This window comes from Ornithorhynchus anatinus, chromosome 3 (assembly GCF_004115215.2).
Source record: "Ornithorhynchus anatinus isolate Pmale09 chromosome 3, mOrnAna1.pri.v4, whole genome shotgun sequence".
NCBI classification, from domain to species: domain Eukaryota; kingdom Metazoa; phylum Chordata; class Mammalia; order Monotremata; family Ornithorhynchidae; genus Ornithorhynchus; species Ornithorhynchus anatinus.
The window spans coordinates 110,650,961-110,723,049 of NC_041730.1; the positions used below are offsets into that span (position 1 = coordinate 110,650,961).

General features: G+C 46.7%; 1 protein-coding gene across 2 annotated transcripts; it reads left to right on the top strand.

Annotated features, from left to right (window-relative positions):
- The first annotated feature begins 11,475 nt into the window (after positions 1–11,475).
- On the top strand, positions 11,476–54,788 carry FAS (Fas cell surface death receptor). 2 transcript variants are annotated; one of them, XM_029061552.2, is made up of 8 exons: positions 11,476–11,521; positions 38,029–38,194; positions 41,789–41,926; positions 42,325–42,432; positions 46,531–46,611; positions 49,509–49,558; positions 50,903–50,927; positions 53,602–54,788. In XM_029061552.2, exons 1-8 carry the CDS (start codon positions 11,489–11,491, stop codon positions 53,922–53,924), a joined length of 924 nt encoding a protein of 307 aa, XP_028917385.1. In that variant the 5' UTR covers positions 11,476–11,488; the 3' UTR covers positions 53,925–54,788. The 2 variants fall into 2 exon arrangements, with proteins under 2 accessions (XP_028917385.1, XP_028917386.1); XM_029061553.2 differs by having other exon boundaries at positions 46,534–46,611.
- Positions 54,789–72,089: the final 17,301 nt, after the last annotated feature.

Here is a 72,089-nt window from a genome sequence, read left to right on the forward strand (position 1 = left end):
AATTAGCTCTCTCATTAGTCATTACAGAGGATATGGAATGTTCCTAGTAACATAATTTTAATTTACTGTGGCCACAGTGCTGCTGAAATATGAACGGGGAAAGATGAGTTAGATTTTCACTTTGTTTCCTGAGAACAGAAGATTGCTTTTAGGAAAAAGGCACCCTAAAGACAAAGACCCATTTGTCAGAATGCCCCTCTATTAATAACTTTTACCTCCTGATCTAATTGAATTGGGAAAGAGAAGTAAAGGGTCCAGGGCTAAAAAGGACCTCATCAGTTAGCAAACAGATTAGGAATGTACATAAGGTGATATATCGAGTTACTGAATTTTGTCTGAAAACCTAGCAGGCCATCCCAGTCTTTTGGCAAGAGTAGAATCTGTGGAAAAAAATGAAGTCCTTGAAGATAAAGCCCAATATCAATCAGTCAATCAATCAGTGATATTCACTGAGTGCTTACTGTGTACAGAACACTGTTCCAAGCTCTCGGGAGAGTAAAACAGAGTTGGTAGACATGTTCCCTGCCCAAAAGAAGCCAAGAGTCTGGAGAGGTGCTTAGACTATACAGTATGTATTTCAGCTCCATACTATGCTTGAAATCAGTAAATAATGACATTTGTTAAACCCCTACTATGTGTCAGACACTGTACTAAGTAGTAGGGTAAGATGCAAAATAATCAGATTGGACACAGTCCAAGTGATAGTGAAATAGAGGTGTCATTCTTGTAATGGAAAACATAAGCTAGGTCACGCTCACAAAGCTTATTTTAATAGCATATTATACAACAGACTTACAGAGTGTGTTTGGAAATATATGTGGTCTGGCTTTTCTCCTTTTTTCTATTTCCCAGTCTTTGCTGTCCATGAAAGACCCCCCCTAGGTCCTGGGTTCCGAGGGACAATCCTAAGGAATAGTGGGATGGGGGAAAGGGCTGTGGGGGGAAAGTGGATGTCCCCACCCTTTCGTGAACCTGGAAAATTGCCTGGCTCAGGGATCTAGAATAAAGAGAGAAGGGTGGAGGGTGTGAGAAAGCCATGAGGGGAAAAAGGAGTTAGTTGCTTGAATAATGTCTGTCCTTCATCCTGTTGTCCTTCATTTCTCCCCCAAGGACACTCTTTTTGGGGGACAGGCTGGTCAGAAGGCTGGAATGGAAGTTCCAGGCCCTCTTCTGTTCTCCATTTACACTCACTCCCTCGGTGAACTCATTCGCTCTCAAGGCTCTGACTACCATCTCTTCGCAGATGACACGCAGATCTACATCTCCGCCCCTGTCCTCTCCCCCTCCCTTCGGGCTCGCATCTCCTCCCGCCTCCGGGACGTCTCCACCTGGATGTCGGCCCGCCACCTAAAACTCAACATGAGCGAGACTGAGCTCCTCATCTTCCCTCCCAAACCCGGTCCTCTCCCAGACTTCTCTATCACCGTGGATGGCACGACCATCCTTCCCGTCTCTCGGGCCCGCGATCTCGGTGTCATCCTTGACTCGTCTCTCTCGTTCACCCCGCGCATCCTATCCGTTACCGAGACCTGCCGGTTTCACCTATACGATATCGCCAAGATCCGCCCTTTCCTCTCCACCCAAACGGCTACCTTACTGCTACGGGCTCTCGTTATATCCCGGCTAGACTACCGTGTCAGCCTTCTCTTCGACCTCCCTTCCTCCTCTCTCGCCCCGCTCCAGTCTATTCTTCACTCCGCTGCCCGGCTCATCTTCCTGCAGAAACGATCTGGGCATGTCACTCCCCTTCTTAAACAACTCCAGTGGTTGCCTATCGACCTCCGCTCCAAACAAAAACTCCTCACTCTAGGCTTCGAGGCTCTACATCACCTTGCCCCTTCCTACCTCTCCTCCCTTCTCTCTTTCTACCGCCCACCCCGCACGCTCCGCTCCTCCGCCGCCCACCTCCTCACCATCCCTCAGTCTCACCTATCCCGCCGTCGACCCCCGGGCCGCGTCCTCCCGCGGTCCCGGAACGCCCTCCCTCCTCACCTCCGCCAAACTGATTCTCTTCCCCTGTTCAAAACCCTACTTAAAACTCACCTCCTCCAAGAGGCCTTCCCAGACTGAGCTCCTCTTCTCCCTCTACTCCCTCTGCCGCCCCCCCTTTACCTCTCCGCAGCTAAAACCTCTTTTTCCCCTTTTCCCTCTGCTCCTCCACCTCTCCCTTCCCCTCCCCACAGCACTGTACTCGTCCGCTCAACTGTATATATTTCCATTGCCCTATTTATTTTGTTAATGAATTGTACATCGCCTCGATTCTATTCAGTTGCCATTGTTTTTACAAGATGTTCTTCCCCTCGACTCTATTTATTGCCATCGTTCTCGTCTGTCCGTCTCCCCCGATTAGATCGTAAGCCCGTCAAACGGCAGGGACCGTCTCTATCTGTTGCCGACTTGTTCATCCCAAGAGCTTAGTAAAGTGCTCTGCACATAGTAAGCGCTCAATAAATACTATTGAATGAATGAATGAATGAATCTTCTCTGGTTACCTCCAATCCACTGCTGAACTGGTAAATCGGAAAAGCCAATGACGAATGCTTGAAACTGTCAGGCCAGAGGGGGGAAAAATAAGTGGAAAGTGAATGAAACTGTATCATAAGCATGTGGAGGACAAGACCCTCTCTTCAACTGTCATCTTTTGTTCTCTAATGTCTAGTACATTGCTCTGTACACAACAGACACTGAACAGAAACCTCAACCTACTCTTCTGTAACTCGATCTTATCTAACCTGCCACTGACCTCCTTGTCCACTTCCTCCTTCCGGCCTAGAACCTCCTCCCCCTTCAAGTATGACAGTTCACCACTCTCCCCACCTTCAAAACCCTCTTACAATCACATCTGTTCAATCAGTCAATCATTTTTATTGAGTGTTTACTGTGTGCAGAGCACTGTACTAAGCATTTGAGACTACAATATAATACAGTCGGTAGCCGCGGTTCCTTCTGCAAGAGGCATTCCCTGACTGAGCCTTTATTTCCCTCACCTGACCACTTTGTATTGACTTTGTACTTGGCTGTGTACCCCTCAAGCATTTTGATACTCATCCTTCCCCACAGGACTTATATCCATCCATTCACTCATTCGCTCGAATTTATTGAGTGCTTACTGTGTGCAGAGCACTGTACTAAGTGCTTGGAAAGTACAATTCGGCAACAGATAGAGACTATGCCTACCCAACAACGGGCTCACAGTCTAGAATGGGGAGACAGACAACAAAACAGGTAGACAGGCATCAGTACCATCAAAATAGATAAATAAAATCATAGGTATATGCACTATATATATACATAATAATGTTGGTATTTGTTAAGCGCTTACTATGTGCAGAGCACTGTTCTAAGCGCTGGGGTAGATACAAGGTAAACGTGAGGCTCACAGTTAATCCCCATTTTACAGATGAGGTAACTGAGGCCCCGAGAAGTGAAGTGACTTGCCCACAGTCACACAGCTGACAAGTGGCAGAGCTGTGATTCGAACCCATGACCTCTGACTCCGAAGCCCGGGCTCTTTCCACTGAGCCATGCTTGTATATCTATATATACACACAACGTATATCCTTATCTTTATACTCAACAATTTCCCCTATCTTTAATTTACTATACCGTCAATCAATGTTGAGTATTTGGATTATAATTGAGTAATGTATTTGTTGAGTGCTTATAGCGTGCCAAGCATTAAGTGCTTAGAAAGGTTCACCAGAGTTGGTAGATGCGATTGCTGCTCACAAAGAGTTTACAGTCTACAGGGAGAGACAGACATTAATTGACGATAACGATGGTGTGAAGTTCCTGAAACGGGGAGTCAAGGCATTTATGGAGCCGAGATTTCTGTGGCACACCCTCCCTCCTGCCTGAAACTTCCCACCTTATATCCTACCTGTCACTTGAGTACTTCCACATCACCCAAGTGATTAGGCCCTACGACTGATCTATCGGAATGCCGTCCTTCTCTCCCTTCCCCTTCCCCCACAGGAGCAACTATATATGTATCTTCTATTACTTCCTCCTTTCTGTTATTTATTTTAGTGTCCATTTCCTCTGATAGATTGTAAGCTCCTTGGGGGCAGAGTTCATGTCTATTAATGCTATTGTACTCTCCCGAGAGCTGAATACCATGCTCGGCACAGAGTGGGTGTGCAGTAGATACTGCCGATTGATTTTACAGTGGGCAGAGCTCTGTAGTAGGTGCTTGGCAACATCCAAACGGTGTAAAAGACATGGCCTGGCAGCAGCAGATAACGGAGGGGAGTGGTCATGGCCCAGGGGTCACCGTTTCTGCCTCTGCTGCAGCCTCTGGGATCCAGTGCTGGGAGTTTTCTGGCCTGGCCAGAAATATACGCTGGAAAGTATTGATCCACTAAATGATTGATAAGAGTCCCGTGACCGAACGCAGCACCGATGCAGAGATGAAAGCAAGAGTCGGGGTGAACGTAGCAGCAGGGTAAGCAGGGGAGGAGTGGAATTTCCTGCTGCTGTGGTTACCTGCCTCAGATTTTTCGCCTCTCTTTTTCAGTATATTTCTCTGCATTTCTCAGTCGATTATATCCTTTCTCTCTCTCTCTTTCTCTCTCTCTCTACATATACATATATGTGTCTCTGCTTCAGTTAATAGTAATAATAATAATGATGATGGCATTTGTTAAGCGCTTACTATGTGCAAAGCACTCTTCTAAGCGCTGGGGGGGATACAAGGTGATCAGGTTGTCCCACGTGAGTTCGTAATTGACTGTCTCTTTCTCCATGTCTATTCGGTCTCCCTTTTTGCAAACTGCTGCTCCTTGGTTCTGAGTTTCAGAAGACACAGACACATGGGAGAAATACTCACAAGAGGGAACCATTGTGAATGTGAGCAAGAAAACCTAGATGTTTATGAAAAATATGGTTTGAACCTGGGCTTTCCTGTTGAATTTCAACACGTATCAAGTTTTTTTAGGCTGTGAAAAAAGCCTCTAGAAAAGAATGACGTCTTTCGAGTTGCGAGATGGCACGGGTGACGCTGATTGCAATCTTTCTCCTGCGGGTGAAGAAGCAGTGCAGAACATTTAGTCGTCAACAGTTTCTTCCTCGCCGAGCCCCACAGAAAACCTCTGGGGTTTGGAGCCGCAGCTGCTATCTGCAGCACTTGACTTATAAACACAGGACTGCCAAATGTACCGTGAAGTGTCTCCTCTCGGAGACCTCCCGCCAGCAGGATCGTGGGAATGGTGGTCCTGATGGACTTGGGAATGAGTCCTCGGGGCCATTGCTGCCATGGCTGATGGGCGAAGTCCGGCTGTTTTTAGAAATGGGGTCGGTGGGGAGGGGAGGCAGGGAAAATAATTTTAGTCGCCGGGCCTCACCCAGCGCCTCGTGGCCACCCTTATTTTCAGCCCTCTGTGCTCCCCTGAGAAAGTATGAGAAGCACAACCCATTAGTTGTATTTACTGAGAGCTTACTATGTGCAGAGTACTGTACCAAGCACTTGGAAGAGTACAAGACAACAATAAACAGACACATTCCCCGCCCATAACGAGCTTACAGTCTACAAGGATTCACTAAAAGATCAGAGGGAGAGGAGGGGAGGAGGGGAGCAGAGAGGAGAGCAGCCAAGATGCCGCCGTGAACTCTGCCGGAGCATTTGTGACGCTTGCCCTGCTTGTTCAGTCTCTCGGACCTATCTGCTCACCCCAAGGAGCTCATCCAGTCAGGCCAGGCTACCTTCCCCTCTGTCACAGAGCTCGTTACAGGGAGGATCCCGAAGCTCTAAGTGGCAAGGAGAGAGCTCAACTTTGCCCACCCCTAGAAAAACCCCAAGGCTTTGGGGCACCATGAGGCCTGGGCAGCTGTGGTTGGGAGGGGCAGCGGACAGGGAGCTTGTACCTCCCAGAAGGGTAGTTCAATATCCAATCCTTGTTGATGCCCTTCTCAACCTCTCACTGAATGAGGGGGGCGGGGAAGCGGGGGAACCCTCTGACCCTGAGTAGCCTCAGGCTCCCCTGGACCTCCTTGGGGAACTAAGGCTGCCGGGGTCTGGTGGTCGCTCAGGGGCTCACAGCTTCCTGAAAGTCCCAATCAGTGGGGATTCCGGGGAAGGGGTAAATAAGGAGTCTAGCTCAATGTGACCCTCAGTTGTCTCCAGAAATTCTCTGTACCCTGGGCCACTGTGGATCTTGCCCATCCTCTGGGGCACAACCGTCCCCTCATCCCTCCAACACACCAGGGCGTAGGGGCGGGGCGCTCTGCAGGTGACCATCTGCCTGTTGTTGACCAGGCTGCCGACCCAGCACCGAGATTCCCCAGAAAGGCCAAATCTGAGGCAGCCCTGCTAGAGGGGTGGGAATCCTGAACCGCCACTGCCGGCCTGGGGATCTGCCTGGAACCAGGCCCCTGAGTAAGAACCGTGGCCTAATGGATAGAGCACGGACCCGGTAGTCAGACGGACCCGAGTTCCAATCCAGGCTCCGCCACTTTCATTTCTCTTTTGTTCCGGCATTTAATAATTATGGTATTTGTTAAGCCCTTACTATGTGCCAAACACTGTTCTTAGCACTGGATAATAATAATAATAATTATGGTATTTGTTAACTGCTCACTATGTGCCAAGCACTGTGCTAAGCACCGGGGTAGATACAAGGTAACCAGGTTGTCCCTCGTGGGGCTCAGAGTCTTAATCCCCATTTTACAGATGAGGTAACTGAGGCACAGAGAAATTAAGTGACTTGCCCAAAGTCACACAGCTGACAAGTGGCGGAGAAGGGAATAGAACCCACGACCTCTGACTCCCAAGCCCGGGCTCTTTCCACTAAGCCATGCTGCTTCACAGGTATTTGTTCAGCGCCTACTATATGTCAAACACTATTCTAAGAGCTGGGGAAGGTACAAGTTAATTGGGACGGACACATTCCCTGTCCCACATAGGGCTCTTAGTTTAATTAGAAGGGAGCACACGTCTCCCCATCTTACAATTCAGGAAACTGAGGCAAAGAGAAGTTTAGTGATTTGTCCAAGGTCACACAGCAAGCCACTGATAGAGCTGGATTAGAACCTCTAGCAACGGCTTGCCGTGTGACCTTGGACAAATCACTATACTTCTTTTTGTCTTCGGATTCCCGGGTCCATCCGCTCTCTACTAGGCCAGGCTGCCGTGTGACCTTAGGAAAGTCACTTAACTTCTCCATGCTCCAGGGACCTCATCAGTAAATGGGGATTAGGACTACGTGGCTCAGTGGAAAGAGCACGGGCTTAGGAGTCAGAGGTCGTGGGTTCTAATCCCGGCTCCACCACCTGTCAGTTGGGTGATTTCGAGCAAGCCACTTGACTTCTCGGTGCCTCATCTGTAAAATAGGGATTAAGACCGTGAGCCCCAAGTGGGACAACCTGATTACCCTGTATATACCCCAGCGCTTAGAACAGCGCTCGGCACATAGTAAGTGCTTAACAAATACCAACATTATTAGGACTGTGAGCGCCATGCGGGACAGGCACTGTGTTCGACCTGATTAGCGTGTATCTACCCCAGCGCTTAGTACAGCGGGGAGAACAAAGGAAGGGGGAAGAGGCGGTGTAGGGAGATGGAGGCAGTGACAGAAGCAGAGAAAAAACATATACCCAGAAACAGAGACTAATGTTGAAAAAAATGAAGACGGGTTGAGAGAAACCCACTTCCTTCGCTTGCATGGCAGGCCCGCCCGGGGTGTGGGCGGACAGAAGGCGGCCCCCACCCCGGGGTTCCTTGGGCGACTTTGTCATCGTCCTGCCCCGGTACCGCCTCCCCTGTAGACACAGAAAAGGAAGGGAAGACGGAGACAGGGGTTTAATTCGGAATTCTTAGCCTTGCCTAGCCTCGGCCTGCCCTGCTATGCCAGGCTTTCGCCTACCCATCTGATCCCTGGCCCGCACTCGCCCTTCCTTCTCTTGACTGGAGCCCCTTAAACTCCTATGCTGCCCCTCCAACTCGACCCCAAATCTGTTGCGTTTCACTCTCCCAATCGCCTAGTACAGCGCTATGCACACAGTGAGTGCTCAATAAATCCCACTGATCGATTATGCAATCATTCATTCATTCGATCGTATTTATTGAGCGCTTACTGTGGGCAGAGCACAGTAGTAAGCGGTTGGAAAGTACAATACAGCAAGAAAGAGAGACCATCCCTGCCCACAACGGGTTTACAGTCTGGGGGAGGAGGGTGATTAATTGGGGCTAGTTGGGATTTATTCATTCAATCGCATTTATTGAACGCTTACTATGTGCAGAGCACCGTACTAGGCGCTTGGAGAGTACAATTCAGCAATAGAGACAATCCCTACTCATATCAGGTTTGCAGTGTAGAGGGGGGAGATTAATTGGGGCTAGTTGGGATTGATTGATTCATTCAATCATATTTATTGAGCATACACTGTGGACGGCACTACCATCCTTCCCGTCTCACAGGCCCGCAACCTTGGTGTCGTCCTTGACTCGGCTCTCTCGTTCAGCCCAAACATCCAATCCGTCACCAACAGCGGCCGGTCTCACCTTCATAATATCGCCAAGATCCGCCCTTTCCTCTCCATCCAAACGGCTATCGTGCTGGTACAAGCTCTCATAATATCCCGGCCGGACTATCGTGTCAGCCTTCTCTCTGATCTCCCTTCCTCCTCTCTCGCCCCTCTCCAGGCTATTCTTCATTCCGCCGCCCGGCTCATCTTCCTGCAGAAACGCTCTGGGCCTGTCACTCCCCTTCTTAAAAACCTCCAGCGGTTGCCTATCGACCTCCGCACGAAACAAAAACTTCTCACGCTAGGCTTCGAGGCTCTCCGTCACCTTGCCCCCTCCTACCTCTCCTCCCTTCTCTCTTTCTTCTGCCCACCCCGTACACTCCGCTCCTCCGCCGTTCACCTCCTCACCGTCCCCCGTTCACACCTAACCCGCCATCAGCCCCTGGCCCACGTCCTCCCACGGTCCCGGAACGCCCTCCCTCCTCACGTCCGCCAAACTAACTCTCTTCCCCTCTTCAAAGCCCTACTGAGAGCTCACCTCCTCCAAGAGGCCTTCCCAGACTCAGCCCCCCTTTCCCTCTGCTTCCCCTCTCCCCTTCTACCCCCCCACCCTCTGCTCTTCTGCCCTCCCCTCAGCACTGTGCTCATTGGTATATACTATTTATTAACCTAATTAGTTTCTTAATGAGTTGTACATCCCCCTTGATTCTCTTTATCTTGACGAGGTTGTCTTCATTTCACTTTGTTCTGTTTTGCTCTGCCGTCCGTCTCCCCCGTTTAGACTGTGAGCCCGTCATTGGGCAGGGATGTTCTCTGTCCATTCCAAGCGCTCGGTCCGGTGCTCTGCACCTAGTAAGCGCTCAATAAATACCACTGAATGGATGAATGAACAGTGTGTGCAGAGCACCGGACCGAGCGCTTGGAAAGGACAATACAGAAAGAAAGAGAGGCCATCCCTGGCCACAGCGGGCTTACAAGCCAACTTGCGTCCGGCCGGGTCCGCTCCGGTCCGATCCGATGCGACCCGGTGGCTGGCCGGGGCAGGGAACGGGACGGGAGAGGGGGAAGGGCTGCGGCTGGGAATTGGGGGCGGGAATGTGGGTGGTGGAGGGGCCTGGTGCTAAGGGCCACAGCGCTTCTCGTGGCTTAACAAATGCCATCATTATTATTATTATTATTATTTGCCTAATAATAAATTATTAATACATTTAATAATAATAAAATAATATAATGAATAATAATCATTTAATAACTCTCTCTCTTCCCCTCTTCAAATCCCTACTGAGACTCCCCTCCTCCAGGAGGCCTTCCCAGACGGAGCCCTCCCTCCCTTTCCCTCTGCTCCTTCTCCCCTCCCCATTCCCCCTACTCCCGCCTTCTGCCCTTCCCCCTTCCCCTCCCCACAGCGCTGTGCATATTTGTATATATTATTGATTACCCTATTTATTTTGCGAATGATGTGTGTCTATCTATGATTCCGTCTATCTTGATGATATCGACGCCAGGCTACTTGTTTCGTGCAGTTTTGCTCTGCTGCCCGTCTCCCCCGTTTAGTAACGTCGGTACTTGTTAAGCGCTTACTATGTGCCGAGCCCTATTCTAAGCGCTGGGGGACATACAGGGTCATCAGGTTGTCCCACGCGAGGCTCCCAGTCTTCATCCCCATTTGACAGATGAGGGAACGGAGGCCCAGAGAAGTGAAGTGACTCGCCCACAGTCACCCGGCTGACAAGTGGCAGAGGCGGGATTCGAACCCATGACCTCTGACTCCCAAGCCAGGGCTCTTGCGACTGAGCCACGCTGCTTGTGCACCCGGCGTTGGGCAGGGATCGTCTCTATCTGTTGCCCAATGGTACCCTCCAGGTGCTTAGTACAGTGCTCTGCACACAGTAAGCGCTCAATAAATATGAATGAATGAGTGAATGAGTGAGTGAGTGAATGAATGAGTGAGTGAATGAATGAATGAATGAATGAATGAATGAATGGGAAAGGGGACGGGACCTGGCGCCTAAGAGCGAGGAAAGGGGGCGGGGCCCAGTTCTATGGGCGGGAAAGTAGGCGGGGCCTGCTTCTGTGAGTCCGTCATTGGGCAGGGATGGTCTCTGTTGCAGAATTGTACTCTTCCAAGCGCTTAGTACAGTGCTCTGCACATAGTAAGCGCTCAATAAATATGACTGAATGAGAGGCGGGAAAGGGAGAGGGACCTGCTTCGAGAGGAGGGAAAGGGGGCGGGGCTTGGTTGGAGGGGCATGTCACCCCCCCCTCCTCAAAAATCGCTCAATAAATGAAATTGAATGGTGAATGAATGAATGAATGAATGAATGAATGAATGAATGGGGAGGAGCCTGGTTCGAGGGGCGGGGAAAGGGGGCGGGGCCTGGTTGGAGGTGTGGAGAAGGGGGAGGAGCCTGATTGGAGGGGTGGAGAAGGGGGAGGAGCCTGATTGGAGGGGTGGAGAAGGGGGAGGAGCTCGATCGGAGGGGCGGAGACAGGGGGAGGAGCCTGGTTGGAGGGGTGGAGAAGGGGGAGGAGCCTATTTGGAGGGGTGGAGACGAAAAGGGCGGGGCCTGGTCGGAGGGTGGAGAAGGAGGAGGAGCCTGATCGGAGGGGTGGAGAAGGGGAAGGAGCTTGATCGGAGGGGTGGAGAAGGGGAAGGAGCTTGATTGGAGGGGTGGAGACAGGGGCGGAGCCTGATCGGAGGGGTGGAGAAGGGGGAGGAGCCTGATTGGAGGGGTGGAGACAGGGGGAGGAGCCTGATCGGAGGGGTGGAGAAGGAGGAGGAGCCTGATCGGAGGGGTGGAGAAAGGGGCGGGGCCCGATCGGAGGCGCGGGGTACGGTCGGCGGGGCCGGGTCGAAGGGACGGCGTCTGATTGGAGGGGCGGGGCCCGAGGGGCGCGGCTCCCAGCTCGCTGCGCTGCCGGGCGTCGTCCTTGTGTCCCTCCCCGCCCGGGTCCCCCCCTTCCCGCCATCGCGGCCGGTGGCGGCGGCGGCGGCGGCGGCGGGTCCCCGTCCCCGTCCCCGTCCGGGATGGTCCGGGCCGCACAGCGCGTGGGGCCTCCGGTAAGTTTCCCGCGCAGCGGGCGGGGGGTCGGGCCGGGGGGGGGTCGGGCCGGGGGGGGGGGGTCACCCGCTGCCCCGACAGCTGCCGGCCAGGGTTCTCCTCGCCATCAGTCGACCCAGCGCTCGGCGCAGCGCTCTGCCCACAGTCAGCGCTCCATACAGACCATCGAATGAATCAGTCGTATGTCCTGAGCGCTTCCGGGGGACTCAGCCTGCCCTGCCCCTGCCCTTCCCCTGCCCCTGCTCCTGCTCCTGCTCTGCCCCTGCCCTGCCCCTGCCCCTGCCTTGTCCCTGCCTTGTCCCTCCCCCTGCCCCTGCCCCGCCCCTGCCCTGCCCCGCTCCTGCCTCTGCCTTGTCCCTGCCCCTGCCTTGCCCCTGTCCTGCCCCTGCCTTGTCCCTGCCCCTGCTCTGCCCCTTCCCCTGCCCTTCCCCTGCCCCTTCCCTGTCCCTGCCCCTGCCCTTCCCCTGCCCCTTCCCTGTCCCTGCCCTTGCCCCTCCCCCTGCCCCTGCCCCGCCCCTGCCTCTGCCTTGTCCCTGCCCCTGCCTTGTCCCTGCCCCTGCTCTGCCCCTGCCCCTGCCCTTCCCCTGCCCCTTCCCTGTCCCTGCCCCTGCCCTGCCCCTGCCCCTGCCCCTGCCCGAGCTAGGAGGGGAGTTTGACGGTCCCCTTCGCCCTTCGTGTCACGCTCCGGGGAAACGGGAACCGTCCTTCCTGGAAGCCCCACTGAGCGCTCACCTCCTCCAGGAGGCCTTCCCGAAACGAACCCCTCCTTTCCCTCCCCCGCCTCCTCCCCCTTCCCCTCCTCTGAGCGCCGTGCTCATCTCTGGAGAGTCTTTATTACCCTGTTTATTTGGTTAATGAGGTTTACGTAGAGAAGCAGCGTGGCTCAGTGGCGAGAGCCCGGGCTTGGGGGTCAGAGGTCACGGGTTCGACTCCCGGCTCTGTCACTTGTCAGGCGTGTGACTGTGGGCGAGTCACTTCACTTCTCTGGGCCTCAGTTCCCTCATCTGGAAAATGGGGATTAACCGGGAGCCTCACGTGGGACCACCTGATGACCCTGCGTCTCCCCCAGCGCTTAGAACGGTGCTCGGCACATAGTAGGCGCTTAACGAATACCGACATCGTTATCCCCTTCATTCTATTTATCTTGATGATGTGGTGGTGTTCTTGTTTTGTTCTCTTCTGTTTCGCCGTCTGTGTCCCCCAGTTAGACCGTGAGCCCGTCCTTGGGCAGGGACGGTCTCTATCTGTTGCCCAGTTGTCCATTCCAAGCGCTTAGTGCAGTGCTCGGCACATAGCAAGCGCTCGATAAATACTATTGAATGAATGAATACAGTGCTTGGCACTTAGTAAGCGCTTAACACGATTGAATGAAAGAACGAATGACCCGTTTAATAATAATATTAATAATAATGATGATGTTGGTATTTGTTAAGCGCTCACTATGTGCCGAGCACCGTTCTAAGCGCCGGGGGAGACACAGGGGAATCAGGTTGTCCCACGTGGGGCTCACAGTCTTCATCCCCATTTGACAGATGAGGGAACTGAGGCACAGAGAAGTTAAGTGACTCGCCCACAGTCACCCAGCCGACAAGTGGCAGAGCTGGGATTCGAACTCATGAGCCCTGACTCCGAAGCCCGTGCTTAGAACAATGCTCGGCACATAGTAAGCGCTTAACAAATGCCATCATTATTATACAGGCAGGTCGGGTTGGACATGGTCTTTGGCCCATGTGGAGCTTACAGTCTCATTCCCCACCAGTGCTTGTGAGAAGGGGTAATACTAATTGTGGTACTTGTTAATGCCCCAATTCGCTATGTGCCAGGCTCTGTACTAAGCGCTGGGATGGATACAAGCAAATCGGATTGGACAGAGTCCCCGTCCCACGCTGGGCTCACAGTCTTCATCCCTCATTTTACAGATGAGGCGAATAACGTCCTGAGAAGCGAAGTGACTTGCCCAGGGTCACACAGCTAACAGGTGGCAGAGCTGCGATTAGAACTCAGGACCTTCTGACTCCTAGGCCCGGGCTCTGCCTACTAGGCCACGCTGCTTCTCTATTATGCTCCTCTTCCCCCACCTCCCGCCCCCACGAACGGTGGAGTGCCAGTGTAGTTCATTCGTTCAGTTTTATTTACCGAGCACTTACTGTGTGCAGAGCACTGTACTAAGCGCTTGGGAGAGTACAATACGACGATAAACAGTGACCTTCCCTGCCCACAATGAGCTCCCTAGACTGTAAGCCCGTCAAAGGGCAGGGACCGTCTCTATCTGTTACCGATTTGTACATTCCGAGCGCTTAGTACAGTGCTCTGCACATAGTAAGCGCTCAATGAATACTATTGAATGAGTGAATGAATAGTGGCCCAGGCCTGGAGGAGCCCCAGGGATCCACCCACCCTTTTGGGGTTTGCCCCACGGCCGTCATCGGCCCGTGGGAAGCCCCAGGCTGGATGGAACCACTGACCCAGTTTTTCCAACTGAATTCCTCTCCCGGTGATGTCCTAAGGATGCTGGGCTGGCCGAAGAGGCGGCCCTGACCCAAGACGGAACCCCGGGGGCGTTCGTGGGTTTGCTGAGGCAGCCCACGATGCTGTTTTCGGTTTGGCTTCTTTCAGGGGTGAGAGTAAATCCGAAACCCCTCCCCAATCAGCTGCTCGACCCGTTGCCACATCCCGCCCAAGCCAAACTCTATCCAGGGTGAGGGCCTCTGCCATGGCCCACTTCCTCCTCTCTCCTTCCCTCGCTCTTTCTCTTTCGGATGGTATTTAAGCTCTCGCTATGTTGTCTGTCTTCCCTGCCGCTGCAGCTGCTGGGGTGCTCACAGAGGGACTTGGGGGGACATCATCACGATTGTGCTTTACTGTGGACCAATTACTAGACTAAGCGCTGGGGCGGATAGGAATCATCTATCGCCATCGTTCTCGTCTGTCCGTCTCCCCCGATCAGACCGTAAGCCCGTCAAACGGCAGGGACCGTCTCTATCTGTTGCCGACTTGTTCATCCCAAGCGCTTAGTCCAGTGCTCTGCACATAGTAAGTGCTCAATAAATACTATTGAATGAATAAATGAATCAAGTCAGATCCAGTTCCTGTCCCACTTGGGGCTCATAGTCTAAGCAGGAGGAGGGATCGGGTATTTTCATCCCTATTTTATAAGTGAGGAAACTGAGGCACAGAAAAGTTAAGTTCTCTGTGTCTCACTTACCTCATCTGTAAAAATGGGGATTAAAAAATGTGAGCCGCACGTGGGACAACCCGATCACCCTGTATCTACCCCAGCGCTTAGAACGGTGCTCTGCACACAGTAAGTGCTTAAGAAATACCATAATTATTAATATTATTAAATGATTTGGCCAGGGTCACGCTGTGGGCAAGTGGAAGAGCCAGGATTAGCACACTGGGCCACTGATTTCCAGGCCAGTGCTTTTACCAGTAGACCATTCTGCTTCCCCAGCATCACAAAGCATCATCGTTGATTTAGTGCGTGCGAAGCGGTGTGGTTTAGTGGTTAGAGCACGGACCTGGGAGTCAGAAGGACCTGGGTTCTAATGCCGGTTCTACCACGTCAGCTGTGTGACCCTGGGTGTCACTTAACTTTTCTGGGCCTCGGTTTCCTCACATAAAATGGACATTAAAATACCTGGACCCCCCTCCTACTTAGACTGTAAAATGGGGATTAAGAGATTGAGCCCCATGTGGGACAGGGACTGTGTCCAACCTGATAAACTTGTATCTACCCCAGTACTTAGAACAGTACTTGGCACATAGTAAGCGCTTAACAAGTGCTATATTATTTCATCGTGGGTTTACAGGTAAACTTTTTTTTTTCTTTTTCCTGGCCCCTTAGACTCTTTGAACTATGTAGAGTTTACTTGGACAGAAACCAAAAATCTTATTGGTAGAGCTTTGTGGAAAATAAATATAGCGTCCGTCACCTTCAGCGAGAAGCTGCCGAGGGCAATTTGTGGGATGGCAGACGGCCGGGTTCAGGAGGTAGTCACAATTCCAGTGGGTCTGTGCACTGGGTATATTTGAACAAAATTAATTAATTCATTCATTCATTCAATAGCATTTATTGAGCGCTTACTATGTGCAGAGCACTCTACTGAGCGCTTGGAATGTACAAATAGGCAGCAGATAGAGACGGCCCTGCGGTGCCTGGTAAAGGGGGTATTCCAGTTGCATTTGCTGTGGTTTGGGATTTACAATTTAGTGGTGGGTGGGTGGGATGGAACTAAAGAAAGGGGCTCCAGAAATATCTAGGCTCACCCTGCCCTCAAAAAAATACCGTTCACCAATGGAGGAGGGTATATATAGGGAGATATCCTACAGGGCGGTGTTCACATTCCGGAAGAATCTAATGCTACGGGGAAAATTGCATTATGGAAATCGAGGGCCTCAGGGGTAGATGATTTGGAGATATTGACCATAATTGACATGTATCGATATAAATTCCTGTATCGCTATATGCTTGCACCGACTGCAAGGGCCTAGTAGATGGGGCACCGGCCTGGGAGTCAGAAGGACCTGGGTTCTAATCCTGACACGGGCCACTTGTCTGCTGTGTGAACTTGGGCAAGTCACTTAATTTCTCTCTGTGCCTCAGTTCCCTCATCTGTAAGATGGGATTAAGACTGAGAGCCCTGTGTAGGACAGGGACTGTGTCCAACCTGATTATCTTGTATCTACCCCAGTGTTTAGAACGGTGCCAAACACATACTAAGCGCTCAACAAATACCATCGTTATTATCATTATTGTTATGTCATATCCATCTCCCTCCTCCTATTCCTTTCTGAACTCCTTGAGCAAGTTGGCTCTACCCACTGTCGCCACTTCCTCTCCTTTACTTCTGTACTCAACCCCTTGCAATCTGGCTTCCACCCCCTTCACTCTGTGGTAACAACCCTTTCTAAGGTCACCAATAACCTCCTCCTTGCCAACTTCAGTGAATTCTTCTCCATCCTAATCCTCCTTGACTCGCAGCTATCTTTGACCACCTCCTTCTCCCGAAAACGTTAGTCTTAGTTTCACCAACACTGTCCCGTCTTGTTTCTCCTCTTATTTCTGACTGCTCATTTTCAGCCTCTTTCATTGGTTCAATCAATCAATCAGATTTACTGAGCACTTTCTGTGTGCTGAGCACTGTACTAAGTGCTTGGGAGAGTACAACATGACAGACATATTCCCTGCCCACCATGAGCTTACAGTCTAGTGGGGAGACAGGCATTAATATAAATACATTAACGCATATATGCATGATGCCTTGGTTCTTTCTCTGCCCCCCCACCCTCTGAGTGTGGGAATCCCTCAAGGCTCAGTTCTGGGTTCCCTTGTATTCTCTCCATCTTCACCTATTCCCTTGGAGAACTCATTCACTCCTATGGCTTCTACTAACGTCTCTACGTGGATGATTCCCCAATCCACCTCTCCAGCCATGACCTCTGTCCTTCTCTGCAGTTTCTCATTTCCTCCTGCCTCCAGGACACCTGTACTGGGATGTGCTGTTTACCTCTCAAATTTAAAATGTCCAAAACAAAACTCCTCAGCTTTCCATCCGAACCCTATTCCGCATGGCCCTGGCTTTCTTTTCACTGTAGACAATACAGTCATCCTCCCTGTCTCTCAAGCCTGTAAACTTGGTATTATCCTCAACTCATCTTCCTTATTCAACCCATGTATTCAATCCGTTACCAAATCCTATCTGTTATACCTTCACAACATGTTTAGAATCCGCTTATTCCTCTCCATCAATACGGCTACCAAGCTCTTCCAAGAACTTATCGTATCCCACCTCGACTCAACCTCCTCACTGACCCTCCTGCCTCCTATCTCTCCCCTCTCCCGTTCATACTTCACTTTGACGCCGGGCTCATTTTTCTCAAAAAACGATTTCTTACTGCAACCCAACCCAAAGACTTCCCTCCTCCAATGCCAACCTACTGTCTGTACCTCGATCTCCCCCTTGCCTACCTTTTCTCTCTGGGTTGTAACTCCCAGCCCCACTGTATTCAACAGTGCAATCAATCAATCAAACAATCACTGGTATTTTTTGAGGGCTTACTATGTGCAGAGCACTGTACTAAGCACTTGGGAGAGCCCATTACAACAGAATTAGCAGGTACGTTCCCTGCCCACGGTGAGCTTACAGTCTAGAGGGGAAGACAGACCTATAACCATTCTTCCAACTTCAAAACCCTCCTATAATCATGTCTCCTCAAAGAGGTCTTCCCTGACTACACTCTCATTTCCTCCATTCCCCCTGCCCTCTTCATTACCTCTGCACTTGGATCCACACCCCTTAAGCACCTTGATATTCACCCTTACTTCAGCCCCATAGTACTTATTTAATCAGTCGTATTTATTGAGTGCTTACTGTGTGGAGAACACTGTACTAAGTGCTTGGGAGAGTAAAATATAACAAAATACCGAGAGTTGGTAGACACGTTCCCTTTCGTTCGTTTATTCAATTGTATTTATTGAGCACCTGCTGTGCAGAGCACTGTCCTAAGCGCTTGGGAAGTACAATTCAGCAACAAATAGAAGCAAACCCTGCCCATAATGAGCCTACATTCTAGAGAGGGAAACAGACATATTAAATAAATAAATTATGGATAATTTGTAAGTCCTCTGGGGCTGAGGGAAGGGTGAATAAAGGGAGCAAATCCCAGTGCAAGGGTGACACTGAAGGGAGTGAGAGAGAAGGAAATGAAGGCATAGCCAGGGAAGGCCTCTTGGAGGAGGTGTGCCTTGAGTAAGGCCTGAAGGTGGGGAGAGCATGTTCATATGTGCATATGCTTACATTCTGCCATTTCCCCTACCTGTAATTTATATTAATGACTCTCACCCTCTAGGTTACAAGCTCTGGACAGGGATCATGCCTACCAACTCTATTGTACTGTATATTTCCCGAAGCGCTTAGTACAGTGCTCTGCACACAGTAAGCATTCAGTCAGTACCACTGATTGACCGATTGACCAGAACAGACTCTCATAGTGAGTAGAACAATCCCTAATTCTTCCATCCTGTTCTGTCCAAATTACAACCTGGCATAGTGGATAGAGCACAGGCCTGCAAATCGATTCTAATCCCAGCTCCGCCACGTCTTTTGTGTGACATGTTGGGCAAGTCACTTAACTTCTCCCGACCTCAGTTACCTCATCTGTAAAAAATGGGGGTTAAGAGTATGAGCCCAATATGGGACAAGGACTGTGTCCAACCTGATTAACTTGTATCTAGTCCAGCACTTAGAATAGTGTTTGGCACGTAGTAAGCACTTAACAATTATCATTATTGTTATTATTATTATGTATAAAAATGTGTATTATGGCAGAACTAGTTTACTAGTCCAGGGAATAAAAATTTGACCAAGACATCCTGTGGCCATCAGGAAGCAGCGTGGCTCAGTGGAAGGAGCACGGGCTTGGGAGTCAGAGGTCATGGGTTCTAATCCCAGCTCTGCTGCTTGTCAGCTGTGTGACTTTGGGCAAGTCACTTAACTTCTCTGTGCCTTAGTTCCCTCATCTATAAAATGGGGATTAAGACTGTGAGCCCCACGTGGGACAACCTGATCACCTTGTATCCCCCCCAGCGCTTAGAACAGTGTTTTGCACATAGTAAACGCTTAACAAACACCATTATTATTGTTATTATTATTATCTGGCTTGGATCCAGGTCATTCACGGTCCAGAAATACCACTCCCCCATCTCCCCACCACCAGGAGCTGCGATCAGGTCTGTTTAAGTCTGGGGATGCACCTGACCCCAAGAGCTGCTCTGATTTCTCCTCTCACCCAACTGGTTCTGACCAGGGGCTGAGCGAGGCCAGATGGATTGGAGACGTTAGAAAATGAACCTATGTCGGTGGGGCAGAGGGGACATCTAATATGCTCCTGAAGCTGCAGCATCTCTGGATACTCACTTTGGTATTTTGTTACTAACCCCATCCACAGTCCCTCAGCACTTATGTACCTATTTTCCTACTTTGCCATTTTTCATCTCTGTAATTTATTTTAACATCACTCTCCCCCATTAGCTCTGAGCTCTTTGAGGGTTTTTTTTTTAAATGGCATTTGTTAAGTGCTTAGTATGTGCCAGGCACTGTGCTAAGTGCAGGAGTAGATAATAGAATAATCAGTTAGGACACAGTCCATGTCTCACCTGGGGCTCACAGTGCTAATCCCCATTTTACAGATGAAGCAAAGAGAAGTAAAGTGACTTGCCCAAGGTCACACATCAGACAAGGGGTGGAGCCGGGATTAGAACCCAGGTCCTCTGACTCCTGAATCCGTGTTCTTTCCATTGGGCCATATTGTTTAAGGGATTATGTCTACCAATCAATTAATCAATCAATCAGTCGTATTTATTGAGCACTTACTATGTGCAGACCGCTGTATTAAACACTTAGGACAGTGTACAACAGAATTAGCCGACACTTTCTCAGCTCACAGTGAGTCTAGAAGTGAAGACATGTTAATATAAATAAATTACCAGGTACTCTGTACCCAGTAAATGCTCAATAAATACCACTGATTGATTGATTGATTGATTGGAGGAAAGGCATTATTAACTGTGTAATCTCCAGGAAAGTTTGACAAGAGCTGAAAGTTTGGCAGACTGCTAGAAGGGGTCAGATTTTTAATAGATATTGTCACATATAAATGTAATATAAATGGAAGCGGTGTGGCCTAGTGGAAAGAGCACAGACCTGGGAGTTAGGGGATCTAAATTCTAATCCCAGTTTTGCCACTTGCCTGCTGTGTGACCTTGGGAAAGTCACTTCACTTCTGTGTGCCTCAGTTCCTTCACTTATTTTCCTTCCTGTTTAGACTGCAAACCCCACGTGGGACCTGATTATCTTGTATCTACCCCAAATCTTAGTACATTGCTCAGCACATATTAATATTTGTTAAACGCTTACTATTTCATTTAAACACTTGCCACAGAAATTAGTCAGTGCCAGATAGTTACCTAAACAAACTTTATAACAAAACAGAAAACAGTGATTTTCAGTCATTAACCAGAAAAAACACCCCAATTACATGTAAATAGTTCTGACTTTTCTAATCTAGTTTACTGAGTGGGATTATTGAGATGTATGAGATTTAGCAAGATAACCACACATGTCTTCAGCTTCCCCACAGTCTTTCCTTCTTCTTACGGGGAGGACTAAAAAAATCCTCTGAAAAAAAAAAAATATCTGCACTTCCTATAACCCCAGCCATTCATTACCTAGAGTAGAATCAGAGAAAATGAAATGTGCTTCTAGGATTTGGACTTGTTTCCCAAAAATAATTTCACCATCAGTCTTCTCCAGTCTGACTCTTTTTCTGTACCCCTAACAAAACATCAACAATTTATAGAGAAAATCAGTCAGTGGTATTTGTTGCTTGCTTAGACTGTGTGTGTACAATGCAATAGAACTGGTAGATATGTTCCCTGCCCAAAAGGGGCTTGCAGTCTAGAGAGAATGACAAAAAAGAAGATTAACAGAGAGTAATTGATAAATGGGAGAGAGAAAGATGGCAGAGGGCCTGGGGTTCAGAGGCTGGAGAATATGTGTGTAAGTCAGGAACTTAAATGAGCACTCCTGATTCTTTCACTAACCAAACGTTTTGGGGTGAACTGGCCGAGCTAAAGCTCAGCTCTTGGAATCATTGTATTCAATGTCAATAAAAGACCAGGAGTGAAAAGCACAAAATGATTGTCAGGTTTGACCTGCTATAAAAAGTGAGAAACATGAGCAGAGGAAGTTCTCATAGCAGGAGAGATTCCTTTTTGATGACTCTCTCCATGTCAGTCATTTATTGAGAGCTTACTACATGCAAAACACTGTACTAAGCGCTTGGGAGGCCAAGATATAATTGAGTTGGTGAACACATTCCCTACCCACAGCAAACTTAAAGTCAAGTCTTTGGTGCAGTATTGTCAGACACCTAAGCAAGGGAATCTCCCTATTTACTATAACCATGAAAGCCCCTACTGAGGTAAATCTGAAGTGTTTTCTTTCTCCCCAAAATCCCCAAAGAGCACACATTCTGTGACTGATGCAAACAACATGCTATTTTACGTTCTAAAATAGCAAATGTCCATTGAGAAAGGAAAACAGTGAATGAAGATAATCTGTTCCTTTAAAACTCTGCACCCAGAAATTAATTAGGAAAACCAAGAACTTCTCCTATTTTTGTTTCTTGAACCTATACACGGGTTTTGATTGTTTAAAGAAACTTCAGTGGAGCCCTGGCAAACTGGCCACTCCATGACAAGAATGTAGTACGGAGCCACGGTGCTAAGCGCTTAGTACAGTACTCTGCACAAAGTAAGTGCTCAATAACTATGCTTGATTGATTAAGCCTCTAACTTCTCTGAGCAGCAGCAATCGGGCAGATTCCAGGGCCAATCAGGAGTTACATAAAAGGACCCAACTCACATTCCAAAGGCCATTTCTCATCTGGGTCAACCTAATGCTCTTCAATCTTTCTGTGCTGAATTGTCCCCCAAAATACCAGTCAGCCAGAGCTTCCCTTAAGGTCGCCTGTCTTGAGGCAGATTCCATTAGGGAGCAGGTGGATTCTGAAAAACCTCTTCTACCTGGTGATAGATTTGCCCTTATTCTTGGGTAAATCAGCCAATAAACAAGGCTTGCTCTGAACAATAATTATCTCAGCTATCACCAAAATGGCCGCCCTAGAATGAGTTGGAGAGTTTATCCTTTTTAGTTGTACAGCCAGTAAGGCCCAAAAGAAAGAAGCGGGGAACCAAGGTTTAGTGGCAAGAGCACGGCCTTGGGAGTCAGAAGTCAATAGTTCTAATCCAAGTTCTGCCACTTGCCTGACTGTGTGACCTTGGGCAAGTCACTAAACTTCTCTATGCCTCAGTTACCTCATCTATAAAATGGGGATTGAGACTGTGAGCCCCACATGGGACAAGCTGATTACCTTGTATTTACTCCAGCACTTAGAACAGTGCTTGGCACATAGTAGGTGCTTCACAAATATCATAATTATTATTACTATTATTACCGTGAGAAGCAGCACGGCCTAGTGGATAGAATACAGACCTGGGAGTCAGAAGGACCTAAGGTTCTAATACCGGCTCTGCCACTTGTCTGCTGTGTGACCTTAGGCAAGTCACTTCACCTCTCTGTGCCTCAGTTACCTCATCTGTAAAGTGGGGATTAAAGCTGTGAACCCAGTGTGGGACAGGATCTGTGTCCAACCTGATTATCTTGTATCTACCCCAGTGCTTACTTAGTACAGTGCCTGACACATAGTAAACACTTAACAAATACCGTGGAAAAAAATTCAGAAGTGGAGCACTTTTGCCTGTTGTGGAATCGCTAGAAAGCCAGAGTTCTGATTTCTACAAATTTATTAATTCACTCAATAGTATTAATTGAGCACTTACCATGTGCTAAGCTCTGTTCTAAAAGCTTGGGAGAGTTCAAAACAACAACAAACAGACACATTCCCTGCCCACAATGAGCTCACTGTTCAGAGACTGTTGCAGTGTTCTCTTGAGAGGGTCCTTTTAATCTGATATTCTCTGTTTCTTGGAAGTAGAACAAATTATTTGGAGCTAGTCTCAGCAGATGGCACGGGAAAAAATTAGTGGCTTCATGAAGACAGAAAATGGAGCCTCTGACCCAACTCAAACTGCAGTGTAGGCTGGGATGGGGATTGAGATCATGACTAGATCATGGTCTGTGCCCCTGACCCACAGACAAAGCCCCTCCATCCCCCGCCTTAAGGCCTCTGCCTCCCCAAACTCCTCCAGTTCCCTTTGCTTTCTTGGACTCCTTCCCAAACACCATAACAACCCATTCATTTGTATCCTAAGTTACGAGATACATTTTGAAAGTGTAGAGACAGAATAAAGGTCTCCTCGGTGTTGGTTTAACTGAAGTTTCAGGGCTGACTAAAAATGAAAGCTGAGAGCATCTTCAAGGCTCTTTTTGTCAGTGCTGTGTTTTACTGATGAGGCCCTGGAAATCCAGAAAAACAGAAAGGAAGCTGGACCCGCAGTTTTTTGAGGAGGCGAGTGACATGCGTGGCTCAGTGGAAAGAGCACGGTCTTGGGAGCCAGAGGTCATGGGTTTGAATCCTGGCTCTGCCCCAGTCAACTGTGTGACTGTGGGCAAGTCACTGTACTTCTCTGGGCCTCAGTTCCCTCATCTGTAAAATGGGGGTGAAGACTGTGAGCCCCACGTGGGACAACCTGATGCTTGTATCTACCCCAGCGCTTATAACAGTGCTCTGCACATATAGTGAGCGCTTAACAAATACCAACATTATTATTATTATTATTATTGAATGTTTTTGTAGAAAAATGATCTGGGCAGCAGAGTGAATTATGAGCTGGTGTGGGGAGAGACAGGAGGTTGGGAGGTCAGCAAGGAGGCTGAGGTAGTAATCCAAGATGAGTGATTGCATTAATGTGTCAGCAGTTTAGATGGAGAGGAGAGGGCGGATTTTAGCAATGTTGTGAAGGTGGGACCAACAGGATTTAGCGATGGATTGAGTATGTGGTTCAAATGAGGGAGAGGAGTCAAGGGTAATGCCAAGGTTATGGGTTTGTGAGACAGGAAGGATGGTGGTGCCGTCTACAGTGAATGGCCATCTATAGTGATGGGAAAGTTGGGGGAGGAAATGATGACACTCTTTTACTGATCATCACTTTCTTAATGAAGCTCATGTCTATGCTAGTACTTTAAAAAGAAATTGAGTATAATGGCAACGCAACTGCAAGTTTGTGACACAGGACAACTAATGGGTGTGTATACATACATGTGTTTTATTAAGATGACACTAATGACCTTGAACTATTTTTCAGGTGTGGATGTGACTGAAAAATACATAATCAACCAGCAGTAATTTCCACACTGTGTACCCATACCAAAAAAAAAATCATACTTTATAGAGCTGTTACATCATTTCCTGCTCTACTTAGCAGAAGTCAGTAAAATAGAAAGGGAAGCCCGAACCTTTGGCTGCTGGCACTGATGCTGAAGCTGTTTTGTTGAAAATATTGTGCTTGTCACTGCTAATGACAAGGTTAACATTTGATGAATGCTGAATTGAAACTACAAGTTAGAGAGAGAGATTGGATACCATTTATTCCAAAAAAACCCCAAGTCCCCCCCCAAAAATCCAAGAGTATTTTAATAATCATAATCGTAATAATGGTATTTGTTAAGCACTTACTATGTGCCAAGCTCTGTTCTAAGCGCTGAGGTAGATACAAGGTCATCAGGTTGTCCCACGTGGGGCTCACAGTCTTAATCCCTATTTTACAGATGAGGTAGCTGAGGCACAGAGAAGTTAAATGACTTGCCCAAAGTCACATAGCTGATAAGTGGCAGAGCCGGGATTAGAACCCATGACCTCTGATTCCCAAGTCCGTGCTCTTTCCACAAAGCCATGCTGCTTCTCATGCTTCTAGATACGTTACCCTGCTAAATCAAAATGGACATATGCTGAATTAAAATGGATATTTATACAATTCCAGGAGGGAATATTAATAGTCATAATAATAATGATAGTGTCTATTAAGTGCTTACTCTGTTTTAATCAGCCAATTAATGGTATTTATTGAGTACTTCATTCAATAGTATTTCTTGAGCACTTACTGTGTGCAGAGCACTGTACTAAGCACTTGGAATGTACAATTCGGCAACAGATAGAGACAATCCCTGCCCAGTGACGGGCTCACAGTCTAATCGGGGGAGACAGATAGCAAAGCAAAATAGAAGAAAACAAAAACAAGACAACATTATCACGATACATAGAATCAAGGGGATGTACACCTCATTAACAAAATTAATAGGGTATATTATTTATATACAAATGAGGACAGTGCTCGGGGAGGGGAAGGGAGGAGGGGAAGGGAGGAGGGGTAGGAGTAGAAGGTGGGGGGGAGGGGAGGAGGAGCAGAGGGTGGAAGGGGAGCAGAGGAAAAAGGGGGGTTCAGTCTGGGAAGGCCTCTTGGAGGAGGTGAGAGTGCTTACTGTGTGCAGAGCACTGTACTGAGCGCTTGGGGAAATACAGAGTTGGTAGATGTGGTCCCAGCTCCAAAGGAGTTTGCAGTCTGCAGGGTGGGTGCACACATGTACCCAAATGCACCCCCCTAATATTAATAATAATAATTGTGGTATTTAAGTGCTTAATATATGTCAGACACTGTACTACGCCCTGGGGAAATACAAGGTAATTGGGTTGGACACAGTCCCTTGTCCCTTTTCCACATAGGGCTCACAGTCTTAATCCCCATCTTCCAGATGAGGGAACTGAGGCACAGAGGAAGTAAAGTGACTTGCCCAAGTTCATGCAACAGAAAAGTGCCGGAGCCGGGATTAGAACCCAGGTCCTTCTGACTCCCAGGCCCCTGCTCTATCCGCTAGGCCATGCTGCTTCTCGGTGAGTGCAAGATCATTATATTGGACACAGTCCTTATCATACACAGACTCATACTTTTAGTTGGTGAATGAGCAGGGAATGGGGGAAAAGGAATTATTTCATCTCTGTATTGAGAATTGAAATTGGAGGTGGAAAAACAAGGAGGGCAGGTGAAAGGTGATAAATAGAAACATGTAAAAGGCAAAATGATGTGCTATAGATATGCACAGTGGAGAGATGACAGCGGTGGGCAGATCAGCATGAAGTTTGGAACTTAGACTTAGGTAAGTTTTTTAGAGCAGAATCTTTGAAAAAATCATGATAGCAAGAGGCAGATATAAAAACCGCCAGATGAGTAGGAAATGTTGTAACAGTTCTACAAAGACTTTAATTTTTTTATGCTTGCACAGTATAGAAGTTATTAGTTAATGTATTTTTCAGTCACATTCATACCTGAATAATAGCTTATGGTCAATAATTTCATTTTAACATAATACATGTATATACCCCTCTTCAACACCCATTAGTGTTGAAGCCCTTATTCATAAACTTGCAGTTGTGTTTCTATTTAATCCAAAATTTAAGAAAAAAGTACTCATGTGGAAATGAGCTTCTTTTAGTAAATAATGACCTGTAACAGAGGGTCGTGATTTCAGATAATTCAAATTTCTTTCTTCTCTGACAAACTGTGACCACTTCCCACATCTTTGGTGGGGAACTCTCTGCAGTGGCAGATTTCCAAGCCTGCCTGCCTTGGTGCCGGTGGGTGACTGGGATCAGTCAATCAGTGATATTTATTAAACACTTTTTGCAGAGCACAAAACTACTGGGAGAGTAGAAGACAACTGGTAATTGTGGTAATATGTGCTTTCTATGTGTCAAGCACTGAACTAAGCCCGGGGGTAGATACCGGAAATTGAGGTCCCACATGGGGCTCACAGTCTAAGTAGGAGGGACAACAGGTATTGAATCCCCATTTTGCAGATGAGGGAACTGAGGCCCAGAGAAGTTAAGTGATTTGTCCAAGGTCACAGAGCAAGTAAGGGGCAGAGGCAGGATTGGAACCCAGGACCTCTGACTCCCAGGCCCGTGCTCTTCTCACTAGGCCACACTGTTTGGTAGGCATGATCCCTGTCCTCCAGAAGCTGACAGTTTAACAGGGGAGGCAGGCACTAAAATAAGTTACAGGTAAGGGAAGCAACTGGGTATAAGGATATATTAGACTGTGAGCCCGTTGTTGGGCAGGGATTGTCTCTATCTGTTGCCGAATTGTACATTCCAAGCGCTTAGTACAGTGCTCTGCATATAGTAAATGTTCAGTAAATACAATTGAATGAATGAATTCATGCTCTCGACGAGGGGATTGGGTGTGAGTACTTGAATGCGTGGGAAGGATTTAGGGGTGGGACTGAATGCGTGGGAAGGGCTGTAGGGTGGGAATATAGGATGGGAGGTGAGAAGCTCTGACTGGAAGGATTCCTGGAGGAATTATGATTTTGAGAAGCAGCAACACTTTAGTGGATAGAACATGGGCCTGGAAACCAGAAGGTCATGGGTTCTAATCCCAGCTCCTCCACTTGTCTGCTGTGTGACCTTGGGAAAGTCACTTCACTTCTCTGCACCTCAGTTACCTCATCTGTAAAATAGGGATCGAGACTATGACCCCCTTATGGGACCGGGACCGTGTCCAATCCTATTTGCTGGTATCCACCCCAGTGCTTAGTACAGTGCCTGGCACTTAGTGAGCACTTAACAAATACCACACTTAGTAGCAGTTGTAGATCTTTGAAGATGTGGAGAGTGCTGGTCTGCTGAATATGGAGGACAGAGTTCAGGCAGGAGGCAGGAGCTGAGCAAGAGGTTGATGGTGGGTAAGCTGAGAGCGAGGGATAGTAGGTGAGTATTGAAGGAGTGAAGTGTGCGGGCTGGGTTGCAGTGGGAGAGGAATGAGGGTAGGTAAGGGGGTTGGTGGGCTGCCTTGAATCAGATGGTTTCTGCTTGAGCCAGATGAGGACAGTGCTCTGCACATAGTAAGCACTCAATAAAAACTACTGAATGAATATTGGAGTCACTTGAGCTGGCGGTCTGCCATGAGGCGAGCCACCGCCTGTGCCCGCCCCTGCCCTCTCGGCTAATTCTCTTCCCCTCTTCAAAGCCCTACTGAGAGCTCAGCTCCTCCAAGAGGCCTTCCCAGACTGAGCTTCCCCTTTTCCCTCTACTCCCTCTGCTGCCTCTCTAACCCCCCCCTTCACCTCCCCTCAGCTAAGCCCCCTTTTCCCCCCCTTTCCCTCTGCTCCTCCCCCTCTCCCTTCCTCTCCCCTCAGCACTGTGCTCATCCACGCCTCCTCCACCATACCGCGCCCACTCACCGACTCGGTCACACCCTCGATCTCGTCATCTCTTACGAGATGACTATCTCCTATCTCCTCCCTCACCGACTCTGAAATCCCTCTCTCTGACCATAACCTTCTCACCTGCCTCATCTCTCACACTCCCTCCCCCTGCAAATCTTCGCTACTGCCCCACAGAGACCTCCGCTCTCTCGATCCCATCCGTCTTTCCAAAAGCATCTCTCCTCACCTTGCCGTCCTGTCCTCACTTCCCACTCTCGACGATCGGGTCTCCGCTCTCAACTCCACCCTCTCTACTCATCTCGACTCTCTCGCTCCCCTTTCCCTCCGCCGCTCTCGCTCCACTAACCCACAGCCCCGGATCACCTCCTCCGTCCGCCTCCTACGCTCCTATGCTTGAGCTGCCGAGCGCTGCCGGCGAAAGTCCAGGCACCGAGCCGACCTCACACACTTCAAATTTATCCTTTCCTGCCTTAACTCTGCCCTCTCCTCCGCCAGGCAAAACTTCTTCTCCTCCCTCATCGACACCCATGCCCGTCACCCCCGTCGATTGTTCCGGACCTTTAACTCTCTCCTTAGGCCCCCTGTTCCTCCCCCTCCCCCATCTCTCACCCCCAATGATCTGGCCACCTATTTCCTCACGAAAATCAACACGATCAGGTCTGAGCTCCCCAAAGTCACCCCTCCGCCTCTCTCCTCCCCCCCACCGACCCTCTCCCCTACTTTCCCATCCTTCCCTGCAGTATCCTCAGAGGAGATCTCCTCCCTCCTCGCAAGTGCCACCCCCTCCACCTGCGCCTCGGACCCCATTCCCTCTCACCTTATTAAAACCGTCGCCCCTGCCCTCCTCCCTTCCTTAACTTCTATTTTTAACCACTCAATCTCCAATGGCTCTTTCCCCACTGCCTTCAAACATGCCCACGTCTCCCCCATCCTAAAAAAACCCACTCTCGACCCCACTTCCCCCTCCAGTTGTCGCCCTATCTCCCCACTACCCTTCCTTTCCAAAATCCTAGAACGTCGTCTACAATCGATGCTTAGAATTCCTTAACTCCCATTCTCTCCTGGACCCCCTCCGATCTGGCTTCCGTCCCCTCCACTCTACCGAGACTGCTCTCTCTAAGGTCACCCGTGACCTCCTTCTTGCCAAATCCAATGGCTCCTACTCCATTCTGATCCTCCTTGACCTCTCTGCTGCCTTTGACACTGTCGACCATCCCCTCCTCCTCCATACCTTATCTCACCTTGGCTTCACGGACTCTGTCCTCCCCTGGTTCTCCTCTTACCTCTCTGGCCGGTCATTCTCAGTCTCCTTCGCTGGAGCCTCCTCCCCTCCCATCCTTTAACTGTTGGAGTTCCCCGAGGGTCAGTTCTCGGCCCTCTTCTGTTCTCCATTTACACTCACTCCCTCGGTGAACTCATCCGCTCTCACGGCTTTGACTACCATCTCTACGCAGATGACACGCAGATCTACATCTCCGCCCCTGTCCTCTCGCCCTCCCTTCAGGCTCGCATCTCCTCCCGCCTCCGGGACGTCTCCACCTGGATGTCGGCCCGCCACCTAAAACTCAACATGAGCAAGACTGAGCTCCTCATCTTCCCTCCCAAACCCGGTCCTCTCCCAGACTTCTCTATCACCGTGGATGGCACGACCATCCTTCCCGTCTCTCGGGCCCGCGATCTCGGTGTCATCCTTGACTCGTCCCTCTCGTTCACCCCACGCATCCTATCCGTTACCGAGACCTGCCGGTTTCACCTCTACAATATCGCCAAGATCTGCCCTTTCCTCTCCACCCAAACGGCTACCTTACTATTACGGGCTCTCGTTATATCCCGGCTAGACTACTGTGTCGGCCTTCTCTCTGACCTCCCTTCCTCCTCTCTCGCCCCGCTCCGGTCTATTCTTCACTCCGCTGCCCGGCTCATCTTCCTGCAGAAACGATCTGGGCGTGTCACTCCCCTTCTTAAACAACTCCAGTGGTTGCCTATCGACCTCCGCTCCAAACAAAAACTCCTCACTCTAGGCTTCAAGGCTCTCCATCACCTTGCCCCTTCCTACCTCTCCTCCCTTCTCTCTTTCTACCGCCCACCCCGCACGCTCCGCTCCTCCGCCGCCCACCTCCTCACCGTCCCTCGGTCTCGCCCATCCCGCCGTCGACCCCCGGGTCACGTCCTCCCGCGGTCCTGGAACGCCCTCCCTCCTCACCTCCGCCAAACTGATTCTCTTTCCCTCTTCAAAACCCTACTTAAAACTCACCTCCTCCAAGAGGCGTTCCCAGACTGAGCTCCTCTTCTCCCTCTACTCCCTCTGCCATCCCCCCTTCACCTCTCCGCAGCTAAACCCTCTTTTCCACCTTTCCCTCTGCTCCTCCCCCTCTCCCTTCCCATCCCCTCGGCACTGTACTCGTCCGCTCGACTGTATATATTTCCATTACCCTATTTATTTTGTTAATGAAATGTACATCGCCTCGATTCTATTTAGTTGCCATTGTTTTTACGAGATGTTCTTCCTCTCGACTCTATTTATTGCCATTGTTCTCGTCTGTCCGTCTCCCCCGATCAGACTGTAAGCCCGTCAAACGGCAAGGACTGTCTCTATCTGTTGCCGACTTGTTCATTCCAAGCGCTTAGTACAGTGCTCTGCACATAGTAAGCGCTCAATAAATACTATTGAATGAATGAATGAATATTTTTATTACCTTATTTATTTTGTTAATGAGATGTACATCCCCTTGATTCCATTTATTGCTATTGTTTTTGTCTGTCTCCCCCGATTAGACTGTAAGCCCATCAATGGGCAGGGACTGTCTCTATCTGTTGCCGATTTGTACATTCCAAGCGCTTAGTACAGTGCTCTGCACATAGTAAGCGCTCAATAAATACTATTGAATGAATGAACTTGAGGAGTGGGGAGACAAACGGAATGATTTTTTAGGAAAACAATTTGGGCAGCAGAGTGAAGTGTGGACTGAAGAGAGAAGAGGCCGGAGGCAAGGAGCGTTGAGATGGAACATTTGGACCGGTGTGGTAAAAGTTTGGATGGAGGTGGGGGAGTGAATTCTGGTGATGTCGGAATGAGAATCAGCAAGATGTAGCGACTGCCTGGCTCTGTGGGTCGAAGGAGAGAAACGAGAAGGTTGAAGGCTTGTGAGAGTGGATGAACGGTGGTGTTGTCTACAGTGATGGGAAAGTTGTGGAGAGGAGAGAGTATGGGAAGGATGCTCATTATTTAGATATAATAATTATTATTGTTAATAATAATAATAATTATTATTAATAATAATAATCGTATTTGTTACCATTTCTAAGCACTGGAGTAGATGCAAGACAATCAGGTTGGATGCAGTCCCTGTCCCACATAGGGCTCACAGTCTTAATTTACAGATGAGGGAACTGAGGCCCAGAGAGGTGAAGTGACTTGCCCAAGATCTCACAGCAGTTCAATTCACTCATATTTATTGAGCGCTTACTGCGTGCAGAGCACTGTACTAAACATTTGGAAAGTACAATTCAGTAATAAAGAGAGATAGTCCCTGCTCACACCGGGCTTACAGTCTAGAAGAGGGGAAGACAGAATGCAAAACAAGTGAACAGGAATCAATATAAATAAATAGAATTATAGATAGGTACATATATACACAAATGGTGGATCCGGATTAGAACTCATGACTTTCTGACTCCCACGCTCACGCTCTATCCACTAGGCTATGCTAAGCTGGTGCTGCCAAAGAGAGCATCCTGGGGAAAGGGATGGCTTGAACCCAGCATCAGCAGCCTGGGCCCAGAGCTGGTAGAAAAGAAGCAGGGAAGAGAAGGAGGATGGGAAGGCAGCATTGGCCAGCCCTACTGGGAGCTGTGGGACAATATCCCCCGTTCTCGCCTATCCCTCCGTCGACCCCCGGGCCACGTCCTCCCGCTGTCCCGGAACGGCCTCCCTCCTCACCTCCGCCAAACTAATTCTCTTCCCCTCTTCAAAGCCCTACTGAGAGCTCACCTCCTCCAAGAGGCCTTCCCAGGCTGAGCTTCCCCTTTTTCCTCTGCTCCCTCTGCTGCCCCTCTACCTCCCCCTTCACCTCCCCTCAGCTAAGCCCCCTTTTCCCTTCCTTTCCCTCTGCTCCTCCCCCTCTCCCTTCCCCTCAGCACTGTGCTTGTCTGCTCATTTGTATATATTTTCTATTACCCTATTTATTTTGTTAATGAGATGTACATCACCTTGATTCTATTTATTGCTATTGTTTTTGTCCGCCTCCCCGATTAGACTGTAAGCCCGTCACTGGGCAGGGATTGTCTCTGTCTGTTACCGAATTGTACATTCCTAGCGCTTAGTACAGTGTTCTGCACATAGCGCTCAATGAATACTGTTGAATGAATGAATGAGTCTTCTGCCCCCTTGTATTGAGTAAGCACTCACCAAATACCATCAGTAGTATTATTATTATTGTTTTAATGTCTGTCTCTCCCCCTCTAGACTGTGAGCTCGTTGTGGGTAGAGATTCTCTTTTTATTGCTGTATTGTATTTTCCCAAGTACTTAATGAGGTCCTCTGCACACAGTAAGTGCTCAATAAATACCAATGAATGAATGAATAAAATGTACAGGCCCAGACCTGAGGCTGAGAGGCTGGGGCAGAAATCTGCCGCTGACCTCATCTGACCTTTTCAACTGGCTTTGAATTTGCCAACGGTCTTTCCTCAACTAAAAGCCCTCATTGATTACGTAGAGCACCCAAGTGCTCCCACCCACCCCCATACATAGCCTCAGAATAGATTGACTTCTGTTTGGCATTTTAAATGCATCAATCACTTAACTGCATTTATTGAATGCTTACTGTTACTTCCCAGTGCTTATTGGGAAGCAGCTTGGCTCAGTGGCAAGAGCCCGGGCTTGGGAGTCAGAGGTCATGGGTTCGAATTCCTGCTCTGCCACTGGTCAGCTGTGTGACTGTGGGCAAGTCACTTCACTTCTCTGTGCCTCAGTTGCCTCGTCTGGAAAATGGGGATTAACTGTGAGCCTCACGTGGGACAACCTGATTACCCTGTATCTCCCCCAGCGCTTAGAACAGTGCTCTGCACATAGTAAGCGCTTAACAAATACCAACATTATTATTATCATTACTATTACTGTGTGCAGATCACTGCACTAAGCGCTTGGGAGAGTATAATAAAACGAAGAAGCGGGGTGGCCTAGTGGATAGAACATTGCCCTGGGAGTTAGAAGGACCTGGGTTCTAATGTCGGCTCCGCCACATGTCTGCATTGTGAGCTTGGGCATGTCGCTTAATGTTTCTGGCCTCAGTGACCTCATCTGTAAAATGGGGATTAAGACAGTGAGCCCCACATGGGACAGGGACTGTGCCCAACCTGATTAGCTTGTAATAATAATAATAATAATAATAATAATAATAATATTTGTTAAGCGATTACTATGTGCAGAGCACTGAGTGCTGGGGTAGATACAGGGTCATCAGATTGTCCCACATGAGTCTCACAGTGTTATTCCCCATTTTACAGAGGAGGGAACTGAGGCACAGAGAAGTGAAGCGACTTGCCCACGGTCACACAGCTGACGAATGGCAGAGCCGGGATTCGAACCCCTGACCTCTGACTCCCAAGCCTGGGCTCTTTCCACTGAGCCATGCTACTTCCCATGTATCTACTGCGGTGCTTAGAACAGTGCTTAACACATAGTAAGCGGTTAGCGAATACCGTAGCTGTTATTATTAGCTTGGAAATGCTGTCCATAGCTGTATCTTCTTTCTAATCTTTGTTCTTTCTTGTTGACAGCTACTGAACTTTGATCTTCCTGGCTGTTACTGTGGAACTTTAAATGACCCCATCTGTACAGCTTTCCTTACAGCTCATGTTCAGAATTTAGGCGTGCTTCAAGAACCCCATTCGCACACTGCGAGCTCAGGCTGCAGCTGGACAATAACTAGTGGTTTTTGTTTAGAGAGGGTAGAGAGGCGCTGGGGTAGATACAGGGTAATCAGATTGTCCCACATGGGGCTCACGGTTTTAATCCCCATTTTACAGATGAGGGAACTGAGGCTCAGAGAAGCTAACTTGGGGACTCCTCCATGTCTGAAGAATTCAAAGCCAGATGGCCCCATCAACAAATACCTCTCCTTCTAGACTTCTCTCAAGCACTTAGTACAGTGTTCTGCACATAGTAAACACTCCATAAATATGATTGATTGGCTGACTGTAAGATCCCTGAGGACAGGGAACATGTCTACCGACTCTGTTGCATAGTACTCTTCCAAACACTTTGTGAGATGCTCTGCAGACAGCGAGCATTCAATTCATACCATCGATGGGTTCTGTTAATGGCCACTTTCGTGGCTCAGCAGTTGGATAGAGGGGTTTTGGGAAATGCAACTCTAAGATGAAACCTTAAAAGTTGGTTTGGGCTTGTATTAGTGGACCCAGTTCAACCAATCAATCAATTATATTTATTGAATGCCTACTTGGGGCAGAGCACTGTACGAAGAGCATGGGAGAGTACAATACAACAGAGTTTGTAGGGCCGTTCTCTGCCCACAATGAAGTTACAGTCTAGAGGGGGAGACAGACTTTAATATAAATAAATTATAGATATTCATTCAATCGTATTTATTGAGCGCTTGCTGTGTGGATATAATAATAATGTTGGTATTTGTTAAGCGCTTACTATGTGCAGAGCACTGTTCTAAGCGCTGGGGTAGATACAGGGTAATCAGATGGTCCCACATGGGGGTCACGGTTTTAATCCCCATTTTACAGATGAGGGAACTGAGGCTCAGAGAAGCTAAGTGACTTGCCCACAGTCACACAGCTGACAAGTGGCGGAGCCGAGATTTGAACCCATGACCCCCGTCTTCCAAGCCCGGGCTCTTTCCACTGAGCCACGCTGCCTCTCTATGAATATAAGTGCCGAGGGAGGGATGAATAAAGGGTGCAGATCCCAGTGCAAGGATGATGCCTGAAGGAGTGGGAGATGAGGAAAGGTGGAGCTTAGTATGGGAAGGCCTCTTGGAGGAGATGTGCCTTCAGTAAGGCTTTGAAGGTGGGGAGGGTAATCGCCTGTTGGATGTGAAGGAGGAGGCAGTCCCGCTCAGAGGCAGGACGTGGGTGAGAGGTTGGTGGGGAGATAGATGAGATGAACGTGAATAGGATTCGCCCTAGAGAAGCGAAGCGCGTGTGTTTGATTGTGCTTGGAAAGCAGCGAGGTAAGCTAGGAGGGAGTGAGTGCATTAAAGCCAATGGTAAGGAGTTCGTTTGATGCGGGGGTGGATGGGCAGATGGGCAACTGCTGGAGGGTCTTGAGGCGTGGGGAAACCTGGAATGAACGTTTTTGTAGAAAAATGATCCGGCCAGCAGAACCAAGTATGGACTGGAGGCTGGGAGGTCAGCAAGGAAGCTGATACGGTTATAAAGGTGGGATAGGTTTCATGCTAGGATTAAGGAGTCAGTGGTTTAGTTGGAGAGGAAAGGTGCATTTGAGTGACGTTATGTTCTTCTGGTGATAAGAGTATGGGCCTGGGAATCAGAAGGTCATGGGTTGTGATGCCAGCTCCGCCACTTGTCTGCTTTGTAACCTTGGGCAAGTCACTTCACTTCTCTGTGCCTCAATTACCTCATCTGTAAAATGGGGATTAAGACTGTGAGCCCCATGTGGGACAGGGACTGGTCCAACCCAAATTGCTCGCATCCCCCCCAGTGCTTAGTAAAGGGACTAACATGTAGTAATCACTTAGCAGATATCCCAATCATCTTCCCATCTCTGTATGGATTGTGATGTCACATTGGAAGAAACCAGTGTGAACTTGCCTGCTGTGTCGGTCAGGGCATGTTGTGTCACAGTAATGTGAATTTTCCTCAACAATGCACATTTGCTTTCTAGGAGAACTGCATGTAGTTATTCTGCAAATTTGGGGCTCCTGAGTCTATTTGCCTTCCTATCTGTCTAACGGTCCCTTTTAAGCCCCCTGAGGGTCTGGGATTTTATTTTGGAAGAGAGCATGGATTTTATCCAGGGCAGACCCGGACCCAGGGTCATCATGCCACCTTGCAGAGGGGAGGTTTTGAAGATGTGGTCCTTTTAGAGAAGCAGCGTGGCTCAGTGGAAAGAGCACGGGCTTTGGAGTCAGTGGTCATGGGTTCAAATCCCGGCTCTGCCACTTGTCAGCTGTGTGACTGTGGGCAAGTCACTTAACTTCTCGGTGCCTCAGTTCCCTCATCTGTAAAATGGGGATTAAGACTGTGAGCCCCACGTGGGACAACCTGATTCCCCTGTGTCTACCCCAGCGCTTAGAACAGTGCTCTGCACGTAGTAAGCGCTTAACAAATACCAACATTATTATTCCGACCTCAACGGGCCCTGCCAGGATTAGGCCTCTGAGACACACTGCTCGAGATTTTCCTGGGCAAATCTGATGTTGGCCACCCCAAATTCCCCCAAAGCTTCCTAGTTCCAGCTTCAGTAGCCTCCAGTCCCCAGTTCCACAGACAAGGTGTGTAGGCCTGGGGTTAAGATCAAGAGGGCACCTGCCTGTTGGCTCCACCCCAACCCTTCTTTGGGGGGGCGGTCTTTGTGCCCAGGGTTGCATTTCGAATGGATCTCAGCCCAGATGGGCCTGGGGAGGGTAGAGGTACATGGAGTGATGGGGCTGATTACCCTCCCTTCTCTCTCTCTCTGCATTCATTCATTCATTTATTCAGGCATATTTATTGAGCGTCTACTGTGTGCAGAGCATTGTACTAAGCACTTGGGAAAGTACAATATAGCAATAAAGAGAGACAGTCCCTGCCCACATCGAGCTCATTCCCCAACTTGCTGGTAGTCATTTGTTTGAAGTGGGAGGTACCAAAGTCCTAAACTTGCCATTCCTCCCCTAGCTAATTGTTTACCCAATGTGAAGGGAAAAATACGTTTTTGTCTTGAAAATCCTGCCTCGTTGATTTTTGGAAAAGAGCACTGATTTGGGCACAACGTGATATCAGTCCCAAGCGATAAAAAAAAATCTCTAGACTATAAAGACATTATGGACAGGGAACGTGTCCGCTAAATCTGTTGTTTTGTACTCTCTCAGGCACTTAGAACAGTGCTCTTCACATAGTAGGTGCTCAATAAATACCTTGGTTGATTGATCGTTCGATTGAAGGGGAACATTGCTAGCCATGGTGGCCTCGTGGATAGAGCACTGGCCCGGGAGTCAGAAGGATCTGGGTTCCAATCCCAGCTCTGCCACTTCTCTTCTGTGTGACCTTGGGCAAGTCACTTAACTTCTCTGTGCCTCAGTTACCTCATCTGCAAAATGGGGATTAAGACTGAGCCCTGTGTTAAGCAGGGACTGCGTCCAACCTGTTAAATTTGTTTCTACCCCAGTGCTTAGTACAATGCCTGGCACATAGTAAGCACCTAACAAATACCATTAAAAAATTGTGGATGACTAGTCCTCAGAGAGGATCTCTGCCTTGCGTGAGGTCAGACTACAAAGTGGCGGGAGAGCCGGAAACTCTTTCCAGGATTTCCTGATTACCTTGTATCTACCTCAGCACTTAGAACAGTGCTCTGCACATAGTAAGCGCTTAATGAATACCATAATTGTTATTATTATTATTCCAGGGTCCCAGGCCCGACGGATACATGTCCGATAAACCAGCTTTCGTGTTGTGGAAAATAATACCACCTGGCCACGTCCGGAGAGTTGTTCAGGCTGGCATCAGGACTCAATTTGAATTTTTCAAGATGTCTGAAGAGCTCCTTTTCCTTTCTTTCTTCAGGTCCTTCTCTGTCTTTTTGGAATTCTGTGCGAAAGCTATGCCAGTCCCATGAATCATGGGGGAGCTCAGCATTTGGAAAGAAAAAGGAGCATTTTTAAAAGAGAAGTGAATTGCTCCAGTAACCAGTATTTGACAAATGGTCTCTGCTGTGAGATGTGCCCGGCCGGTAAGTACCTCTAGGTCTGCGAAAGTCCTCCCTTCTGGAAAGTTGTGGGCTCAGAATAGTAATATATTAATAATAATAATAATAATAATAATAATGGTATTTGTTAAGCACTTACTATGTGCCAAGCACTGTTCTAAGCTCAGGGATAGATACAAGGTAATCAGGTTGTCCCACGTAGGGCTCACGGTCATAATCCCTATTTTAAAGATGAGGTAACTGAGGCACAGAGAAGTTAAGTGGCTTGCTAAAGGTCACACAGAAGACAAGTGGCGGAGCCTGGATGAGAATTTACGACCTCTGACTCCCAAGCCTGTGTTCTTTCCACGAAACCGCCCTGCTTTTCTAGCTAAGGTCTATCTGAACCCTCTCTGAGTTTTATAGATGTACAGAATGTGTTTCTCATATTTGCACTTCCTTTCACTACGAGTCCTCTTTACCTCAGAGAGGGAGGAAAGTTTAACCCTATAAGGGGAAAGTGTGACTTCCTCTGACCTTTTCTTTTTTTCTGGCTCTTGAAGAATTTCTGCGTCTTGCTCTGTTTTTTTGCTGGGCAGAAGGCAGCGCTTCCCTCCAATATTGATGGATCTTTGTCTTCTTTTTTTTGTTTGGTTTCGGTTCAGATTCCATGGAGGGAGGGCTCAAGTGGTAGGGATGGACACAGTTTCAAATGAAATAAGAGCGTGTTTACTGCCATTCAAGACATTTACATATGCCTCCCTTCTTCTTTGGTTCACTGGAATAGAAGCAGATGGTCAGGGAAAGAGAGGGATCTGAGTTGGTGACGACCCGAGCCAAAGGTTTTTTTGAGAAGCAGTTCTAGTGCAGGGGTTGGCTCCCATCTCTAGAAGCTGGAGGGGGAATTGGATGCTTTCTGATCAAAATCAAGTTTCTAATTGCATTATTATTATTATTATTATCATTTCCGATTCATAGCGACTCCTTGAGTATACTTTCTCGAGAACATCCTATCCTCTGCCATAGTCAGCAACCTTTCTAATAGTTCTTCCGTTATCCTTGTTATAGTCTCTGTCCATCTAGCTGCTGGTCTGCGTCTTCCTCGTTTTCCCTGGACTTTTCTTAGCATTAGTGTCTTCTCCAGAGAATTAGTCCTCCTGATTATGTGTCCAAACTATGCTAATATAAATCGAGTCAATTGGCCTTCCAAAGACCACTTTGGCTTATTTGCTCCAAAATCCCTTTTTTGTTTTTCAGGCCAATCCATGGTATTGGATTGGTATTGGTATTAGTATTAGAGAAGCAGCGTGGCTCAGTGGAAAGAGCACGGGCTTTGGAGTCAGAGGTCATGAGTTCGAATCCCAGATCTGCCACTTGTCAGCTGTGTGACTGTGGGCAAGTCACTTAACTTCTCTGTGCCTCAGTTACCTCATCTGGAAAATGGGGATTAAGACTGTGAGCCCCATGTGGGAAAACCTGATTCCCCTGTGTCTCCCCCAGCGCTTAGAACAGTGCTCTGCACATAGTAAGTGCTTAACAAATACCAAAATTATTATTATTATTATTCACAAAAGCCTTCTCCAACACAGCAGTTCAAAAGAATCAATGTTCATTTTACCCTCTTTTTCACCGTCCAGCCTTCGGAACCATACACTATCACTGGAAACACCACAGAACTGACAATTTGCATTTTTGTGGCAGTTGTTATATCAGGACATATCATGACTTTTTCCAGACTCTTCATAGCAAGTCATCCTAACCGTAATCTTTGGGGTATTTCTTGACTACTAGTTCCTTTATTATTGATTATCAATCCTAGTCAGCGCTTTAAAGTATTCACTGAGCGCATACTGTATACAGAGCACTGCAGCATAAGCACCATGGCATTTTCGAAAAAGAGGTCATGGATTGGATCCCTGCCCTCGAGGAGTTTACAACCTAGTTTGCAACTGAACTTACATTCTTGCATTAATTACCAGTAGTATTTATTGCGCATGCCCTGTGTGGAGAACACTGTGGTAAGTGCTTAGGAAAGTACAGTTGAGCTAAAAGACACGATCCCTATTCGTTGTGGTGTCTGGAGGTCTTGGAGAGAATAAGATGCAAAGGAGAAAGTTAAAGCAAATGTAATATGATGATATTTACTAAGCACTCATGTAATGTGTTCTTTACTAAGCAGAAGCAGCATGGCCTAGTGGATAGAGCACAGGCCCGGGAGTCAGATGGACCTGGATTCTAATCCTTGTTCTGAAAGAGCACGGGCTTTGAAGTCAGAGGTCATGAGTTCGAATCCCAGCTCTGCCACTTGTCAGCTGTGTGACTGTGAGCAAGTCGCTTAACTTCTCTGTGCTTCAGTTCCCTCATCTGTAAAATAGGGATTAAGACCGTGAGCCCCACGTGGGACATCCTGATTCCCCTGTGTCTACCCCAGCGCTTAGGATAGTGCTCGGCACATAGCGCTTAACAAATACCAACATTATTATTATTATTATTGTCTTCTGTGGAACCTTGGGCAAGTCACTTAACTTCTCTGCCTCAGTTACCTCATCTGTAAAATGGGGATTAAGACTGTGAGCCTCATCTGAGAGAGGGACTGTGTCTAACCTGATTAGCTTGCTTCTACTGTAGTGCTTAGAACTGTGCTTGACACATAATAACAATAATATTGGTATTTCTTAAGTGCATACTATGTGCCAAGCACTGTTCTAAGCGCTGAGATAGATGCAAGGTTATCAGGTTGTCTGACGTGGGGCTCGTAGACTTAATCCCCATTTTACAGATGAGGTAACTGAGACAGAGAAGTGAAGTGACTTGCCCAAAGTCTCACAGCAGACAAGTGGCAGAGCCGGGATTAGAACCTATGACTTCTGACTCCCAAGCCCATGCTCTTTCCACTAAGCCATGCTGCTTCTCAAATGCCTAACAAATACTGATTATTATTATTATTAGTAGTAGTACTAGTATTACTAAGCACTCACTAGGTGCCAAAGACTGGAGTAAGCTGTGGGGCAGATATAATCAGATCGGACCCAGTCCCTGTCCCACACTAGATTTATAATCTAAGAGGAAAGAACAGAGATTTTATCCCCATCTTACACTGCTCAGAACGGTGAAGTGACTTGCCCAAATTTACCCAGCTGATCAGTGGCAGAGCTGGGATTTAAAAATCCCTGTCTCGGACTCTCAGTCCTACAGTCTTTCCACTGGGCTAACATTCCCCCTTCGAAAATCACCAAAAGCCCCTGCTTTCTTCAACCTGGTGAGGTGCCGACTTCACAGATCCTCCGCCTCAGTCACACGTGCAGGAATCCACGTGCAGGAATCCTGAGTCATCCTGCGTGTGGGCAGGGAATGTGTCCGTTTATTGTTGTGTTGTACTCTCCCAAGTGCTTAGTACAGTGCTGTGCACACAGTAAGCACTCAATAAATACAACTGAAGGAAAGAATGAACGATGACTCAGCCGGGAACAGTCGGGCAGGATTCTCTCTCGAGTTTGGCACGTCTCCTCCTCGACCCCGTCCTTTCCGTCCTCGTGACCCCGGACTCGTGTCTAACTGAGGCGCCCCAGAGATCTGGGGACCTGAACTTCCACTTCCTCTAGCCTGCGCTTCACTTTGTTCTCTGGTGTTCTCGGGCAGGTTCGGTGGTAGCCCAACACTGCAACGCCACTGGGAACAAACCAAAGTGCGAAGCCTGCATAGATGGGTTCGAGTTCATGGACCACAGTAATGGACTCGGAAAATGCCTGCGATGTGGCACTTGCGATGAAGTGGTTGGTGAGTGTTTGAAACAGCAAACGAAAGAACCCTAGACCCATGGAAATATGTGTTTCTCCCGGAATAAATGTACTCATTTCTTCCCCACAGTTGACAAAGACACCTTCCAGGGGCCTCTGTTGTTTTTAGCTTCCTGACAGACCCCAGATTCTTTTTCTTTCTCCTCTGTTCTCTGATGGGCTCCAGGTGTGGGGGGAAAAAGAAGGACAAATTATAGTTTGGCAGCATCGAGCAGTATCTATCTCTCTCAGGGCATGGTGTGGATGTTGGATGGGTTGATGCCCTCACTGTCAATTTCCTCTGTCTTTGCCCCTCCCTCCCCCAATCTCAAAGACACCTGGAGTTAGCCCCTATGCACGAAACAGCCCCAACTGACCTTTGTGGAATTTATTTCCTAGGTTTGATAGAGGAAGAACCCTGTCGAACAACGCAAAATGTGAAATGCAAATGTAAGGACGACTATGTCTGTTTAGATCCACCATGCGTTCACTGTACTACTGTGCCACGTAAGAAGATTTATGTTTTTATTTTATCAAGGAGTGTACTGGATTTGATTTTATCAGTGATTCTATGTGTGATTAAGCTGGAGGACAAATTGCCCTCCTCACTGGTCTCCCGCCTTCAGTCTCTTTCCCATCTTTGGTCTATTTACCCACTGATTACCCTTTTTCAAAGATTCCACCACCTTGGGCAGGTCACTTAACTTCTCTCTGCCTCAGTTTCCTTACCTGCAAAATGGGGATTCAGTACCTGTTCTCCCTTCCTACTTGAGTGTGAGCCCCATGTGGGACAGGGACTCTGTCCGGCCTGATTAACTTACATCTTCCCCAGTGCTTAGGACAGTGTGTAAGTGTGTGTATTTAAGACACATAGTAACTTCTTGGCAAATAACATAAAAAAAACCTCCTCATGATCACCTTTAATGCTCTCCACCTGCTGCAGCGCGATGTAGGGGAAGCAGCATCATGTAGTGGATAGACCACGGGCCTGGAAGTCAAAAGGTCATGGGTTCTAATCCCAGCTCCACCACTTGTCTGCTTTGTGACCTTGGGCAGGTCACTTAACTTCTCTGTACCTCAGTTACCTCATCTGTAAAAAATGGGGATGAAGAGTCTGAGCCCAATATGGGACAGGGACTATGTCTAACCAGATAAACTTGTTTCTACTCGTGGGGCTTAGAGCAGTGCTTGGCACATACAAAGTATTTAACACGTACCATAATTATTATCATTATTTTCCCATCTAACATCATCTGCCTTCCAGCTTACTCTCATCATTCTCCCCAACTTCAGCTCCTGTTCCTCACTCCTGATTCTCCCACCTCGATATCCTCTCCCAGATGCTTAGCACAGTGCCCTGCACACAGTAAGCGCTCAATAAATATGATTGAATGAATATCCTCTTTCACTCCGTTCCGTCCATCTGGCCCTCTGTCTTGCCCAATCATCCAGAACACCGCTCTTCAAGTGTTACCAAAGCCTTCCTAAAATCCTACTTCCTCCAACCAGCCGTGACCGATTCATTTCTTGTATGGATCAACCCTGCAGCCGGCCACCTCTAGAACTTATGTATTTATGAATACCCATCCTTAGCACTTGTGAATATATGTGAATATATATACATACACACACACACACACACACACACATATATATATATATATAAATCAAGGGTCTATTTATTCTAGTTACTCTATTAGGAAGTTTTGTAATTCAGTTTTACTCTGTTAATATAAGCATTGTGTGGGCAGGGTATGAGTGCAATGGATCTAATGAGTTTTTAATAAATATCATTCAATCAATAGATCATATTTATTCAGCACTAACCATGTGCAGAGCACTGCCCTAAGCGCTTGGGAGAGTAAAGTATAACAATAAACAGACACATTCCTTGTCAACATGAAGGCATCTATAGTATTTGTTAAGCACTTACTACGTACCAGGCAGCGTACTAAGTGCTGGGGTAGATACAAAGTAATCGTGGGGACACAGTCTTACAGGCTCACAGTTTTAATCCCCATTTTACAGATGAGGTAGCTGAGGTATAGAGAAGTGAAATGACTTGCCTAAGGTCACACAGCTGACAAATACCATTATTACTGCTACTCCTACTCTTCCTGCTTCTTGCTTTATCCATGTTCTTTTTTCCTACTTTCACTATATGTAAATAAATGTCTGCGTCCCAAACTAAACTGTAGGCTCCATGAAGGCAGATTACTCAGGTCTTGCTACTGTTGAACTAGCCCAAATACTGAGCTTAGCTCATAGCCCTCAGTAAATATCTTTGATTGTAAAAATCTCGGTAGGTTTAAGTGGAAAGAGCATGGCCAGGGAGTCAGAGGATCTAGGTATTAATCCTGTCTCTGCCTCTTGCTTTCTGCATCACCTTGCACAAGTCCCTCAACTTCTTTGCCTCAGTTTCTTCATCTCTAAAATTGGGGACTACTAAATATCTGTTGTCCTCATACTTAGAATGTGAACCCCATGTGAGACAGGGACTGTGTCCATTCTGTATATACTCTATCCTCTCCAGCTAGTACGATAGTGCTTGGGGCTTAATAAGTGCTTAACAAATGTCACAGTTATTATTATTATCATTATTATTATAAATCTCACTCTAAAAATGTAAGCTCCTTCTGGACAGGGAAGATATCTTCCAGCTCTGTTGTATTGTACATTCCCAACTGCTTAGTATAGTGCTGTGCACACAGTAAGCCCTCAGTGCATTCTGTTGATTGAAAATTTCAGGGACAAATAAGCCATGTCTTGTGAGTCGTCTCTGACCCACAGCGACGCCAAGGGCGCGTCTTTCCCAGAACGCCCCTCTTCCATCTGCATTCATACAGAAGGGAAAAAATAAGAATGCTTCATTAGGATCAGTTTCAAGGAGGACAACCATTTCATGGTTCTTCCAAGTATCCTCTGCCACTGTCAGAGACAGAACACTGGGCTGGATGGTCCAATGGTCCGACCCAGTAATGGCACTGCCTAAGTCGTTTTGTTATCTTTTTGTGGGATTTTTAGTAATAGAAAAGCGGTTTAGAACTAAGATCCAGCCATCTTTCAGTGCTAATGAGCACAGTCAGTTTTCAACTATCCACAATAATGGAGAAGGAAAAATAATAATAATAGTAATGATGGTATTTAAGTGCTTACTACATACCCAGCACTGTTCTTAGCCCTGTAGGATCAAGCAAAAATAAATAATGGAAAATTGGGGGAGTTTGAATGAACCCCCATTTTGCTTGCAGTCATAGCAGTTTCTCAGGCAATGGGTGAAGAGAACCCTCCCTTATTACACCCCTCACTTGATCATTAGCCATCTGAGGATTTATGAATGTATTCATTTGATACTTCTGGTCACTATTAGCTATCATTTACATCTATTCTATCTACCTATAGTGCATTCCTCAATTTATGCCCACTGCCTCCCTAAGATTATTATCTCCTTGAGAGCAAGGATCACATCTTTTACAGCTCAAAACTGATATTGATGCTTATCCCCGAGTGAGCTATTGTTACAAGATCTGGTGGTATGTGTGAGGGAAGAAAGGTTTATGGTTCCAGAGATCAAAATGTTGCTGCAAGCAATCCACAAAATACAGGATCTCCATATGCCTACTTGAGTTGATAGTGAGAGTTATAGAAGTAGGCCACTCTGAAAAGTAAGTGCTTGTAAGATATAATAATAATGGTATTTGTTAAGCACTTACTGTGTGCCAAGCACTGTTCTAAGCACTAAGGTAGATACAAGATAATCAGGTTGTCCCACATGGGCCTCACAGTTGTAATCCCCATTTTGCAGACGAAGGAACTGAGGCACAGAGAAGTTAAGTGGTTTACCCAAGGTCACAGAGCAGACAGGTGGCTGAGCCAGGATTAGATCCCACGACCTCTGACTCCCAAGCCCGGGTTCTTTCCAGTGGCTTAGCGGATAGTACACGGACCTGGGTGTCAGAAGGTCATGAGTTCTAATCCCAGTTCCACCACTTGTCTGCTGCGTGATCTTGGGCAGTTCACCTCACTTCTCTGTGCCGCAGTTACCTCATCTGGAAAATGGGGATTGAGACTGTGAGCTGGGACAGGGGCTGCGTGTGTCCAACCGGATTTGCTTGTATCCACCCCAGAGCTTAGTTCAGTGCCTGGCACATAGAAAGTGCTTAAGAATACCATAATAATTACTATTATTATTTTTATTCATATATATATATAATTTCATTCAGTTATTTTTGGTTGGTCCTGATGCGTATGTATTGTTTCTTCATTCAGGAGTATTTATTGAATTTACTTACTGCATGCAGAGCACTGTACTAAGGACTTGGAAGAGTATAATGCAGAAGAGTCATTAGACCCAATTCCTGCTCTATCTCTCTATAAATCATTTTTGTCTTTCTTCCCTCTTAGATTGTAAACTCCTTAAAGGTACGGAATTGCTACCATTGCCTTCTCCTCTGCGTTTGTACAGAGTTTATCACACAGTAGTTGCTCAAGAAATGTCTCTAATTATTTGATTACTCAAGTTTTCTATCTTACATCCCTATTGGCATCAGGAATTTGCTTCATTTTCATTTGTTTTCAATATATTATGTACAATGTTCTAATCAGCAGAGACTGGAAATTCAGCCTGGTGGTTCCTGAGTCTTCTACCACTGATCCTGGTAGTAGGATGTGCAGTATATTTTTTACGTAAGTCATGCATCTTTTTCCATTCTGGTTGCGGACCAAAATGAATTGAATGCAGTTTAAAGTGATTATTTACACAAACAGAGGCCAAGGCCAGTTCGGAAAACCACTCGGACCTGTGACCTTTGGGCATTTGGTATTCTCCCCACCTTCCGCCCCACAGTACTTTTGTACATATCTATAAATTATGTATTATAAATTATTTATATTAATGTCTGTCTTCCCTTCTAAACTGTAAGCTCGATGTGGGCAGGGACCGTTCTACCAACTCTGTTGTATTTTGCTCTCCCAGGAGCTTAGTACAGTGCTCCGCACACAGCAAGGGCTCAGTAATTGTGATTGAATGAATGAATGTCCTTGATTGGTAAGTCAATCAAGGGTTTTCTTTGAAAGCCTACCGTGTGTAGAGCACTGGACTAAGTTCTAGGGAGAGTACATTCAAGCTAGTAGACGGGATCCCTGCCCAAAAGGAATTTAGAATCTAGTTGGTGAGTCACACTAAAATAATTTACAGATAAGAGGAAGAAGGAAAAATGTAGATGTACTTGAATTAGTACTCAAGTAATAGGGTGTGTAAGTTACATCTACATACACATCTTACATACGCACCATGGATGGAGGTGAGCCCACAGGAACCTAGATGGCACAAGACTGCTGAAGTGGTAACTAATGATAATAAGAATAGTAATAATAATAGCGATATTTGCTAAGTGTTAAGCACCGTTCTAAGTTCTAGGTAGAAAACAAGATAACCAGGTCAGACACAGTCCCTGTCCCACAGAGAGGTCACAGTCCAAGTAGGAATGAGAATAGGTATTGAATCCCTACTTTACAGAAGAGATAACTGAGGCACAGAGAAGTTAAGTGACTGACCCATTGTCACACAGCAGGCATGTGGTGGAGCTGGGATTAAACGCAGGTCCTGTGACTCCCAGGCTCATGCCCTCTCTATTGGGCCAAGCTGCTCTTCAGCAGTTGCGGGGGGGTGGATAGACCCTGGAGAGGAAAGACCTCAGGAGTTTCTACCTGATGCATAAAGGAGTGGGCAACCACGGGAGGATTTTGAGAGCTGGGAAATATGTGCAGAATGGCAGTTCCAGGTAACAGATGGTAGAATGTACTGGAGATGGCAGATACTGGCGGTATTATAATAATAATAATATGATGTTGGTATTTGTTAAGCACTTACTATGTGCCGAGCACTGTTCTAAGCACTGGGGTAGATACAGGGTAATCAGGTTGTCCCACTTGAGGCTCACAGTCTTCATCCCCATTTTACAGATGAGGTAACTGAGGCACTGAGAAGTTAAGTGACTTGCCCAAAGTCACACAGCTGACAGGTGGCAGAGTCGGGATTAGAACCCCTGACCTCTGACTCTTAAGCCCGTACTCTTTCCACTGAGCCATGCTGCTTCTCAGGTAGGAGGTAGGGTGGCCAGTGAAGGGGACCGATAGGGTAGTCGAGCTGGGAAATGACATATGCTTGGATTGGCTTGGAGGCCATTGATTGAGGAAGGAGCTGATCCTGGAAATATTGTGGAGGAAAAACTGACAGGATTTAATGACGGACTAAAGATAGGAATTGAAATGCCAAGGATGCAAGCTTGACAGATGGGGAGGATGATAGTGTTATTAACTGTTAATGTTAAAGTTAATGGAAGGGGGAATTTGAGTTGAGGAGATGAGGAGTTCAGTTTTGGACAGGTTGAGCTTAAGGTGCTGGCCGAACATCCACATAGCAATGTCCTGGAGGCAGATGGCAGTGTAAGATTGCCAAGGAAGTGGGAGGTCAGGGGTTGTCGAGGTAGATTTGGGAGTTTTCCGCAAAGAGGGGTTAGTTGAAGTCAGGAGAGCAGATGAGCTCTCCAAGAGAATGAGTATGAATTGAGAATAGAAGGAGATCAAGCTCAGAGCCTCAAGGGACGCCCACAGTCAGGATTAAAGAGGCAGAGAAAGCTGGTGAAAGAGATAGAGAAGGAGTGGTCTGGGAGGTAAGAGAACCAAGAGAGAACTGTGTCAGTAAAACCAAAGTTAGTGTTACCAGGAGGAGGGAGTGGTTCATAGTGCCAAAGGCAGTCAAGAGGTTGTGGAAGATTAGGATTGAGTGGTGTCTGTTAAATTTGTCAAGGAGAGGGTCATTGGTAAGCACTTAATACTATGCTCTGCACTTTGTAAGTGTTCAAAAAAATATCATTAATTGATTGGTGACCATGGAAAGTGGAAAGAGGACAGAAACCAGCTAGTAGAAGATTAAAACAGATATTCAAGGAGAGAAAGTGGGAGAAGCAAATGAATACAACCCTTCTGAGGGGTTTGGACCATGTTTGGCTGGAGCACATGGCTACCACCCGAGTCTTTTTGTCATGACTATCCAAACTAGCCTTGATTCAGAAGCTCAGTCTTTCTGATACCTGGTGCTTTTGTTAGTGATCTTATCTTCCCAAAGCATTCAACGAAGGTCTGTTCCAATCCTTTCTCCAGGCTTAATTGTAGGGAGAAGTACCGTTTTGTCATGTACTCTCCCAAAATCTTAGTATTATGCTCTGAATACAGTAAGCACTCAATAAATACCATTGATTTTTTTTTTCCCCGGTGGGTTGAGCGGTGGGGATGGGTTTGGAGTTAGGGGACTTCAGAAACTGTAGCAGGACAGGGAGTATCTGCTTGCGCTCACTGTGGGCAGGAAATGTGTCTGTTGTTACACTGTACGCTCCCAAACACTTAGTATAGTGCTGTGCACACAATTTGTGCACAGTAAATACGGTTGAGTGACGTGACCCAGTCTTCCCTGCCCTACTTACTTTCACCTTCCCAACAAATTGATGCCCTTGAGGAGGTCCCTTGGTTATGCCTTGCACTGTTCTGATGTAACTTCTGACATGACTGTTTTGATGTTTCAGGTAAGAGAAGAAAAAAGAAGAAATTCCAGCTTGTTAAAAACAAAGAGTTTGTAAGTGGTTGGATTTCTATCTTTAGTTACTCCCGATAAATGCAGCTGGTGGCCAGGTAGCCATCCTAATTCTCAGCTTCAGCCTAGATCCTGGATCCTGCTGCAGATTTAATTTGCTGAGTTCCAATCCCCTCACCACGCCACCTTCCCACCACACTGTCACTCTGGCACCACTTAGAAGAATAGACCAAATGAGCTCTCTGCAGAGCGTTTGCTAGCTAACCATTGCTGAATACCCTTGGTTGGGAAAAGGGTAAATCAGAGTTAGGGAACCCTAGCACCTTTTAGAAGGCGCTATCTGCCTCAGTGAGCACTCCTACCAGAGGATGCATGTAGGATGCCTGTGTCACCCTCACCCTCTCCTTTCTGTCCACTCGAGTCTCCTCCCCACCCAGGTTGATGATACCTACTCCATGTATATGACGTATTCATGGCATTCCCATGCCTTTCGTTCCTTGCTTTAGAAGCAGTCAACTAAGCCCTGGCTAGTGTTTCCAGCTAGTTTGGGCCTTTGGCCAAATCCACACAGGGACACCCTGGCCTCGGAGTTCAGAGTGGAACTCTCCCTTTCCCCTTTTCCAAGAGATTTTGCAAGTGGATAAACCCCTTTATTAGTGAAGGGCCTAGGGAATCCTGAGGGCCAAGGTGGGCAAGGCTGTCATTGTTTCTGGCACATACCCTGGTTTTGTGGCATGTCTTTGACTTCCCGTTTCTCAGTGGGTCTCTGTGTTTCTTGTGTTTTTGCATAAGTTTTCCTCAGGGCCTCTCCCCATTTATGTCTGTCTCTTCCCGTATTCGTGTGTGTGTGTGTGTGTGTGTGTATTTCTCTTCCTCTTTGCCTGTCTTTCTCTTCCCTTCTGTTCCCTTCACCCCCATTTTCTGTATCTTTTTCACCCCTTCTCAGTGATTTCCTTCCCACCCCCTTTGACTCTCTCCTTGCTGCTTTACTCCTTGGTCTGCCAAGGAGTTTTGCAGTGACCCACACATTTCAGTCTGACTCCAAAGCATTCAGTTGTAGAAGCTGATTAATAGTCATTTCTTCCTTTTGGATGTTTTGACAGAGCCTTGGCAGTGCGGGTGAAGACTGCCTTTTTTGCAGAGAGTTTGTCTAGCCTCTGGAAAAGGCACTGAATTTTCAAAGAATCAATTTTACCTAATCAGGGTAGAAACTACTTTTTTCTTTGTTTTTAGTTGAGGCCAAAAGCTCAATGCTGATGACCCTGTGACTGTGAGAGGAACAAAGAGGAGGGGGATTATAAAGTAATAGATGAGGGAAGGAAGAATATCCCCTTTAGGGCCATTTACCTATATGGCTATTGGTTTTCTTTTTTCTTTTTCTTTCAGGAAATGATTCCTATTCGTTATCCAGGTAAGATGGTATCGATGTTAAAAAAAAAAAAAAGTTAAAACCAAGGTAATATGTTTTAAAGCCATTTCCAGAAAGGACTTCATTTCTTTTAAATTCTATCTGGTGGAATAGCAGAATAGCTGCTCTTCCAAATGCTGCTCTATCTGTTGATTGGATTTGGGTAACTCTTAGCAGGGAGCCTGGGAATTGGTTCCTTGAATTGGAAGGGGTCTTGAAGACAGAATGTGAGAGGGAGGGTGGTCTAAATAGAAACCAGTAAGAGGGAGGTCTAGATTGAAAGAACTTGGAAAGGTTCCACAGATCTTGCGTAGAAGTTTGTGGCCTAGTGGAAAGAGCACAGGACTCTGGGAGTCAGAAAACCTGGGTTTGAGTCCAGCTCTGCCACTGGCCTGCTCTTTTCTCATCAATAACAATGGAATAAGTTAGAATCTGGCAATAGTGTGGGATAGGAACTGTGAGTGATCTCATAAACTCATATCTATGGCCCAGTACTTAATTGCATTGTAAGTGCTTATTATTATTTTTGTTGTTGTTCTTATTGTTACCCCTGCTAATTTGATTTGATTTAAATTATTTCCAAATCTCCACCTCATATTGTCCTACCTATTCCTAGTTTGAATAACTGGGGATTTGACTCTAGAGTGCCTGTGTGCTAGGAAATGATCTTCATTTATTCGTTCAGTTGTATTTATTGAGCACTTATTGTGTGCAGAATACTGTACTAAGCTCTTGGGACAGTACAATATAGCGATAAACAGACACATTCCCTGCCTACAATGAGCTTACAGTCTAGAGGGGGATTTACATTAATATAAATAAAAAAATTCCGATATATAAACAAACTACAGATATCTATTTGGAGTTATCAGAAATTCTCTGGACACGGGTCTAAATCTATTGATCATCCTCATCAACAAGTAGTTACTAAGCACCCAACCGGGGATGAAATACCGTAGCGGTCACTAAACAATAGACATGCTCCCTAGCTGAGGTGGATGGCATAATAGGAATCTAAATAAGTACATGTACCGTGTTGATCTAAAAATAGGTGATGTTTGAGAATAGAAATATAATTTTACATTCCAAAGCAAAGCTCTCGTTAGACTGTTTAATGTGTTAAACAGATGTTTTATGAAGGAATCTATATTAAATATGACATCTTCAGTATGGTGTCTCTTCGTCCTTTTCACAGTTCATCATTTTCATTTTTGTTTTTCTACTGAAGTCTCCACTCCACTCCTCTATACTTTTCATCAATACTCGTTCTTTCCATACACACCTCACCCCTTTCAAAAGACTCTCACCCTTAGACCAACCCACAGTCAGTTCCTCAAACAGCACATACAAAAACTCACCTCTCTTATAGTGAAAGGGCATGTCATCACACCTCTCAGTTTAGAGTTTGTCCATGTGGAATTTAGAAATACTTGAGAACTTGTTAAAAGAAATATGGATTTTCCCAGAGAACAGGTCCGGTTCAGCTACTGGAGAATCGATCAGTTGTATTTCTATCAGTAAATCAATCATATTTATTATTATCAAATGCCATCGAGTCGTTTCCGACTCACAGTGACTCTCATTGATGTATTTTCCCCAGAACATCCTATCTTCCGCCATGATCCGTAACCTTTCTAATGGTTCTTCCGTTATTGTTCTTATGGTTTCTATCTATCTAGCTCTGTCCTGCCTCTTCCATGTTTTCCCTGGACATTTCGTAGCATTATTGCCTTCTCTAGAGAATTAGTACTCCTGATGATGTGTCCAAAGTATGCAAATTGAAGTCTAGTCATTTGGCCTTCAAAGGCCAGGCCACATTGACTTAGTTTGCTCCAAAATCCATTTGTTTGTTTTTGGAACAGTCCATGGTGTTTGTAAAAGCCTTCTCCAGCACCACATTTCAAAAGAATCGATATTTTTTCTATCCTGTTCTTTCACTGTCTGGCTTTCAGATCCATACATTGTCACCGGAAACACTATAGTGAGTGCTTACTGTTTGCAGAGCACTGTATTAATCACTTGGAATAGCATAATATAATAGTTGGTAGATGCATTCTACCATTGGAGAAAACAGTGATCATTTTGTCAAGGCACAAGTGATTCTAAAATCAACCTTGAACTGCGTGGCTCAGTGGAAAGAGCCTGGGCTTCGGAGTCAGAGGTCATGAGTTCGACTCCCGGCTCTGCCACTTAGCTGTGTGACTGTGGGCAAGTCACTTAACGTCTCTGTGCCTCAGTTCCCTCATCTGTAAAATGGGGATTAAAAGTGTGTGAGCCCTACGTGGGACAACCTGATTACCCTGTATCTCCCCCAGCGCTTAGAACAGTGCTCGGCACCTAGTAAGCGCTTAACAAATACATTATTATTATTATTATTCTAGGAGTCATTCTTGGGCTCCAGAGCAGATTTTTCATGCCAGGAGTAGTGAGTGAACCTTTGGATTTCCAGTGATCTGTACAAAGAAACTCCCCTCCGGTTGTGCAGATCTTTAAAGTATATTTGTGATAATTTGGTCATAATTTCAAAATAACCAATGTTTCTATAGCTAAAAATAGGGGACAGATTCCCGTGACTTTGGGAAATACAGAATGATGTCTGTAGCGCAATTGCCTGCTTCTAACATTAAAAAAGGAATTACGATGAACGTTTTACTGGGTCCCTCTTTTCTGTTTGCAGATATTGACCTGAGTGGTCATATCATTGATATTGCCGATCGGATGACAATAAGTGACGTCAAATGCTTCGTTCGGAAGAGCAATATAACTCCAGTCATAATGGATCAAATACTTCACGATCACTTGCACGACACAGCTGAACAAAAAGTGCAGTTGCTTCGGCGCTGGTATCAGTCTCATGGGATGAAAGGGGCATTCAGAACTCTAATCACCAGCCTCAGAGAAGCCAAACTGTGCGCCCTTGCGGACGAGATTATGAAGTCGGTGGAGGGGGCCGAAAACGGGAACACCCACGCCCCCATGGCAGTGTCAGGTGAGGCCTAAGGTGGCCAACGGTCATTAGGTCCTGCTAGCTACGAAGTTGATATAAGTGCCTACCCAACGTTGCGCCGGGTTGACCGACGGTGAGATTGCCTGGGATTTTGTACCCAGTCTTCACCATCTGAACCGAAATGGTGGGCTCACTTAGATTGATGAATAAACTCATCTTTCAACACTCAGGGAGTAACAGGACCCAAGCAACGTCGGGGAGGGAAGAACAGCACCCCACTCCACTCTGCATCCATCCTCCTCTCTCCCAGCCCTCCAGAATGAAGCTCAGAGACTTTCCTGCGTATAGTCCAGGGATTTCTTTGCAGAGTGATGTCTGGGGGCAGAGGGGAGGAACTAGCAGGGAGAGAGCCCCAAAATCTGTCCCTACAGAAGCCGCTGGGGACCTTGCTTTTACTTGGAAAGAGCCTCCCCGTGCTGGGTAGATATTTCTTTCCATCGATGTTTCGGAGATCACTTCCTGGAGGCTCTGCCTCGAAAGTATCCCCAAACCTCGATTTGAACTTTCTCAGATTTAAATATAGAGTGGAATAGAAGCAAAGAGCTTGATGGGTATTTTGTAAGGACTTTATAAATGGTTAGTCTTTAGAAACTTGATTATCAGGACACGGTGGAGTCCATTAGAGCGGTGATTCCATCGCAGTGGGAAAGATCAGGAGACGCGGCATGGCCCAATGAACAGAGCTCGGGCCCGGGAGTCTGTAGGACCTGGTTCTAATCCCAGCTTCGCCACATGTCTGCTGTGTGACCTTAGACAAGTCTGTTCACTTCCCTGGGCCTCGGTTACCTCATTGGCAAAATGGGGATTAAGATGGTGAAACCCTATGTGGGACACGGACTGTGTCCAACATGATTAACTTGTGTGTACCCCAGTGCTTAGTACAGTGCCTGGCACATAAGTGCTTAATGAATACTGTAAAATAAAACAAAATAAAGAAGGTCAAAGCAGGCTCAGTGCTCATCCTTCACCAAAACTGGGTAAGACTATGGCAGCTGCTACTCCAAGCGGTTACCACGGCTCTGGCTGTGACTGGACTCTAACCCGTGAGGAGCCTGAAAGTCTGCTCCTCTAGCCACGGTTCCCCGCTGCTCTGTTTTGATTTTATATGTTTATCCTTGTCTTTTATGCTGTTTTAAAGGTGTTTCATCTCTCCTTACGTGCCTATCACCATTCCCCTTTTTCCCCCTGCGTTTTTAGATTATAAACCTAGGGACTGTGTCTATTGCCCACCCGTGTACTTGTCCCTAACCTTTAGTATAGTGCTCTGCACAAAGTAAGTAAATAGTGAATACTATCACTACCAGTATTTGGACCTTGGAGCCTCTGACGGGAGCACACCACATGCAAACCCTTCCCGATAGATCAGCAAGGCCACAGGAGCACAGTGCATTCATTCATTCAATAGTATTTATTGAGCGCTTACTATGTGCAGAGCACTGTACTAAGCGCTTGGAATGTACAAATCGGCAACAGATAGAGACAGTCCCTGCCCTTTGACGGGCTTACGGTCTAATCGGGGGAGACGGACAGACGAGAACAATGGCAATAAATAGAGTCAAGGGGAAGAACATCTCGTAAAAACAATGGCAAATAAATAGAATCAGGGTGATGTGCATCTCATTAAACAAAATAAATAGGGTGATGAAGATATATACAGTTGAGCGGACAAGTACAGTGCTGAGGAGATGGGACGGGAGAGGAGGAGGAGCAGAGGGAAAGGGGGGAGAAGAGGGTTTAGCTGCGGAGAAGTGAAGTGGGGGGGGTAGAGGGAGCAGAGGGAAACCTGCCTCTGGCAAGGGGCTCCCATGGCCAGAGTCCTGGGACGTGTAGGCTGCAGGAGGCCCTTTCATTCATTCAATCGTATTTATTGAGTTCTTACTTTATGCAGGACACTGTACTAAGCGCTTGGAAAGTACAATTCAGCAACAAAGACAATCCCTATCGAACAACGAGCTCACAGTCTAGAAGGGGGGAGACAGACATCAAAACAAATAGGCATCAATAGCATCAATATAAATAAATAGAATTATAGATATGTATACATCATAAAATGAATAGAATAATACATATATACACAAATGCTGAGGGTCAGGGAGGAGGTAGAGCAGAGGGAGGGAGTTGGGGTGATGGGGAGGAGGAGCAGAGAAAAAGGGGGGCTTAGTCGTGGTGGCTCAGAGCCATTCTCCAGTTTAGAGGAGCCCTCCCACTTTTCAGAGAAGCAAAGTGGCTCAGTGGGTAGAGCATGGACTTGGAAGTCAGAAGGACCTGGGTTCTAGTCCCAGTTCTGCCACAAGTCTGTTGTGTGACCTCAGGCAAGTCACCTAACGTCTCTGTGCCTTAGTTCTCTCATCTGCAAAAAGGGGATTAAGAGCGTGAGCCCCATGTGGGACAGGGACTGTGTCGAACCTGATCAACTTAAATCTACCCCAGCACTTAGAGCAGTGCTTGGCACATAGTAAGCATTCGACAAGTACCATTATTGTAATTATTATTATTATTGTTAGAAGCTAGAGGGAGGCCAATGGAGCCTGTACAGGAAAACACTTTTAGTTGTTTAACCTTGGTGGGCCCGGTGGTAGGCTTCCAGCGCCTTTGCAGCAACAAGTGAAAGATGCCTAGCTGTCCCACAGGAACAGGAAAAGAGACTGAGGTACACAGGAGGTACGGACACAGGGTGTGGTAGAGAAAAAGAGAGACACATGGAGTAAAACAGGGAGAGAGAGAGCAGGCATGAGATTGAATGTGGGGAAATGGGGCAGATGGCACATATTATACACACCCATAGGAGCAAGGCCTAGTGGAAAGAATCAGATAAGCGCTTAGTCCGGGTCTAGGAATCAGAGGACTTGGGTTCTAATCCTGACCCTGCCACGTGTCTGCTGTGTGACCTTGGGCAAATCACCAAGTTTCTGCGCACCTCACTTTCCTCATCTGTGAAATGGGAATTAGAACAAGGAACCCCTGACAGGAACTCCAACATGATTAGCTTGTACCTACCCCAGAGTTTAGTACAGTGCTTGGCATGTAGTTAGCCCTTAACAAATACCATTAAAAAAACCCAGAGATATAAACCCCTGCAGATCTATCAACCCAGATATTCCAAAGGCTAACGCCCTTACCCATCCCCACCCACCTCTGCCTGGTTGTCCCCTGCTGCCAGAAGCAACGGCTACAGCAAATCACTTCCTACAATTTTCTGACACGACCCTCTTCCATCTCGTTCGCCCGTTCCGGAAACATGCAGGGAGAAAGTGGGTGGGAGGATTGGGGTTGGGTCGTGGAGAGAACAGTGGAGCGAGGAGTTCCTGGTGTTTTATTGAGATTTCCCCCAAATCCATGTCAAACCATCCTAATACATGACAGGTGGACATTTAATAGGTGAAAGCCAACTACTCCACCGCCTGTCCTGGCACTCTGATTCCACTCTGCCAGGGGCCCTCGGCTCGACCGAGAGGAAGCTTCCGTCTAGTGCTGGTTTGTATGTGCTGAAACTGCTTTGCCTGCAGCCAATACTAGGCTGGAGGTGGGTTGTGGTGGGCCTGATCCCAGATTTGCAGCCTGTCTAGGGCTCTCCCATTGCTCTGAGGTATTAGCTCCATCTGCTACAAGATTAGGGCAGAGAGGCTGGGGATTGTGTATATGTTTGTGTGTGTTTGCACCTGGGCGCACGTGTTTGTGTGGTTGGTGTGGTACCTATTACGAGGTAGTGAAGAGTAATGAATGCTGACAGGGCTTAGAGATTTCTTAGAAATTTCTAATAAATGTCTAAGCCTATCTCCCACCCCAAAACAACTCTAATATCCAGCTATCACAACCCAGAGTGGCCTGAATTATTCAAATCATTGGCTAGATGAAGGGGACCAGCCGGCCTCAATCAATCAATGTTATTTCTTGAGTGGTTTCTGTGTGCAAGGCACTGTATTAAGCTCTCGGGAGAGCACAGTACAATAGAGTGGATAGACGTGTTCCCTCTCCACAAAAAACTTGCAGTCCACACAGAGTTGGCATCTCCATCTTTACCCCAAGGCTCCAGGGCGATGATACACTTTCCAATTTTTTGGTCCACTTTGGTGGGATGAAAGTGCTCCAAGGTCACTCTTGTGGACCCTGGACACTTCAATTGTACTTATTGAGCGCTTACTATGTTCAAAGCACTACTAAGCGCTTGAAGTTCCGTACTAAGCGCTTGGCTTTTCTGGTCTGCAGGAGGCTTCCACCCACAAGAGAGGGTAGGGAAGACTAGCGGCAGCAGAGGTCGTAAACTCCCTCAAAGAAGTTGCTCCAAAACCCGCAGACGCAGTGAGGGAGGCCCGGCTTCAAGCCACTGGGGTCTTGGGTAACAGACCCCGACTTCACTCACAGGCTTGACTCATCGCAGCAGAAAAGCATCTCATGGGTGTGACTCAGTGGCAGTGGAATTAAAAGACGAGCACACTAAACCATCCCAACAGCAGCAGCAGCACGGTTTCTAAGGGGCAGGAAATGTCTCTGCTCTGGTTTACGGGAACAGGCCTGAGGTGTGGGGAGCTACAGGCCTGGATCTTAGCCTCAGCTTGACCTTGCTGTAAAATGGGAAGGAAACTTCTTGTAGCCGGGTTCCAATTGAAGAGCATTCAAGAGACGGATAGAGAGAGTTTCCCAGTTGTGGCCAGTGGTAATCCTTCATCTTTGAGAGGACTCCTTTGACCCTTAATTGCACATTATGGCTAAAGAAGATCACAATAAAACTGGGGGGGAGTCTGAGATTTTTAAGGTTGCCATTTGTCAAAAGTTCGTGCATACTCCCCATCCCTCCCTCCCCCCTCACACCCAGGTGCGTGTGCACAAAACAAAAAAATACCAGCCTATTGCCCTCTCCTCACCTGTTCCCTAAACTCTAGGGACTTTTCCAAGAAGACATTACACTTCCTGAATTCAGAGTCGTGAAATGAAAGGTGAGGAGGCGTGTGGTGATGCCTGGGAATTCCCCAAATGGGTTCTGCAATAATAATCACTCAGGAGACCCGTGAACCTAAAAGGTTGAGTCATTCTCGCCAGAGGCAACAAGAAGTATTGGTTTTCCCCGACTCTATGAAAAGTCTATTCTGCTTGGCCCAGCCCAAACCCAGCCCCAGATCAGCCTCCTTCGGTGTCTTAAAATATAGCAATTATTATTACTACTTAAATGGAATTTCAGTATAGACCATTTTGAACTATATTTAGTCTCTTTTTCAGGGGTGTTTTTTAGCTTTCCAATTACCACTACTTCAACCTTAGGTCCCCTCTCATTGTTCCTTTTGGATCTCAGGAGGGTGATTTCTCAGTCATTAGGGCTTCTCAAAGTAATCATTTCAAGACTCTTCATTTCCTCTGTTCTGTAAACTCGTGGGCAGGGAAGTGTGTCTCCCAACTCTGGGCTTAGTACAATGCTCTGCACACAGTGTATATACAAAATCCTGTCGAGTCATTTCCGATTCACAGTGACTTTTTGGACTTATTTTCTCCATAACGTCCTATCTTCTGCCATAAACCTTAATTTTGGTAACAGTTCTTCAGTTACCATTGTTAGGTTTTTATCCATCTAGCTGCTGGTCTGCCTCTTCCACATTTTCTCTGAACGTTTCCTAGCATTAGCGTCTCCTCCAGAGAATTAGTCCATCTGATAATGTGTCCAAAATGTGCTAATCTACACCAAATCATTTGGCCTTCCAAAGTTTCTCCAAAAACCCATTTGTTTGCTTTTCAGGCAGTACATGGTGTTCGCAAAAACCTCCTCCGACACCACATTTCCAAAGAACCGATGCTCTTTATATCCTGTTTTTTTCACTGTCCAGCTTTTGCACACAGTAACCACTCAATAAATAGCATTGATTGATTCATTCATTGAGGAATCTCATCTTGTGTTTTTCACTAGCACTGCTTAGCCTTTGAAAGTTTCTGCACTGCCCTGAATATTTCACACTGCAGTGTGTACTGCACTGCAGACTGTAGACTGTAAGCTCGTTGAGTGCAGGGAACAAGTCTGCTTACTGTTGCATTGTATTCTCCCAAGCGCTTAGTAATAATGATGATGATGGTATTTAAGCGCTTACCTGTGCTAGGCACTGTACCATGTGCTGGGGTGGGTACAAGCAAATCAGGTTAGACACAGTCCCTGTCCCACATGGGCTCACAGTCCCAATCCCCATTTTCCAGATGAGGTAACTGAGGCCCAGAGAATTGAAGTGACTTGCCCAAGTTCACACAGCAGACATGTGACAGAGTGGGATTAGAACCCATGACCTGACTCCAAGGACCCCGCTCTATCCACTATGCCATGCTGCTTCCCTACGGGACAGTGCTCTGCACACAGTAAGTGCTCAGTAAATATGATTGACAGACCGACCGACTGACTGACTGCTATATAGTGAATATCCTCTGGGTACAATACACTATATTATCATTATTATTATTATCATTATTTTGTTACATGCTTACTATGTGCCAAGGATTATACTAAGTGCTGGGATTTAATCCCCACTTTACAGATTAGGGAACTGAGGCACAAAATTTCAGTGACTTGTCCAAGGTCACAGAACAGACAAGTGTCTGGGATTAGAACCCGGGTCCTCTGACTCCAAGGCCCATGCTCTGTCACTAGGCCATGTTCTTTTAAGTGCTCGGGGAAGTACAGCGAATGGACAAGATACATTTCCTGGCCACAAGAGACTGACAATCTATGGGGAAAGGCAGATATAAAAATATTTACAAGCAATGCAATCAGAATAAATAAATCAAATGCTTACTTTAATATGCAAGAGTGCTAAGGATGGTATAAATAGATGCATTAATTTTAGGGGTAGCTATTATGTCAATAAAGCTCAGAATGTTGGTAAGTTAATCAGGAAAGGCTGATTAGAGGGATTGGAGCTCTGAACTGTAAACTCACTGTGGGCAGGGAATGTGTCTGTTTATTGTTATTTTGTACTCTCCCGAGCACTTAGTACAATGTTCGGCCTATGGTAAGCGCTCAACAAATGCGATTGAATGCATGAATGAATTGCCTCCCTCGGCTTCAACTACCATCTCTCTGCAGATGATTCCCAAATCTACAGAGCACTGACCCCTCTCCTCTGCAGTCCTACGTTTCCTTCTGCCTCCAAGTCATCTCTACCTGGCTGTTCCACCAACACCTCCAATTTAACATATCCCAGACTGAACTCCTCACCTTCCAACTCAAAACCTGACTTTCCCCTTAACTTTCCTATCACTGTAGACAACCCCTCCACCCTCCCTGTTACACAAGCCCATAACCTTGGCATTATCCTTGACTCATCTCTCATTTGACCTGCAAATTCAGTCTGCCACCAAACCCTGTCAGTTCGGCCTTCACACCATGTTCTACCACATTTCTAGAACCCACCCCTTCTTCTCCATCCAAACTGCTACCATGCTGATTCAATCATTTATCATATCTCTCCTTGACTAACGTCTCAGCCTCCTCATTGTACCTCACTTGGCTGTCTGGATCGTGTTTCTAAAAAAAATTCTGCACACATCTCGCCTCTCCTCAAAAATCTCCAACAGTTGCCCATCCATCTCCACATCAAACAGAAACTCCTTACCACTGGATTTAAATACATTCAATCAGTCTCCCCTTCCTACCTAATCTGGCTCCTCTCCGACTACAACCCATCTCTTACACTTCGCTCCTCTAGCACCAATCTAACTTTCTCTACCTCAATCTCAGCTGTTTTCCTATCAACCCCTTGCTCACTCACATCTTCCCTCTGGCCTGGAACTCCCTCCTGCATCGTATTTGACAGACCACCGCCCGACTCTGCCCCTTGTCAGCTGTGTGACCGTGGGCGTGTCACTTCACTTCTCTGTGCCTCAGTTCCCTCATCTGTAAAAGGGGGATGAAGACTATGAGCCTCACGTGGGACAACCTCATTCTCCTGTAACTACCCCAGCGCTTAGAACAGTGCTCTGCACGTAGTAAGCGCTTAACAAATACCAACATTATTATTATTATTTAAAGCCCTAATAATATATCTCCCCCAAGAAGCCTCCGCTGATTAAACTCATCTCCCTACCCTATTCTCCCTCCCTTCTGAATCACCCACACACTTGCGTCTATACCCCTAAGCACTTTTATACACCCCTCCCCAGCTCCCACAACACTTAGGTAAAGAGCTTGATACTCTGCTGCTTCCATGATTGGAAATTTATTTTTTCACCTCTCTCTCCAACTAGACTGTAAGCTCTTTGAGGGAAAGAATCATGTCTTCCAACTCGATTGCACTGTACTTTTCCAGCACCGAGTACAGAGCTCCGCAGATAAAAAGTGTTCAATACCACTGATTGATTCACGGGTTCCCCTGAGAGAACGATGCCAAATTATAGTAGTTTTGCAAAGTGGCACTTACGATGCCATCAAGTGTAGCTTGTGTGATGTCACATGGTATCTCCTTTTATTCATTCAATAGTATTTATAGAGTGCTTACTATGTGCAGAACACTGTACTAAATAGCTTGATGCTATTTCCCGGTGGCAGAATTGCCCATCCTGCTCCCATCCACTGAACTATTCTCTGGTTCAAAACACCTGGCCAGAGCACTGGAGACATGGCCAGATGGTGGCAGTAAAAATCAAGAAATAAAATGCCAATCCTGATTCTGATTACACTGCCAAGCTCGCAGTAGGGACAGCAGAGATTCCTTCTCAGTCCTATTTATTGACGTACGTATTTATTGACATACGTGTTTATCGACATATGTATTTATTCACATAGAGAAGAAGCGTGGCTTAGTGGGAAGTGCACGGGCTTGGGAGTCAGAGGTCATGGGTTCTAATCCCACCTCCGCCACTTGTAATAATGAATAATTACGGTATTCGTTAAGCGCTTACTATGTGCAAAGCACTGTTCTAAGCGCTGGGGTTGATACGAGGTCATCGGGTTGTCCCACGTGGGGCTCACAGTCTTAATCCCCATTTTCCAGATGAGGTAACTGAGGCACGGAGAAGTGAAGTGACTTGCCCAAAGTCACATAGCTGATAAGTGGTGGAGTCGGGATTAGAACCCATGACCTCTGACTCCCAAGATCTGCTGTGTGACCCTGCGGAAGTCACTTAACTTCTCTGTGCCTCAGTTATCTCATCTGGAAAATGGAGATTCAGACTGTGAGCCCCATGGGGGAAAACATGATAACCTTGTATCCACCCCGGCGCTTAGAAGAGTACTTAGCACATAGTAAGCACTTAACAAATGCCATCATCATTATTATTATTGATATTGAGTGCTTATTATGTGCAGAGCACTGTACTGAGTGCTTAGGCAAGTACAAAATAACGATAAACTGATACATTCCCTGCCCACAACGAGTTTACAATCTACAGGGGGATCTTCACCTGGGTCTTTCGGGACTTGAGCCAGCCTCATGAGTAAGCTAAAATCCCAAAACTCCTTCTCCCACTACCTCCTTTCCCCCAGGGCAAACGACCGGGTTCGATGGGGTTCGATGTTGTGGAATGCCACTCTTAGGGCTGGTCACACCCTCCTTACGAAACCACGGGGCCAAGGCCCAAGGCCTAGAGCGACAAGTTGGATCTAGGAGGGACAGAGGTGCAGCTGAGATGGTTCCTTAGCTTAGCTGCTGGTTGTGGATACTGGCTGCTGGCTGCTGGGTACTGGCCGATAACTGGGGCCGGGAGCTGGGGGCTAGTGACTTGCTGATCGTGGGCCGTGGATGGTGGCTGGGCCTTCTCTTTCACCTCACTGCTGCCTCCATCCCGTTCCATGAGGAAACAGTGGAGAAAGCTCTCCCCTTCTTCTTTCCGGGTTGCTCTCCAGGGAATTTTCAATAGAAGAGCTGGCTGCTTCCCGGTGAACAGATGGATATTGGCAGGTTTCTGGAAGGGAGCCTCTCCAGTCCCCTCCTGCCCCGTGGACAGTTAGTTTCCGGAGCTGGAGGGAGAAGGGGACTTGAGCTCTTCTCCTCTGTCCAAGTGCCCAGCTATAGGCTCCAGGCTTTCCCCTCCAGGCCAAACTTCCTTGATCATTTTTCTGAAACGTTATTTTGCCCACATCCTCCCTCATCTCACAAATCTCTGTTGGCTGCCTATTCTACTCTGCAGCAAGCAGAAATTCCTGACCACTGGCTTCAGTGTAATCAGCCCTCTTCCCTTATTCATCCTCCCTCCTCTTCTACTGCATTCCAGTTCACCCACTTGGATCCTCTCAAACCAAGCTGTTCACTGTGTCTCCTTCTCATCTCCCTCCCATCAGCCGTTTGCACACACCCTGCCTCCCTCCTGAAACTCCTTCCCCCTCCACAACTGGCAGACGGCTGCTCTTTCCATCTTCAAAACCCTCTGAAATTACATCCCTCTCCAGGAGGTCTTCCTTGTTTAATTTCTCATCTCCCCACCATATTTTCCTTCTTACCACCGGTGCTTAGTACAGTGCTTGACACATAGTGAGCACTTAATGAATACCACAATTATTATTCAGCACTTCTGCATCACTTAAGTACCCGGTGGTTCCCACAGCAGTTACGTACATATGTTTAAATTCTGTTCCTTCCCCAACCGGTAATTTACTTTAGTGTCTATCTCCCTTGCTAGATTAAAACTTCCTTCAGGAATATTGTCTACTGACGCTATTGTACTCTTTCCTCTAAACTGTAAGGTCCTTGTGGGCTGGGAATACATCTACCAAACTCTGCTGTATTGTACTCTCCCAAGCACTTAGTACAGTGCTCTGCACCATGACCTAACTGAAGGAGCATGGGCCTGGGAGTCAGAGGACCTGGGTTCTAATCCCTGCCCTGCTACTTGCCTGCCATATGACCTTGGACTTTGGACTTTGCTTCTCTGGGCCTCCTTTTCCTCATCTGTAAATTGGGGATTCTATACCTGCTTTCCCTCCTTCTTAGACTGTGAGCCCCATGTGGGACCTGATTATCTTGTATCTACCCCAGTACTTTGTACAGTGCTTGGCACATAGTAAGCTCTTAACAAATACTATTATTATTATTATTATCATCAAGTGCTCAATAAATACCATTGATTAGCACAGTGTTCTGCACAGAGTAAGTGCTCAGCAAATACCTAGGGGCAAAGGCAGTTTAGGCTTGGGTCTCCAGCCCCATTTCCTGGCAGAAGAGTCAGGGCAGTTTCAGAATCGGGCTGAGTCCAGTCAAGGTCCGATCCCACTTTGGGCTCTGACTTCCCTTGAAATGACTCACCCAGACTTGACTTTCTCCTTGCCTTCCCCAAAGTTACTTCCTCTCCCTTCACTCTTTCTAGCAATTGTCGTATTTATTAAGCACTTTCTTTGATGTCAGATACTGGGGTAGATACCATACAATCAAGATGGACACAGTCTCTGTCTTATATAGGGCTTACAGTCTAAGCAGGAGGAAGAACAGGTATTGAATCCCCATTTTCCAGATGAGGAAACTGAGGCACAGGGAAGTAAAGTGACTTGACCAAAGTCATGCAGAGAGCAAGTGGTGGGGCGCAGATTAGAACCCAGGTCCTCTGCATGCCAAGCCCGTGCTCTTTCCACTAGGCCATGCTGCTTCTCTCTGAGAGGATATCCAGACTGTGAGCCCAAGCTGTTCCCTGCGGCCAACCCCCAAACCCCAGCCACCATGGCTCCCCCAGACCTCCCTAACCAGGGAAGTTGGACGAGGAGTCTCGAATGAATCAAGAAGAGGTTACTATTCTTTCCATCCAGATCTTGTTTTTTTTGTAGAAATAAGCAGCTGCTGAAATACCAAAATGCTTGATACCTGAAAAGTGAAATTGAAGAATTAGGTGACTTGACAACAAGTGAGAATCTTGATTTAATTGTCATTTCTGAGATTTTGTGGAGAGGAAGGAAACTAGTAGGATGCAATACTGCCTGCTATCAACTCTCTAAGGACAGAGATGAGCAGATAGATGGGGCTATGACACTGCCTGTGAAGGACAACATAAACAGCTCTAACGCCGAGAATTCCCTGAGGGTAAAATTTCTAGGAGTCTCCCCGCAACTAGATTGTACGCTCCTTATGGCTTCTGCTATTTTACTCCCCCAAGGGCTTAGTACAGTTCTCTACACTTAGGTTCTCAATAAATACTATTGATCAGTTGATTGATCCAGGAGGAAAATGAGCAAAGAACACTGAACAGGAACAGGGAAGCTGTGAAAATTAAGGCAGTAAAACAGTGGGAGATTTCAAATATTTTCATATAAACTGACCAACTAACTCCTCAGATCTAGAAGTAGAGGGAAGGTTTTTTTAAAAGGATAAATGACTATGTTCTGGAACAACCTAGAAACCAAGACCTCTACAAAGAAACATATTGTAATTACAGAAAGATTTTTCACTGGCTGCTAACCCATTTAATATTTAAAACTGGGAACTGGATGGAAGAGTCGCTTTATCATAGGGATCACAACATGATTGAACTTTCTGGAAGAGAGGATTAGAAAACAACAACAGATAGCTCTTACATTCGGATATGCCACTTTAGAAAGGGTGAACTGTGAAAAATGCAAACTTCAGTTAGCAAAAAGCTGAGATGAGTCTCCAGAAGAAGAAAATTAGAAGAAAGCCAACAGCTTAGACCAAATGCAGCCACAGAACAGTAGAATGAAAATCAGGCGATCAAGATGTTAAATTGAAAAGTAAAAGTTATTTGACTGGCAAAAAAAAAATCCTTTAAAAAATTGATCACTCAAAGGAAAGGCCAGACACGAAAAGGAAATTAGGCTGGAAGATGATATTTCAGTTTGTGGAGGACCTTACAAGGGCAACAAATAAATAATTAAATATTTTTAAATATAATTAAAGATTTTTAAAAGGCGCCAAGAAAAAAAAAGCTGGCTAGAGTATTGATGGGGCCATTTTGTGATTTTGTTCAGAAGATGCACTCAGGAATGAAAATGGGAGAAAAGAGAAACTCAGTGTATTTATTTACTCAATCTCTTTCAGGGAATACCTTGAGAAGGTATTTAGTAGCAGCTAGGTTTTACTATGGAGTATGAGTTACTTTTGCTTTATGAGTTCCAAATTGGGGTAGTTTAACTGTAGAAACCCAAACTAGGAACAAAAGTAACCATCCTGTACTAAGAGCTCACAAACGAAGCTATCAAAGCTATCAAACCTGACTTTTCCCAGAAGACACTAATAAAATAAAAATAATAGCTGTGGTATTTGTTAAGTGCTTACTATGTTCCAGGCACTGTACTAAGCACTAGGGTGGATACAAGTGAATCACGTTGGACACAGTCCCTGTCTCAGGTGGGGCTCACAGTCTCAATCCCCATTTTACAGATGAGGAAACTGAGGCATAGAGAAGTGAAATTAATTGCCCAAGGTGACACAGCAGACAAGTGGTGGAGCAGGGATTAGATCCTATGACCTCCTGACTCCCTGGCCTGTTCTCTATCCATTATGCCACAGTGCTTCTCCCCTATGGGTCTCATCTTCATCCACTCTTCCAACTCAGTGGGAAGGATAAGAGTCGGCTTACTTCTTGCTCCCTAATGCCACTTTCACACCATTCCACTTTCATCCCTCTCTTTGCCTTTCTTCGAACCATAATATCATCCGCCTCTACTTCCCATTCCAGATTCTATCTTGGTCATCTTACTGACAGCACATCTCCTCCAAGAAGTCTTCCCTACTAAGTCCTCATTTCCTCTTCTCCCCCTCCCTTCTGTATCACTCTTGCACTTTGATTTACTCCCTTTTTTCACCCCTCCCTCAGCCCCCCAGCATTATGTACATATCCGTAATTTATTTATTTGTATTAATGTCTTTCTCCCCCTCTAGTTTGCAAGTTCACTGTGGGCTACCCGTTTTATTGGATTAACCCACTGGTTTAGTACAGTGCTCTGCACACAATAAGCACTCGATAAATATGATTGATTGACTAATAGAGGAAGATTTGGGATTAGAAACTCCAGCCAGTTGAGAGATCAGTCAAGGCTCCAAAGATCAGGGCTGAACCGAAACAAGATTATGACCCAAGTCGAAATTTAATCAGCACCATCATCTGGAAAGGATAGCAACAGATACGTGGGAAACGGACTATGTCCAACCTGATTATTTTATCTCTACCCCAGCGCTTAGAACAGGGACCGTGCTGCCGAATCGAACACATCCACTCCATCTCTGTTTCACTCTCTTTTGTCTGTGTTTGTGGATGTGTTGATGACTCCATGAATGTTTCTCAGGATGATTAGAAAGAGAAAAACTGGGACTCACAGAGAGGTAGGGCAGGGCTAAAGGCCATAGGGATTCCCCCAATCCAACAGGCCTATGAGACTTTGCCCACCATACGTGGCTAGCCCTACTTCCCTACTCTGTACTGATTTTTCTGTTAGATGATTCAGCTCGGCAGTGACTTCTCTGAAAGTCATCCATAGCAATCGTCGGGTAGGATAATTATTGTCCAGCCCATTCTGCAGGTGCAATAAATACAGAACCCTTTCTCAACTGGACGCCAAAATGAGCCCACATTCCCTCATTCATTCATTCATTCATTCATTCAATAATATTTATTGAGCGCTTACTATGTGCAGAGCACTGTACTTAAGCGCTTGGAATGTACAAATTGGTAACAGATAGAGACAGTCCCTGCTCTTTGACGGGCTTACAGTCTAATTGGGGAAGACGGACAGACAAGAACAATAGCAATAAATAGAATCTAAGGGATGAATATCTCATTAAAACAATAGCAAATAAATAGAATTAAGGTGATGTACATTTCATTAACAAAATAAATAGGGTAATGAAAATATATACAGTTGAGCAGACGAGTACAGTGCTGAGGGGAGGGGGAGGGAGAGGGGGAGGAGCAGAGGGAAAGAGGGTGAAAAGAGGGTTAAGCTGCAGAGAGGTGAAGGGGGACGGTAGAGGGAGTAGAGGGAGAAGGGGAGCTCAGTCTGGGAAGGCCTCTTGGAGGAGGTGATTTTTAAGTAGGGTTTTGAAGAGGGGAAGAGAATGAGTTTGGCGGAGGTGAAGAGGGAGGGCATTCCAGGACCGCGGGAGGAGGTGGCCCAGGGGTCGACGGCGGGATAGGCAAGAATGGGGGACGGTGAGGAGGTGGACGGCAGAGGAGCGTGCGGGGTGGGCAGTGGAAAGAGAGAAGGGAGGAGAGGTAGGAGGGGGTCAAGGTGATGGAGAGCCTTGAAGCCTAGAGTGAGAGATTCCCTCTGTATTTCCCTCCAAAGTAGCCCAGATGGGACCATTGGAAAAAGGCAATGTTTACACTCAGAAAGTTAAATATCTTTTCCAGATTTTTCCAAACTACTTTGCGGAAGTGCAGTTTGGGTGAAAAAACACTAATTATGAATCAGGCAGTGAACACAACACTCTCAGTGACTGATTACATTGCTCCCACGAGAAGGTACTGTCCAGTTTGGACAGGACAACATTTAGGAGCATCCAGTCTTTCTTCAGGATATAAGGAGATATATCAGGGGAGGACGAAGTGGAAGGAGGAAATATGCATTCCCAACCGTGATATTTTCTAAAAACAGGAACAATTTTGGAATTTTCAGAAGACAGTTTGCAAAACAGCAATAGGCCTTTCACGCGTCACACAGAGTAGCATAGCAAAGAATGAATTTATGTGCACATGACATTGGGGTTATGCAAAATTCTTCTCAGGTTGTGTTAGTATCAATTAATTAATGGAATTTATTGAGTGCTACTGTGTGCAGAACCCTGTAATAAGTGCTGGGGAAAATACAATATAATAGAGATGGTAAACATGATCCATGCCCTCGAGGAGCTCATAGTCTAGAGGGGGAGACAGAAAGATGTGGTGAGTCCGCAACAAGGTGCCTTATTAATTACTGTTTGTGATCCCCTGAACAACAGCAAGGAAGAGGCTTTGCAAAGGCACTAATGGGCTCTACCTGAGGAATGTGATTGCGGGCCTTTGCGAGGGTGGAGAAGGGAGGGAGGCGGGGCTTTCTTTCCCTGTTCTACCCAGTAAGGGGCCTGGGTCAATCAGTGACTGCCATGTAGAGCCGCAGCTGCCGTGCCTAAGGCAGATAAAAGGCGGTTGCTTTGGGGGCATGTAGTGGGGGTATTTGGAGGTAGCATGGGGGTGTAAACCAGGAGCAGAAGCAGGTAGATATAGAGGCACTCTGAGATGCAGAGAGAAATACTGAAGCAGCAGGAGAGCAGCACTGGAAAGCAGCAGAAGACAGCAGCATGTGGAAGCAGAAAGAAGAAACACTGGCAAAATGGAACTGGGCCTTGGGTGGTGGAGTGAGTGAGTGTGTGTATGTGTCACTCCCTCGCATGTTGGTAAAGCTAAGTAAAAAAACTTTTCACATTAACCTTGGTGATCAGAGGTGTGGTTTGACTTCTACTATGTGTCACCGAGGCTCCCCCGTTCCAGAAAGGTCCTGGTTGGTATGAACCGGGAGCTTGTGACAATATTAAAATAAATCACAGAAAGGGGAAAAAGTAGTGCAAGAGGAAATTTACATATGTTACATATAGTGTTATGGGACTGGGGCGTGTATCAAAGCTCTTAAGAGGTACATGGCCAAGTATGTTACTGACACAAGGAGGGAGGCGTCATTTCTTGTGTGTATGGGTGTGTATTTGTGTGCACATGACGTGTGTGTGTTTGTCTGTGCACATTTTAATGTTGGTGTTTGTTAAGTGCTTACTATGTGTAGAGCATTGTTCTAAGTGCTGGGGTAGATACAGGATAATCAGGTTGTCCCCTGTGAGGCTCACAGTCTTAATCCCCATTTTACAGATGAGGTAACTGAGGCACAGAGAAGTTAAGTGACTTGCCCACAGTCACCCAGCTGACAAATGGCGGAGCTGGGATTCGAACCCATGACCTCTGACTCCCAAGCCCGTGCTCTTTCCCCTGAGCCACGCCGCTTCTCTAGCCACGGACTTCAGCTATCCCCTGAAACTCTCCTATTGATCCTTATTAGTGCCTTATTGAGGCAGGAGAATTTGCTTATTCCAATGAAGTTTAGAGCTATGCCATTTAGAGAGAGTCTCTCAACAGGGTTATCCGTAATGGAGAAGTCTAAGTCAAAGTGTCAGACAAAGTTAATTCACCTGTGCTGGGCAGCAGCAGTATGGGAAAGAGTCAAAGGTGAATGATCAAGCGATCAAAATGTTGAACAAAGACAACTGCAGAGACTTAAGTTTTTAATGCACGGAAGAAGGCAGTGGTATTTTTTACCAAGAAAACTCTATGGATACATGTGCCAGAATTACGTGGAAGGAGCAGACCAGCCCCTAGATGGATGGAGACCATGACAACGATGGCAGAGGAGCTGTTGGTGGGGCTGTGAATTATGGTAGAGGATGAGATGTTCTGGAGAAGATGTATCCATGGAGATGCTATGAATTGGACATGACTCGATGGCATTCAACAGAGAGATCCCCAGAAGTGTGTAGGCCAAAAAAATACTTATGCCTGAAATAGCCAGTATTTGTCTGGGGCTCCTGAATGAGTACATGAGTCTCATACTGTGTAGTGCCAGAGTGAGGGCTCCATAAAACTTCCCCCTGGAACTGGTTTATTCAGTCATAATTACTCCTCTGACTAATGTGATATCAAACCCTATCGTGCTTTTTTTCTTAATCTCTATTCCATTCCAAGAATTTCACATTGTACTTAGAACCAAATAGGAAGGGAGGTTTTAAAAGTACCTGGAAATAGGAGATTTGTGCCCTTTGGAGCTGATAAACAATAAAAGAAGTCAGAAGTGGAGGGAGCAAAAGGTGAGGATTAGTTCCACAGGAAAAAGCTACACTAATCTTCGGTCTTCATTTAGAATTTCTTTTAAAGACAGGAAAAGAATCCCAAAGGGATATCTTATCTATTCTCTATTCTTCCAGGAAAAGGGAATTTGTCTTGGCCTCATGATAGAGATTTTTGGGAATTTCATTTCAACTCCCCAAATCCCGTTGAATTCTGCTCCTGTGTAATTTGGAGTCCTGTATCACACACCATTTCTTTCCTGTGGCATTTTCAGTAAACCAGGTTGAAAACAAGCTCACTCACTGAAGGCACTGCATGCTTGGACAAGTCATTCAGATTTTATTACGTAAATGATCGTATTATTATTGGTCCAACCCTGAGCCACACCAACCCAACCACTACTTCTAGAGCTCTATATTTATTTCTATCCCTCCTCAGACATTGTGCAT

Bases quoted from the DNA above. Each gene is read 5' to 3' on its own strand.
- FAS (XM_029061552.2), top strand. From the start codon at position 11,489: ATGGTCCGGGCCGCACAGCGCGTGGGGCCTCCG. The intron at 49,559-50,902 runs GTAAGTGGTTGG...TTTTTCTTTCAG, and splicing joins TTGTTAAAAACAAAGAGTTT to GAAATGATTCCTATTCGTTA. The intron at 50,928-53,601 runs GTAAGATGGTAT...TTCTGTTTGCAG, and splicing joins GATTCCTATTCGTTATCCAG to ATATTGACCTGAGTGGTCAT.